This window comes from Glycine soja, chromosome 9 (assembly GCF_004193775.1).
Source record: "Glycine soja cultivar W05 chromosome 9, ASM419377v2, whole genome shotgun sequence".
In the NCBI taxonomy this organism is placed as follows: domain Eukaryota; kingdom Viridiplantae; phylum Streptophyta; class Magnoliopsida; order Fabales; family Fabaceae; genus Glycine; species Glycine soja.
In genome coordinates this window covers 27,216,430-27,288,518 of record NC_041010.1, presented here as the reverse complement: position 1 = coordinate 27,288,518, position 72,089 = coordinate 27,216,430, and the positions used below count along the sequence as shown (strand labels likewise).

Sequence of the window (72,089 nt, the reverse complement as noted above, 5' to 3'; positions counted from 1 at the left end):
ATAATTGAACTTCGACAAATCCAGGACCCTTCAAGGAAGTCTGGTTCATGCCCCTTTAGCTAACCTTGTGTATGTTTGTGATACCGTTTGTTCAGTGCTACTAAACCCGGTTGAAACACAGTCACCTTTTGCTCCACCAAATGCCTTTTCAGATTCATTAGCTGGTCCATCATAAGACTGAAAAGAATCAATGTACTTGACAATCAATAGAAAAAAACTCAGGTCAAAATTTTCTACAAGATGTGCAATACAAACCTTTAATTGCATCTCTTTACTGGGGTCCAATATCCGAGCAAGTATGTTCAAAGACTGTAGAGGAACATCGTACCATCAGCAAAACCTTGATCAGTTTTTATCCTTATATTCCAGAACATTGCCAAAATTAACACACAAGAAATAATAATACCTTTTCCACAATAGTTCCAGCTATCTCTGAGCATTTCAAAATACTAACTAAAGGACCTAAAACCCCCTCAGCTTCAATAACCCGGCAAACAATATTGCTGCATCAAGAAAATCACAAGGTAATGATTACAATTTAAAATGTATGATCACACAATCTTCAACTATTTAAACAATTCATAATAATTATAACAACCAAGTCTTATCCCACTCAAAGTCATGTTTTTCTCTTTTTCCAAAACATTATCAGTATGATTTAACATTAAGCTTTCCTCTATTTTCTTCTTTTTCATATATATTTTCTTATATGCTATGTCAGAAAATACATATTTACCATGGTCTATCTTTCACCTTCTAGGTGATACCTTCTTATACACTAAAATTCAATATTTGACTACACATTTTCAATCTATAATAGAATGATACTTTTCACTACAAAAATCACATCCTGAATTTCTTCATTTACAGTGGAAGATAGTCTTTAAAGCCTTTTTGGCAATAAGTTTCCAAAATATCCTCTAATTTTAAATAGCAATGAGCAGATTTATATTTTGAAAAAGAAGTGGAAGTTCAGCTCAGTATCAAGAATACAAATTTAATACTGCAATTATAAAACTGTGAACTATATTTTGATGATTTGAGATTACCTAACGGACAGCCTTTCCAAAGCTTGTGTAGCTGCCAACTGGACTGCATTATCATCGCAATTTAAAAGCCTTACTAAATGCTTAATTGCTCCAGCTTCCCTGAATGCAATACGCATATGTTCATTGATACATGCAGTAGCAATTGACTCTGCAGCCTTAATTATTGCAGACTTATCTTCCAGTTCTAGTATCAGTACTAAACGAGCAACACCATCCATCCATGGTAAAAGTGTAAACCTTAGATCATTTGAGCATTCAGAATGAGGCATAGTCTTTTCTTCCATTTCTAAAGCCCCAACACGAGCAAGGAATTGCTGTTGTGTTCGTCCAACAATTGCATTGACTTTTGCTTCCTCTAAGTTAGCATTCTTGTCATCAACATTTAATCCAAGAAGTAATTCCGAAGCACCATATCTGGATGGCAGTCTAGAAGTCCTTTCAATTTCTGTACCATCAGGTAACGTGGGCCACAGATGTAAGCCCGGGGTGAATGACTTAAAGGCTGCAGCATCAATTAATGGCACAGGGACCAGACCTTCCTCAATAACAAGAATTCTATGATACTTGTCCTTAACAAGTTCCAGCAATGCATTCCTTGCTTCCTTCCTAATAACTTTAGATCCTTCCAAATTAGATGTTAAGAACTTTGCCTGAAGTAAGATTAAAGATTAGTCACATTCAAGGCTGGTGTAAGCATCAAGAGAAAGGACCTTTTGCTAAGTACAATGGAAATTAAAATATCAGTAAGTTTCCAAATGTCATTCCCTCTAATTCTTCATTCTTTTTCCATTAAAATTTTATTGGAAGGCATTAATGCCATTATTTATGCTGCAATCTAGGGATTAGATGAAAAAGACAAGAAAAATATTCTACTAATGAGAAACTGAATAATTGTAATTATTTAGTGTTCACAAAAATTTTGAACAACTGTCTTTTTTATCTCTGACACAATTACTCAATAACTTCCACAAACACAAATCCTCTTTTTATAGGCCCAAAAATTCTTCCACAAAATAGTCCAAATACAAGGCAACTGGTGTCTTTCTTCAAAAAATACACTGTCATTTAATGGGACTCCTCACCACTTCGTCAAAGAGACTTTGATGCCAATTTCCAAGAACTATGTCATTCTATAAACGCTTTAGTGAAAACCTAGGAATGATTGATTGTTTATCCCTAGCAGCCAGGATTTAACTTAACAGGAATCAAATTACACATAGCTCATAGACAGTTGACGATCCAGACTGACATGGAATGAAAGGCCTAACCACTTGGCCAAAAGAGGCTACAATGTCAAGAGCTATATCATCCAAAATCTTAGTGTTTTATTTGCAAACCCAGGAATTGTCTATCTCTACCAGAATTTATCTTAACATGAATTAAATTACATACAGCTCATAGATAAGCATGTTAACCAGCATGGCATGCAAAAATTATTTTCTATTGAATAAGTAAAACCACCTTCCAATTACTAAAACTCAAAGGAAGCCTCACCAATTTAGGTATAACACCTGCTTCAACCATGATGTCGTGGTTAACGCGGCTCAATGCTAAATTTGCCAAAATGCCCCCTGCAGCCTCCTTCACCTTTATATCCTCGTCGCCAAGGTACTTAATAGCTAATGGCAGAATCTCAGTCTTTGAAATTTTAATGCAGAGCTTCTCATCAACAGATAAATTCCACAGTGCACTCAAACTCTGCTCCTTTACCTGCAAAAAAGAGTTCAAGATATTCTCATTTTTTAACACCAAAGAAATATGTGCACATGAACCCAAGTAGCTGTATACCAATTCCCATACCTCAGGAGCCAAGGAAGATTGCCTCAGCAATCTGTTTATCTCTTCTATTGCTCCACTATCAGCTACAGAATTTCTATATAAATTGACTGAAGATAGTGATCGCAGAAGACCCGCAGCTGCCTCACATGCTGAACTAGACTCTGATCGGAGGAGGTTCACAACAAGATTAATACATCCAGGAAACTGCATTAAAGTGTCTATACACTTCTTTCCACCAAGCGAATATTTCCAGAGAGCAACTATAGCTTGTTCTCTATCCAGAGGATCACGATCAAGGCCTAACATACGAACGAACAAGGCTACATAACCATCACCAAGGCCAGAAGATGAACTTGTTACTGCATCAATTTCCTGAAAGAAAAATTCAACCATTCAGCATCACTTGAAATAAGTTTCTGTCTAATTCAAACGCATCAACACAGCCAACGCCCCTAAATAGGTTATTAGAAAATGTATCACTGTGGCTGCCTAAATTCTGGGTCCCGCTATATGGTCACACACACACAGCATAACATTTCAGACAAATATCCACTTACCAAATATTCAAAAATATCAAAAATGGCCTTTGGCGCAAGATGGACGCTACCAACAATCAAACTCAGCTATTATCTGAAAATATGTGGCATGTTCTGAAATCTCTTTATTTCTGAGAAATATGCCTTTGGTTTAGACATGTTTTTAGTCCATACGAACACGGCACATTATAGTGTTTAGTCCATCAGAAAAAAGCTTTATTAGATCAAACTATTTAAAAAAAATTTAAAATTTATAAAGACCAAACCAACAAAAAAATGAAAAACTAAACCCAAAATTAGACATATTTACAAGGATTAATGACCATTCTAAACCTTATTCTTATTCCTTTCTCCATAAGTTCCCAAACACATTCTAAAGAAGAATGTAAACCAAAAGTTGTTGACACAAGTGGTTCGGCAATTGGGTCCCTTAACCAAGGTCAGGGGTTCGATCCCCAGCTTGGGCTACCACCACTTTACCCCAAAAATAGGCCGACCCGGTGGGAGGGGATTACACCTCCTAGTTATAACAAAAAAAAAATGTAAACAGCTTCTTCAATCCTAAACCCATTGATTCAAGAGAGAACCGTGTGCAAAATTTCCTAGGATCAGCGACAGTTATATAACAAAATTAAATTTAAAAAATAAATAAGGAAAAGGGACGTAATAAGATAAACAGCGTGTGTGACTGTAACAAACCGGGGCAGAGGTGGCGTCAACGGTGCCATCACGGGCGTTACCACTGGCCCTGGCAACGAAAGCGAGTTTGGAGTTGGATTTCGGAAAGAGTGCGACTCTGTTTCTCGGGTGAGTTTCTGCGGCGACAACGACGGTGATGGGTGGGACGAGCTTCGAGGGCGTTAGGATAGTGGAGGCCAACATGATTTGGCCGGAATGGATAACGGTAGCACAGTGCCAGAACGAAAGTGAAGAGAGAAATGAAAGGAATATACACAATTGCAGTGGAAAGGAAACTCACTTTGGAAATAATATTAATATATAGAGTGTATTTAAAAATCATAAAAAAAACATTTTAAAAAACGTATTTTTTAACTAAAAAATATATATTTACATATTTCTATATAAAAAAATCTTTTTACCTTTTTAACCATTAGCATTTGTCAACGAATAAATAACATAAACATACTTTTAACAATTGTACCTCGAATTTGAATATAAGAAAGAAAAAAAAAGAGTTAGTTAAAAAAATTAATAACACTAGCATCATTTAATTAGACTAATTTCCTTTGAACTAAATGGAAGGTAATTCCAACTTAAAATTTAAACTAAATGGAAGGTAATGTGGCAACAATCTCATTAGATATGGTAAACTTAATTTGTTGAAATGTAAAATATAAGGGCGTCTAGTTTTGAAAATAATTAAATATTGTTTTCATAAAAGATACTTTATAAAAATTAATAAAATTTGAAGTATATAATTTAACATTATAATTATATAAATTGAATACTTTCGATAAAAGATGTATTTTTTAGTTAAAAATTATAATTCCTTGATTAAATTGTCTCTATAATATATATAGAGATGGGTTTAATTAAGTTGTTCATAGGTAACAAATAGGCCGCTTTTAGATTACTAACATTATTTTTTTTTAAAATTAAGTACCTGAAAAAATTTATGTTTCAATTTACTAAGTTAGTCCCATTCCGTCAATTGATAATGTGATAGAGGGAGGATTATGTTATCACGTCTTATCACATATATCTCATTGACATGTCGTTACCTTCAATGATATGATAATGACATGTCGATGATTAGACATGATGATGTGACATTCTGTCTATTACATCATTTCTTAATGGAAGGGGCTAACAAAGGGGCTAACAATGGGTAGTAAGCTAAAACATAAAATTTTTTCAGGTTGTTATTTGACAAAAATTAAATTTTTAGGTAATAATTTGAAAACAACATATTTTCAGGTATGAAAAACTTGTTTAAACCATATATAATTGGTGTATTGTGGTCTATGATAAATGTTGTAAAAGCATATATGATATGAAGTTTTGATGATGTCAAAGATGAGCACGATTCAAGTCAAGAATTCAGAAATGCAAGAAGACCGATGTACTTAGTTCATAGGATCTTAGAAAGAATTCCTTAATTGATGCTCCACAGGTTTGGCTAAGGAAAATATCTTACAAAATATTTTTAAGAAAATTATGTTTTCAAAAAATATGATATTTTCTCTCTGGTAATCGATTACCAGTAGTTAAAATGATTTCTGAAATAGTTTTACAAATTTCGAATTTGAATTTAAAAGTCTGTAATCGATTACACAAGGCATGTAATTGATTATCAAAAGTTAAAACTATTTGTAACAATTTTTAGAAATTTGAATTTAAATTTTAAAAGCCTACAATCGATTACAACAATTGTGTAATTGATTACCAGACACGAAAAATTCAAATTTCAAGTCTGAAGAGTCACAACTCTTCATAAACTAATTGTGTAATCGATTACCACTTTTATGCAATCGACTACCAGTAAGGAATTTTTGAAAATAACTCCCAAGAGTCACAACTGTTCAAGAAATTTTTGAATGGCCATCTAAGGACTATAAATAGGTGACTTGGGATACAAAATTCCATAGAGTGTTTCTGAACAAAATTGTCTTATCCTCTCAAAACCAAATTGTCTTATCACCCTCAAAATATTCCTTGGTCAAACACTTGCAAATTCAGTAAGGAATCTTGAGCGATCTTCACATTGTAATATCCTTCTCTTAAAGAGAGAGATATTCTAAGAGAACTTTATTGCCAAATGCTCTCTCAACAACTCTTGGACAAACACTTGCAAATCTATTGAGAGTTCATCTAGGAATTTCAAATTGTATTATCATCTCTAAAAGAGAGAAATTTCTATAGGAACTTCAAGTTGTATCATCCACTCTAAAGGAGAGAAATTTTTCTGTTCATCTCAGAAAGTCAGTTGTAATCAAGAGACTGTTTGTCTCTTGAATTGTGAGTTTGCTGAACACAAGGGAAAGGGATCCCTCGGGTGTTCAGAAGTTGTAAAAATGATTTTTACAAAGTTAGTGGAAATCTCAAGTGGATTGCTTGAGGACTGGACGTAGGCATGGGAAGTGGCCAAACTAGTATAAATTGAGTTTGCATTTCTCTTTTCCCTTATCTCAGTTATTTTACGACAGTTTACTTTGTTTTGCGCTTTTAAAAGAACATTGTTAAATTGATTGTTTCTTCTTCTTCTTCTTCTACATTCTAAAGCCTATCATTTATAAGGGGTTAAAGTTTGTTAGTGGGAAAAATTAAAAACTTAATTCACCCCCCTCTTAAGTTATTGAGGTCATTTGTTTAACAAGTGGTATCAGAGCTTCATTCTTGTATAAAGTTTAGAAATTTCAAGAATAATGGTCTCATCAAACTATTTATTTCGTGAAGGGAATTCTATAAATAGGCCTCCTATTTTTAATGGCGTGGGTTACCATTACTGGAAAACCCGTATGCAAATTTTTATAGAGGCTATAGATCTGAATATCTGGGAAGCCATATAAATTGGACCTTACATCCCCACTATGGTGGCAGGAAATACAACCATAGAAAAACCTAGGGAACAATGGAGTGAGGAGGAAAAGAAGTTAGTTCAATACAATTTAAAAGCCAAAAATATAATTACATCTGCATTAGGAATGGATGAATACTTTAGGGTGTTAAATTGCAAAAGTGCAAAAGATATGTGGGATACCTTACAAGTAACCCATGAAAGGACAACAAATGTGAAAAGATCTAGGATAGATACTTTAACTCATGAATATGAATTATTTAGAATGAATCCTAATGAAACCATACAAGACATGCAAAAGAGATTCACACACATAATTAATCATCTTGCATCCTTAGGAAAAATATTTCCAAATGAAGATCTTATTAATAAAGTTTTGAGATGCTTAAGCAGGGAATGGCAACCAAAGGTAATGACCATTACTGAATCAAGGGATCTTTCTAACATGTCTCTTGCTACTTTGTTTGGGAAGTTGCAGGAACATGAAATGGAATTAATGAGATTGAATCAACATGAGGAGAATGGTAAGAAAAAGAAAGGAATTGCTCTTAAAGCTTCATCTTCAATCCAAGAAGGACGTGATAAAGAGGATTCAAATAAAATAGACGAAGATGATGATCTCAGTCTTTTTGTAAAAAGATTCAACAAATTTCTAAGAGTCAGAGGAAATCAAAGAAGATCAAATTTCAAATCAAAGAAAAGGGCAAAAGATTCATCCTCTACTCCAAAATGTTATGAATGCAATCAACCAGGACATCTGAGGGTTGATTGTCCAATTTTCAAGAAAAGAATGGAGAAATTTGAAAAGAAAGCTTTTAATGATAAGAAAGCTAAGAAGGCCTACATTACATGGGATAAAAATGATATGGATGTAGAAGCAAGCTTCATGATTAATCAAGATTGATTCAAAGAATTTTTTATGATAACAAAGGTGATGACAAAAAGCTCAAAGATCAAGAACAATTCATGATAACAAAGATGATGATCTCAAGAATCAAAGAATGAGTTCAAGATGTTCAAGATTGAATTAAGAACACTTCAAGGTTCAAGAGGAAATTTGATTTCAAGAATCAAGAATCAAGATTCAAGGTTCAAGCTTCCAAGAATCAAGATCAAGATTCAAGGCTCAAGATTCAAGAATCAAGAGAAGAATTAATCAAGATAAGTATGAAAAAGTTTTTTCAAAAATTGAGTAGAATATGGATTCTTCACAAAACATGTTTACCAAAGAGTTTTTACTCTATGGTAATCGATTACCAGATTGTTGTAATTGATTACAAGTAAGCAAAATGGTTTTCAAAAAGCTTTCAACTGAACTTACAACATTCCAATTGATTTCAAAATTTTGTAATCGATTACAATATTTTGGTAATCGATTACCAGTGTGCTTGAACGTTGAAATTCAAATTCAAATGTGACGAGTCACATTCTTTCACAAAAAAGCTTTGTGTAATCGATTACATTGATGTGGTAATCGATTACCAGTGATAGTTTCTGAACAAATCAAAATATGTAACTCTTCAAATAGTTTTTGACTTTTTCAAATTGGTTTTAAGTTTTTCTAAAAGTCATAACTCTTCTAATGGTTCTCTTGACCAGACATGAAAAGTCTATAAAAGCAAGACTTTGTTTTGCATTTAAAATAATCTTGAACAACCTTTACAATACAATCCTTTACAATCTTTGAATCTCTTTGAACTTCTTCTTCTTCTTCTTCTTTGTGCCAAAAAGCTTTTCAAAGTTTTTTGGTTTTCTAAACCTTGAAAAATTGTGCTATTCATTCTTTTCATCTCTTCTCCCTTTGCCAAAAAGAATTCGCCAAGGACTAACCGCCTGAATTCTTTTTGTGTCTCTCTTCTCCCATTTCCAAAAGAACAAAGGACTAACCACCTGAATTCTTTTGTGTCTCCCTTCTCCCTTGTCAAAGAATTCAAAACGACACAGTCTGAGAATTCTTTTGATTCTTTCCTTTCCCATATACAAAAGATTTCAAAGGACTAACTGCCTGAGAATTCTTTTGTATCCCCATTCACAAAGTTTCAAAGGTTTATCTGCCTGAGAACTTTGTCTTAACACATTGGAGGGTACATCCTTTGTGGTACAAGTAGAGGGTACATCTACTTGGGTTTGACTAAGAACAAGAGAGGGTATATCTCTTGTGGATCAGTTCTAGTGGAGGATACATCCACTAGGTTGTTCAAAGAGAACAAGGGAGGGTACATCCCTTGTTACACAAACATTCATTAGTCCAACACACACTCAACAAATAGTCATCATTCGTCCATATTTCTAATCAATCATGCTTAGTATGATACATGCACTTAACCTCAACTCTCAAAGCAATGTGGTACCATCTCCAAGGAAATAGCCTAAGCGTGCCCATACGACACTCTCACTTAGGAAAACTAGGTAGTAAGTGTCGAGGTCACCCTGTCGTGCACAGGCAACTCTCCCCCCCCCCCCATGGTGATTAGCCTGAGTCTCAAGGGGGTTTCAAACCGAGTGACATGCCCCCAAGTACAAGTATTCCTCCTCATGAGAAACTACAAGTACTTACTGACAAAGTTTATACTATTTCCATGTCATACGAAGTATGAAACATGGGCACCATCAATATTGACCATGGATAATTAAAGATTCTAAGTCATCCCCCTCCAGAGATGCTTAGAACTCTTTAACCACTCTATTTCCCCCCACCAGGGATATCCAACAAGGTCACTGCACCCCCCACGTACATACACAACATACAACGTATGAAACATGGGTACCATCAATGCACTGACCCTAGATAATTAAATATTCTAAGCCATCCCCCTTCAGAGATGCTTAAAACTCTTTAACCCATCTATTTTCCCCACCAGGGATATCCAACAAGCTCACTGCACCCCCCATGTACATACACAACCTACATCATCATAATGACATTTTCAACATCATCAATATCTCACCTCACTATCATTATCTACATTGACATTGCCCTATCTCATTTCAATGACATTGCCCTATCTCATTTCAATGACATTATCAACAACAACAACATCATATCATATTAACATAATCATCAATAACAACATCAACTCATATCAACATAATCATCAATGACAACATCATCTCACATCAATTAATATCCTCAATAATAGTATCATTAGTAAGTCGCATTCTGCATATACATACATGTATAGTTCATGCCTGAGATTCACACTCCCCAGGTCTTCAGACCATACAAGTCTAATAGAAACAATAATTTTATTCATCAATAATAGATATATTGCATCCCATTAGTCAAAAACATTGTTTTCTTGAAAACCAACATGTAACAGGGACAGGCATACATCCCCATAGTTAGGTTTCCAAACTTCAACTATGGTATTAAAAACTGTAAATGATAATAAACTCCCCTCTCCTATCGTGAGCTCTACGTCGGTTTCTTTTTGCGTCGCATAGAGACCTCTCTCGTTCACGTTTGTCTGTCCAAATGCAAAGTTCTATATAACAAATTGAAGGAAATTTAGTATAGATTTCAGAAACAAGGTTAATGACAACATTCAGAGTCAAATACCTCTGTCAAAACATAAAGGGCTTAGAGGGTATTTTTGATTCTACTAAAAGGAGACATCATTATAAAATTCTGATCACGTTAATGTGATCGGGGTTCAGTCAAGGTCATGAAAATAACATCAACGTTATAAAAAAATAACTTTTACAATGTCTCATTCTCAAAGGTTTTTCAAAGGAAGTGTAAAAACACCCTATTACAGTACCCAAAACACAAGAGACACTAAGAGAAACTCAAACTAACTAAGAGCGAGGCTTAGAAGTCAAGATTACCTCGAAGAAGCTATAAAAGGAAGAATTGAGGGAGTTTTCTCCATCGAATCCTTGAGGAGGATTCTGAGGATTCCGCTCCGATTACAATGTTCTTCTTGGTGTGGAGGTTCGGCGGTAAGCAATAGTGGCTCATGGTGGCCACCGGTGGTCATGGGTGGTGGAGAAGGAGGTGTTAGGGTTTGGGTGGCATTTGGAGAGGAGGAGAGGGTGAAAATCGTGTTTTTCACGCTGAAGAATGTATTTATAATCTGTAGATCTCGCTTAGTGAGATCATCTCGCTAAGTGGGAGTCCACTTTTCGTGCTTAGTGCAACTCCCTCTGCACTAAGTCTCGCTCAATGCAATTCCCTCTCAGGTTGAAATTACGCTTAGCGCGCCCCTTCTCGCTCAGTGCAATTCCCTCTCGGGTTGGAATTGCACTTAGCGCGCCCTTCGCACTTAGAGAGACATCAAAAGTTGTTATTTTCAAAATCCCAACGCTCACACTGTGAGAATTGTCTTAGGAACCTCTAGTCAGAATTTGAAGACGATCTAACGGTTAAAGAATCCGGGATTGCAATTTTACTAAAATAGGTTTAGGTAAAATTTGAAATCACATAATTTCAACTTAGCTCAACAAAACTCCACATAAATCAACATCCACATCAAGAAATTCACACAAGACTAATTCAAGTCATACCTCAACTCATTCAAGTCAACCATATAGTCAAATAATACGATAAATACAATTAAACATCAATTTATAATTAGTAATATTTCAAGGTGTTACAAACATTATTTAATTTCTTTAAGAAATTTCATTTTAATTATTCAATTAAAATTTTTCAAATAGCTCCTTCAACACTCTCAAGTAATCATATATTACATTTTTGTTTCGATTTTAGTTCTTTAAAGAAATTTTTTTGTTTTAGTTCTTTTTGTCAAGTAACATCGTAAATGATAAAATAACAATGATGTTGACAATCTATTGATTTGTCATGTTATTAACGAGTCTGAGAAGATAATCACATAATTTTTTGATCAACTGTGTTTTTAAATTCCTCATCAACTCCATTATTTATATATGGCCACTTTACTCTCTTTCTCCATTTCTCCCACAACCACAGCCTCAACCTTTAGATCCGAAGTCTCGGCCATGGCCACCTCTCCTCCTACTAAGATGACTCCTATCATCATTATTAGTGGCAGAAAAGTCGGCAAGACCTTGCAAGACATGGGTACCGGCCAAGACCTAGTGGTCCAACGAAGGGAGTCTATGGCTCTCAATTTTGAGGGACTCGTCCTTGTGTGCACCTGGATTAATGATCTTCAATTTGTGCTTCAATCTACTCCTCCTTCCAGATGGCCCAGTGAGTACTCTTGTTCACGTATTTGTTATCTATAGGAATTGAAGACAAGTACAAGAAAGTTTATAACAATTCACTTACACTGCTCAACTGAATGTGCTAGACATCTTGGTTGATTCACAATTAAGATTGAATTTTATAACAAATTGAGTTAGACTCCTTTGGCTAATTCATAGTAATGATTGAATTTGTCCATGGCTTCACTATTAATGATCATGTTGTTGCAGATTTGGTGTTTTTCCATAACTGAATGCTGGAGCCATGGCTTCAGAGCAAAGGCTTGAATGATGTAAACCAGGTAATGGCGTATTTCGCTGTGACAAAACTTGGAGAATCCCCCATAGATGGTACCACTGATACCTTTCCAAAAGGACTCACCTCTGTATATGGCAAGTGGGTTTCTGATGTAGCTAAAAGATTGGTGTTGCTAGGTGCATTAGGCATATTGCTTGTGCACCTAGCGAAATTTTTTTTGAAAATGCCCTTAAGTGTTCTTCTTCCTTTTAAGTTAATTTTTTTACAGTAGCGCACTCATTCGCTTATTTTCTCGATTTCTTCTGGTTTTTTCATTATCGTGAAAGATGCATTGTGTTGTTTTAGTCGAGGTGAAAGTTTTATGGAGGTATGTCGATGGTGGTTGGTTTGGTTGTTAACGTAAGTACTTTGGAGGTATGTCGGTGTTCTTTATTTTTTTGCATAAAATATGGATTAAAGAATCCATAAGTTATATAAAACTTATAGATTGATTAATCTGTAAGATTTATATAACTTAAGGATTGGTTAATCCGTATGAGTTATACGAATTTTTATTTTTTTTAATTCAAAGAAATATTAAATTTTTAAATTCCTTTTAAATTATAAATATATTGATATGATTGTTGAAAAAATTAATGTGTATAAAAATTTATTTGTTTATTTGAAATGTAATTCGTATTATTATTTTAAACATTTTCAAATAAGTGTAGATTGATAATTAACTTGTAAGTATTTATTTTTGTATTTTGGAAATGGTATTAATTGTAAAATAATTTACACTTGTAATTTATGTATAATTTATTTGAATTGTTGGGGTCTAAAATTGATTTTTTGTGTGGTTATAATTTCATGAATTAGAATTAAGTTGAATAATATAATCTATTTTACAACATATGGTTCGGTGATAATTTTTTATGTATTATATGGTTATCAATTGTAAGTAAAAAAAGTTGATGTTATTGGTTTTTAATATATAGGGTTACCAATTTTAATGTTTTATAATATTATATGCAGGAAAAAATTACGTAGGATTTTGTGTAATAGTATATGTATGGTGTGGTTAGGGGTTGTTTGTTTCTAATGTTGAAATTTTTTAATATCTTGTTAAGATGGACGAAGATCAATGGATGTATGATAGTATAATGTCTGAAGAAGTTGATATGAATGAACAAAATGAAGACGACGCTGGTGTGAATGAAGAACATGTTGATTATTCTGATGTGTTCAATACTTCTCGGGTATTAATGTGATTTATTGTTATTAAAGTAATAAAATGAATGTCCCTTGAAGACTAAACTTGTGTGGATTGTATTGTAGGTGTTTGCTACCCGAGATGATGTTCTACATTGGGCTCGATCGGTTGCTTATGAAATTGGATTTGCGGTGGTGATTATGAGGTCAGACACAAACACGGGTATGAGAGGAAGGACTTCATTTGTCTTAATTGGTTGTGAAAGAAGTGGTCAGTATAGGTCTAGGAAGAAAGATTTTGTAAGAAGAGATACAGTAGGTTGGGGTGGTAGGTCCTGGGGCGGAAGTTATAAGCACCTTTCCATACTTTGTGTCTGTAGTACTTCACTTAATTTCCTCTGCAATATTGGGCTTTGGCGGTATTTATCATGCACTTTTGGGACCTGAGACTGTTGAAGAATATTTTCCATTCTTCGGTTATGTATGGAAAGATAGAAATAAAATGACTACAATTTTGGGTATTCACTTAATCTTGTTAGGTATAGGTGCGCTTCTTCTAGTTTTAAAGGCTCTTTATTTTGGAGGTATATATGATACATGGGCTTCGGGGGGCGAAGATGTAAGAAGAATAACCAATTTGACCCTTAGTCCAAGTATTATATTTGGGTATTTATTAAAATCACCTTTTGGGGGAGAAGGGTGGATTGTTAGTGTGGACGATTTGGGATAGGAAATATGGGTGTCCCTTTAAGCTTCATGGGAAACCAGTGGTTGGAGGCCAAGCATGGATGGTGAAGTTAATGTGTGGGAATCACCATCATGAAATGGCAAAGTCATTAGTTGGACATTCATATGTTGGTCGATTGACTAAGGATGAAAAGACAATTATTGCTGATATGACAAAGTCAATGGTGAAACCAAGAAATATTCTGCTAACGCTGAAGGAGCACAATGTCAACAGTTATAGAACAATCATAAAACAAAAAATTAAACTAAATTGTTTGATGTGACGATGAAAGTCTTGTGTCATTACATGATTGGATAATATATAAGTCAAATTAATGTGACTTATTTTCAAGTCACACTAAAATAACAACCAATTTTAAAAAATTTCATCTCAAATACATACACCAAAAATGAAAGTAATCAAACATGCACATTTGTCTCCACAGAATGTTGCATATTTGTTGCATTGTAAATGTTTACATGTTAATAGGCATATGTGTTGGGGGGAAAATGTGTATGTGAAAAAATCACTCTTTAGTTTATTTACCAATTAATTATGAAATATTTAATTATAGTAATTAATCATAATTTAAATATTCTAACTAATAATAACATTTTATATTTCAATTTAATTAATAGTAATAATATAGGGGTAAATTATGCTTTTCGTCCTTGAATTTTTCGGCAATTATGGTTTTGGTTCCTAAACTTTTCGAGAACCGATCAACATTTTTGAACCATTTTCCTTTCATATGCTTTAGTTATTTCCATCTAATTTGGACATTAAGTGATAACATGACCTTAGTTTTATTACGTTTTTTGGACTAAAACCCACCAAAAATTATGTTTTTGAAAGGATTAAATAATTTGTGCAAGCTTAGCCGCCACAAATTACTTTAGACCAAACCATTTCATAGGTCACAAAATCAACATCAAACGTTGTCTATTAAGATGCAAACATACTAGTCTAACGTCTTATAGATACACAATATTAAGCTCATTGTCTTTTTCTCTCAGGATTTACAAAATATTTTGAAAGCGTTTTACAACTTAAAAATTTTGAATTCAGAGACTTAAAAGATGAAAAATGAATTTGACAAAAAAAAGTACTAATAGTTTCATCGCAACAAAATTCACAACAAAGGTTGTTTGAGGGAATTGTCAAACAAGTATGGAAAGGTAGAACTTGCAAAAGTCTTTGACAGCCATCGTTTTTAAACTTTTATGTTATACTTTCCAAGGTCATTCATTATGTTTCCCTCAAACAATTGTCAAACAAGTGCATAACATGCATGCAATGTTGTGAATGGAACAACATTATACCTTATCCTAAAACCTCCTCCATTCCCCTCCACTTCCTAACTAATTCTTGCAACAATACTTTACACTCTCACTTCATTGTTAATGGAGTTGGCCCATATGAATGAAGTCCATTCAAATCTTTTTTTTTGCAATACCATTAACTTTAAAAAAACAACTTTGTTTTAACCATATTTTTCACACATATCTAAAAATTAAGCAGTTAAAAAAATAAACTAAACCCATCATTATGACAAGATTAAGGACATAATTGGAATTTCAGATCTTTACAAACCTTTCTATTGTCTTCATTAGTTCCCTTTATGTTGTCTACATTAGTTTGCTTTATGCACTTTCATGGACCCATCAAATGATATCAGAATTCTGCATGTTACAAAATTAAATAAATACAACAATCATGAAATCAAAAAATCATTTTTAAAGCTCCTTAAAAGTGTATAAATAACTAATCTTATTTTCTGTAGAGGCAAATATCATAAGAGGCGGGTTGAATTGTGATTTTAAAATTTTCATAAGATTTTTTAAAACCTATCGTGTGATAACATTTTAACAAATAGAAAGAGAAGTTTTCACAAACAGGTACGATCTGACGATAACAATAAATATAGCTACAAACTTTTTTCAAAGATCAAAATCAAATTTGAACCCTTGTTAGTTAAAACAAAAAGCCATAAATATATAAGACATAAAGAGTTTTATATTATGTCCTGGTTTTTACAACCCACCAAGTTCTAGTACCTTTAAAAAAAGTTACAAGTATTTTTCCTTGCCACTTATGGCTCTTACAACATAGCTTATGCCTAAGATTTACACCATAAAGTATTTTTTTCTCAAAAAAGCCATTTCTAGCTCTTAAAAAAATCAACAAATTTGTTGGGGGTATATTTTGCACACAAAATAGCTTAAGCGTTTTATAGAAGGATATACAAGTTAAGCACTGAATATTTTTCTCTCAGGATTTACAAGGTGTTTAAAGAGCTTTACAACTTAAAAATGTACAGAAAAAGAGCTTAGAGAAGATAGAACAACAAATTTCAAATATTAGTGAGTTTGCTTGTAACTTCAATCCTTCAAAGCTTCTTGTATTTATAGGCAATCTTCAACAAGTGTTTGTTGCCTCTAAAAGACTTCATTTTCTTCATTAAGGGCTTATGTCTCAAGAAGTGTTCGTTGGAGCATTTAATGCAAACATTAAACACACATCCTTTCCAAGTTGAAATACCACTCTCTTTGGTTTTCTTGAGCCACACGTCAATATAGATCAACGTGTTTTTCCTTAGAATAGTTCTGATCAACACTAGTGTAACATAGTGTGTCTTATGAGATGAGGAAATATGTTGTTTTCTTTAAGACACAAATGTTCTCTTACTTCCTTGGACTTCAATAGATCCTAGCATGGTTATTGAAATCACGAGTCAACTCATAAAATGGTACAAGTTTATAACTCCACTTTGACTCCACGAGTTAAATCGCACACTAAATAAGAAATTGAGTGAACTTAAGTAGACTTAAACAAAATCAAGCTAATTCATGAGTCTATGGCCAAGTCACCGAGTTTGGTTGAGGCAAAAAAATTGAACAAAATGTAACCCTGATGGGTTATTTTATGTGTCACCCAAATTAAGAAACTTAATCAGACTCCACTTTCCATTCTTGTGTTCGTGTTTCGTTGTGCCTTTGTTCTCCGCTTATGGGCTCTAGTTTCACATTGGTGTTTGGTCATGTTGTCGTATTTGGTTATGCCTTTTTTCTCCACTCTTGTTCTTGTTGTTGTTGGTGAGCCCTGAAGCACGACCTGGGTTCATGTTACGGTGTTGCCTTCGAGTTGTTATGCTCATCTCATAGTCACAACTAACACAAACTTTATCTTAATGTTGTGTTCGAGTTGGTATGTTTGAAGGTAAGCTTTGTTTCTCTTCCCATACTATTTTTACTCTTTCACAAATCAATTTTGTTTTGTCCTATTATCTATTTAAGGCAATTGCCTTTGTGTTCATCTATTTTGTTTGAAGCTCATCTCTAATTTTTTTTTCATGTTTGATGTCAGTACAATGTTTGGGAGTGGCACTAGAACTGGATCAAATTCATCTGATCCCAATGCAACTGCCTTTTTAATTGCTAGAGCTAGAAGTAAAAAATGCTTTGGGAAATAGATCAGATATTAGGTGGAAGCATGAGACAAATGTTCAAGGCATTGGAAAAAAATTTAAATGTAACTATTGCTCACAGATTATGAGTGGGGCATTTTTAGATTCAAGCATAATCTTGTTAGGACTACAGAAGATTTTGAACTTGTGCATACGTGCCAAAAGAAGTTAAAATGGCAATGCTGAAAATTATTGCAAAGGCTAAAGAGGCATCTAAGAAGAAAAGAAGATTGAACCTTATTGAATAAGAAGATATGCATGTTGATGAACTTCACAAGAGGGGGAAAAGTACAGAATTTGGATTTAGATAGTCGGTTTTAGAAGAATGTAACCATGTGCCTCAAAGTTGTTACCCCTCTTATGGTGGTCCTTTGATTGTTGATTCTGATGAAAAACACGCCATGGATTTCATATATGAGAAGATGGATAGTGCAAAAGAGAAGATAAAATGCAACTTTAATAACATTAAGAAAAGGTAAAATTTGTAAACTTTCTCACATTTACAAGTTACTTATTTATTTATATAACTATGTGATGTCTAATATAACATATTTGCCTATTTAGTAATTGTAATCTGTGTAGCTATGAGTGTGACACTCTAAAACCTATTATGAATAAACATGAACTTTTACTTCAATATAAAGTGATTTTAATGTAATAATGTTCATTAATGCAATTGCGAAAACATTTTACTTAAAGAAAGTGTGAGTAATTTTTTTTCTTAGTATTCCTTTATACATACCAATCATGACGAAAATATAAATTGCTCGGTAAACAAATGTGTTCTAAATATAAACCATACACTTTTAAAATAAGAGTGAAGAGAAATGAGATAATTTTTTTTTATTAATGTCAACATAAAAGAGTGCATAATTATATAAACTAAATCTGAACCCGTGCGATGCATGGGGTTTTAAATAAAATAATAAAATATTCGAATTAGATAAATCACAATGTGAATTGTTTTATTTTATTCATCGGACATATAGTTTCACTTTATGTTCTAACTTGGTCATAAGTTGTAACCAATATTTTAGAGCAATTAAAGGGGTAGTGCGAAGAATATCCAGTTGGATAAATTAATTGCTATGAAATTGGATATATAACAAATTTAACACATCATAGAATGTTATTAGATTTAACATAACCACTCTTATTAGTACATAAAAAAAAACCTTCCCAATTATAACCATGCTAAACCTCTTGACCCCATTCTAAAGCATGTATTTTTCTATAATTTGTGCAAAGAAAGTATACTTCCCAACTCTAGCATGAACCTTTCATAGGAAGATGTACACATGCCAAAATTTCAATTGTAGGGCATTATCCATTAGTATGATTGAAAGATAAAGTGGAATAGAATTCACATATGGTCTTAAATCCTAATTAAAAGAAGAGCAAAGGACAAGCAAAAATAGTGTGGAGAAAACATTTATCCACTCTAAAGCTTCAATACAATGCACCTTTTTTTTGTTGAGAATCATGCATTTCAAGTTAAAAAACCAATTTTAGTGTCTGCAAAATAGAAAAAGGCTTGTAGCCAAATACATTCATTAAAAGTCGTTTTAGTTGCAAAGGATATGTACATAATTAAAATCATTTAACAAAATAAATAGGGAGGAAGTTAGTAACCTGTTACATGTTAAAATAGATAGATTTGTGTGACTTCTTGCTAGCTTCCTGTTAAGAGATTCAAGAAATCAAATTAGAAGTTCATAAACTAAAACCACAAAAAAAATACAAGAAAAGAAAAAAAGAGTTTTTTTAACAAATCTTAGCACAAATAGTATAAGCTAACTTTGTGTGATAGTTATCACTTCAGCAATGCAGCAAAATATTCCACCAATGTAGTTCTAATAGTGTTCCAACAATGCAGTTCAAATAGAAATGGCTAAAGCTATTTTCAATAAGTTGTGGATGATAGCAAGTAAGGAAGCCTACTCTTTATTCAATGCTTTCAGCTCCTCTTTCACAACTATGAGAAATTTAAAAAGGAATATACATTAGAAAGTAAAATTACAAAAAACATTAAACCAAGTTCAAAATCTAAACAAAATGAAAAAATAAGGTAGATGAGTAAGGAAGAGACACCATAAACTACTCCAAACATAAGGGGAAAAGGTTACCTATTTTCACAAAGATGTGTGGGCTAGGCACGTAGCTATTGTTGAAATACAATAAATCACACTAGAAGAGGGGTTGAATAATGTGTTATTCAAAATATAAAACCTTTTAAATGGAAGATGTTTACAATAAACAAGTTTATAAAACCCTTGTCCATTGACTAAAAGTGGACAATCGTCTAATGATGTATAAAACTTATTTTTCAGTGAAAACCTTGTGTGCAAAATGCATCAATAATGAACTTTGAAAAGCTAAAGAAGATCGGTAAAAATATTTTGTCTTATACTAGTTCACTCAACCTGAGCTACATCTATTTCATCTTTTCTAACAAGTGAAGGATTCCACTAATCAAACTTGATTAAAATAAGTATTTTTTCTGTCACTCCTAACTTACAAGTATTCTTCAGGCCACTACTAGCACAACCCTTAGACTCCCCCCGAATCTAAGAATACCCAAGTATTATTTTCTCACTAAGTCACTGATGTAAGCTCCATTGGAGCTTGAAGGCCTAGGATCTTCTTCATCAACGGATTCCTTTTCTTCTTGGAAGATGAATGGCAGTGGAAGGAGAAGGAAGAGAGATAGGAGATGCCACTTAAATGAGAAGATGAGTCTAGAAGAAGCTTACCACCATTGGAGGAAGAATGAGACAAATGAAGGGAGAGGAAGAGAAGAACACAAAATTTTATGCTCTAAAAGAGCTTTGAAATCTGAAGTTTAATTTTCAAATGATTAAAGTTCAAAAAATGCACACACATGACCTCTATTTATAGCCTAAGTGTCACACAAAATTGGAGGGAAATTTGAATTTCTATTCAAATTTCACTTGAATTTGAAATTGAATTTGTGGAGCCAAAATTTCACTAATTATGATTAGTGAATTTTAGCTATGGTTCAGCCCACTAATCCAAGATCAAGTCCAAGATTCTCCACTAAGTGTGCTTAGGTGTCATGAGGCATGTAAAGCATGAAGGACATGCACAAAGTGTGACTATATGATGTGGCAATAGGGTGTAGTAAGCAAATGCTCACCTCCCCCTCTAAAATTTAATTGGATTGGGCTTCTCCCAATTCAATTAAATTTATTTCCAACCACACACATCAAATATTCACTTAATGTATGTGAAATTACAAAACTACCCTTAATACAAAAACTAGTCTATGTGCCCTAAAATAGAAAAGCTGAAAAATCCTACATTTCTAGGGTACCTTACCTATTTTATGGAGCCCTAAATACAAGGCCCAAAAATAATGAAACCTTAATCTAATATGTACAAAGATAAGCGGACTCAAACTTAGCCCATGGGACCGAAATCTACCCTAAGACTCATGAGAACACTAGGGCCTGCTCTACGGGGTAGGATTGCATCAGTCACTATTGGTTTTCACAAACAAAAGTTTGATATAGAATTATAGATTAATTATAACACTTAATGAGTGAATTTACAATTAAGTTCTAATCTCTCATAAGTACTTTGTGTATCACAAAGGATGGACTCTCTTAAGCTTAAGGTATTTTTCAACAATTGTTTTCTTTTCTCTTATTTCTTGATTCACGACTCTTTTTTTTATGTGTTTGCTGTTTTTCTTCTATCTTTGATGTTGTATTTATAGATAGAGAGAATCTCGTAATTATGGAGAGTATTTTCAGGATTGAATAATATGAAAATTTGCACAATTAATTTTGTTTCCTAAAATAAGCAGATCATGTGCATTTCTATCTGATAGGATCAGAACTTTCTATATCTATCATTCATAAATCAATATGGTCATTAGACTCATAAAAGGAAATATAAGATTGATTCATAGATTTATTCCTTTTAAAAAGAATCATATAAACTGACATAAATAGATAATTCAAATAAAAATTCATATTTCAATCGGTGTTTGGATGGACTAGACAAGAACTTCCTACTTCCAGTAGATGAGGTGTCCACTAATGGATAGTCTCACTTGGTGCTGCTTCCAATCATCAAATTTGTTTGCCTTACATGTAACAAAATGGTTAATACAAATTTATGTCTTTGATTTCATCAAAACCTTAAGAGATGTCTGGGTCATCCAGTGTTTGATAATAGCATTATTGCATCGAATAATGGATTGCCTCTCCTATGCTAAATTTGGTAACACATCAATGCCTCGATATAAATCTTTTTAGATGAAAATCCAGAAGTATTAATAGAGAGAAATAAATATTGAGATAACCGAAGCATTGATGGGCAGAAATGAATACTCTAAATAAATTTGGGAATGAAACGATATTCTAAACAACATCTATTGTATACATATAAAAAAATGGGGTAAGAAACTGAACGGTAAGGTGTATTGTGGGAGTGGAATATATAGAGGGAATGGTAGGCTAATAGAATATGAGGAGTTAAAATTTTAATATGGTAGGCTAAAATTAATATGGAGGTTTAGGAACGAAAAAATGTCTAAGGCGTAACTGATTTATACATATTATGATAGTACTGAGTTTGTAACCGTTAAATATATCAGTGTGTGGATACATCCCCAAAATACACATAATAGAAAGCTTACGATTGAAGTATAAGCATAATATCTGGAACCTAGGTTTACCTATACATATGCAAAAGAAAGAGAAACACCTAGTGTCAAAGCAATTACCATTAACCTAAACCTAAGGGAGAAACTATGCACAAAAGGGTGAGACACAAGGTCGACAATTAGAAGATCCTTAATAGTGAAACTCCCATGAGGAAACATCACACATGTCCTCATCAAGATCATCCTCGTTGTTTTCCTCAATAAGCCACCCGACTCCTCCTTGGGGAAGCTCCCCACCAGCTGTCGTTGTGCCATCCTCCACAATCTAGCTCAAGTAGAAGTTCTAGCTCCATTTGACCCTAAAATAAAAACGTAAGGGATGAGTTTTTTCATTTTGTCAGCCAAAAAACAAGTCAAAACACATAAGGCTAGCAACAACAGTGTTGTGGTTGTCTCAACATAAGGTGTCACTTTTTCACTATCTCAGCATACATACCCATTAGCCAACTACCACTAGAACTCTCATAACTTAGTGATCTTACAACATTTTTGTTTGGATGACTGCAAGAGTACACCCACACCACGGTATAATGAAAGGCTCTCATCGGACGGTTATGCCTTGCATTTGTCGGGATTGCCAAGTCAACACTGTGGAAACACAACCATAAACTTAATGTCTTTATCCCCCAAGAACTCTAATGTCAGAAAGCATACCTCAGGTACCACTCTATAAGACCAACACAAACTCTGAGGATTGACTCCTTAACACCCTCCTCCCTGAGGATTTACTTTATTTTTGCCCTGGGGTATGGCTACACAGGTACTAAATGCTAATGAAAGGCAAATCGAGCCCAAGAATTCATCATAGCTCAAACAAAATAAATATATATAGATTAGTGAGGACCTCTCCTCCCACACCTCATGGTGTGAAACCCGTCAATCGACCATTGTCTTACGAGCTCTAAAAAATTTCAACACGACGGCTCCACATGATTCTTTCAAATTGCATCTCAATGCCCCACCATGTATTCACATTTGCTTGGACGTCTCTTAAGCATCCTATTCTTAATAGGAATTCAAGTCACATCGGCACTCTTACCTAAGTTCGCGTGAATTAACACACAACAATGCATGTGTATCGAGATGTATAGTTCCCACTAGAACGAGGTTGTAGTCAACATTGAGACTCATTCCTAAGTCCCTGTTACAACCACACAAAAGTGCATGTCTTTCGAGACATATCGCACCCACCATAATAGGGTCCTAGTTGACATAGAACTTATGCTCAAGTCCTTGTGACTACCTCACACAGGGTCGTACACAAAACATCATTGCAATCCATAGTTGTAAGTCAACCAGGTCACACACAATCATTACAAGCAACCATGTGCCCAAGATCACACCTCCTAGTCTCCAAGTAAAACAACACATACCACATTTACAATCGCATGAGATTCAAATTCCCTGGGTCTTTCAATCATAATAAAATAGATTGTATTTCATATAGTAACAATTAAAATCAACATACAACACTTAGAAAAAATTAGCAATTTAACATATCAAGTAGCCATGTATTAAAAACCCTATCTTTTAGAAATAGGGGCAAATGCAAGGCTCAATGAAAATATGCAAATGATTTTAGTTAAATGAAATTTTCTAAGATTTCTAACAAAGAAAACCATTTGATTAGCAAAAATCTATAAAAAAAATACATAAAAGATTCCACGAGGCAACAAGATAGAGAACGTTCAAGTTTTGACATAGTTCAAAGATTTATAAATTTCTACCTCTTCCCAAAATCATTTTGACTTATAATTGTTAAAGTTTAAAGCTAACATAATCCTCTTTTCATCAAGGTAAAAATTGTATAAAATTTGTTCTATGTCATTCCTAGTAAAATTTTATTTCCAAGACTTTTCCTAGACTTCACAAAATGTCCTTCATATAGCCACTTCGCTTTGCTTTGGCCTTTAGAATATGAAGATGAAACCCTTAATTTTTATAATATACATGATTGATTTCTCTCTCTCTCTTTCTCTCTCTCTCTATTTTAATAAATTGTAAACACCATTTCAAGTGGACAACCACAAAAGCCCAAAAATTAATGAAAATCACGCATTGCCACACCAAACTTGCAAAACAAGACAATTTGGCTTGTATGTCAAAGTTGGGCCTCAAAATAACCTCACCTCTCAAGGATTTCAACATAAAAGTTGTTGAAAATAATATCTAGAGTAAAATAGGACAAATTTCATTAAAACCCAATAGGTAGATTTTTTTTATAGGCTCGAAACACTAAGACCAATCCAGAGAACAAAATCTTTGAACTAGCCTCTCCCTTCTCATAGCCCCAAATTTCAAAAATCAAAGCTTGCTTAAAAATCCTAAGAAAAATTGAATATAGTCTCCTTTGTAATAGGAGCTAAATCATTCACAACTTTCCAAAAACAGTTTGAGAAAAAACCTTAAAAACCCATTTTTTTTTCAATATGCAATGCAATGGAGGTTTACTACACCATGATTGCCTCCTCCCAAAGGCAACCATGGGTTGAGTTCAATAAAAAAATCCCCCTTACCCTTGATAAGCTAAGCAAGAAATGAGGAAGAAGAGGTGTGAAGATGGTTAGCTAACCTAGTACTTGCAAAGACACCACTCAAGGACCAAAGTGCATAATTTGCTTCTTCTCGCTTTGGTGCTCACGACTAGACCAACTAAAGGAGAGGAAGAATGACTTTGTTTCTGTTCTAAGCATGGGCCAAATAAGAGATAGGAGAGAGAAGGGAGCTTTTGGAGTGTTCAACAAGTTAGGATTCTTGGAGAGGAAGGCTAGCTTTTTGATTGGCTTAGGTGGATGGTGTGTGAAGGTTGAGTGTTAAGGGAGTTAAAGAGTGATTGGAGGGGTTTTTCCCCCTTGCATGGTCAGCCCCCGCTCCCATTGGTGGGTGGGGTTTGTGCCATGATGGCCTTTGGGGTTTACATTGTGTAACTTTTCACAATGTAATTTTACATGGCAAAATTTTTTTCGCAAAGAAAATAAATTTTGAACTAGTTTTAGGAATTAAATCTAATCAATTAAAAATTTAATAAAATTTGAAACTCAAGGTATTTTTGTGTAATTAAGTAAATCCTAATGATCAAATATTTTTTCTCTTAAAAAAAATTAAATCAACAAACAATATATCACAAGCAAATAATTAATTACAAACAATTAATCATCAAGAAATAAATTAACACGATGATTTTTAATCAAATCACACTTTACAAACAATTCAATCGCAAACAAAGTTAATTACATCCACAACTAAAGAAATTAACCATGGAGAATTATGAAAGCGATATTGTAACTCTTCAACTTAACTGTTATTAAGAACTACTTATTTCCTCTATTTCCATTTTTTTCTTCAATGTGGGATCGGATGGAGTCTTGACACTTCGAGATAGGATTTGTGTTCCCAATGTGCCCGAACTTTGGAAGATGATCTTAGAAGAAGACCATAGAAGCAACTTGAGCATCCACCATGGTGCTACCAAGATGTATCAGGATCTAAAGGTAATGTTTTGGTGGCCCAACATGAAGAGAGAGGTTAGCAAGTTTGTGTATGCGTGTTTAGTCTGCCAAAAGGCTAAGATAGAATATCACAAACCTTCAAGTAAGTTACAACCCTTAGAGATACCCCAGTGGAAGTGGGATAGTATCTCCATGGATTTCGTTGTAGGACTACCCAGGACCCCAAAGTTTTGATTCTATTTGGGTTGTTGTTGAAAGATTGACCAAATTCGCACACTTTATCCCCATCAATATTAGGTTTTCCTTAGAGAAGTTGACCTCCCTGTGCATTAGTGAGATTGTCAGATTACATGGTGTGCCATCTAGCATAGTGTCTGATAGAGATCCTAGATTCACCTCTAGGTTTTGGGAGAGTTTGAACAAAGCGTTGGGCACCAAGCTTAGGCTAAGTTCAGCCTACCACCCTCAGACTGATGGCCAAACTGAACGGACCATTTAGTCACTAAAGGACCTTTTAAGAGCATGTGTATTAGAACAAAAAGGGAGTTGGGAGTGTTTTCTGTTGTTGATAGAGTTCACCTATAACAATAGTTTTCATTCTACCATTGGCATGGCTCCATATGAAGCTTTGTATGGTAGAAGGTGTAGGACACCCCTGTGTTGGCTAGAACCTGGAGAGAACTTCACCTTAGGACCTGAAGTGGTACAACAAACCACTGAGAAGGTCAAGTTGATCCAAGAGAGGATGAAGATTGCTCTGAGTAGGCAAAAGAGTTATCAAGATAAGAGGAGGAAAGACTTGGAATTCGAGGCTGGTGATCATGTATTCTTGAGAGTCACCCCTTGGACTAGGGTTGGTCGAGCTTTAAAATCCCAAAAACTCACACCTCATTTTATCAGTCCTTTCCAAATTCTCAAAAGAGTTGGTCCTGTGGCATATCAAATTGCATTACCCCCATCTCTTTCTAGCCTCCATAGTGTTTTTCATGTTTCTCAACTCCATAAATATATTCATGATCCTTCCCATGTGGTCAATTTAGATGTTGTTCAAGTAAAGGACAATTTGTCATATGAAACATTGCCTTTGAGGATCGAGGCTAGGCGAACAAAGCACTTAAGAGAGAAAGAGATTTCGTTGGTCAAGGTAATCTTGGAGGTGCATCAGGAGAAGACGCAACATGGGAATTAGAGAGTCAAATGCAAGAAGCCTATCCATCCTTGTTTCAGTCAGGTAAGTTTTGGGGACAAAATTTCTAAAAAGGGTGGGAGAGTTGTAACACCCTGAAATTTTAATAATTGAAAATAGATGTTTGATGTTTTACTTGTGTTATTTGATTACTTGATTAATTTGGATGAGTTAAGGTATTCTATGAATTAGCCATGTGCGATTTGCTTGATGTGGATGTTGAGTTATGTGGACTTTATTGACTTCGGTTGAAATTATGAGATTTCAAGTTTTACTTAAACCTGTTCCACTAAAACTGCAATCCTGGATTCGTTAACCGTTGGATCACTTTCAAATTTGGACTGTAGGCTTGCAACCCAAATTTTCAAATTTTGACTATTGGGATTTAAAATATAATATATTGAGTATGAGATATGATATTTTAACCGAAGCAGTAAAATTTGAGTTAGATCATCTCGCCCATGCGAGCCAAATTTCACCCAAGCGAATTTAAGCTAGATTTGCTTGCCCGAGTGAGCCAAATTTTGCCTGGGCAAGTGTTGCAGGCTACAAATACGTCCAACAACGTAAAAGAGTCATTTTTTCTCTCCTTCTCTTCCCTTAAACCCTCTCCCAACACCCCCAACCTCCTCCTCCACCACCATTGACCACCGGTGACTGCCACGAGCCGCCTTTGCTTGTCGTTGGACCACCGTACGGAGAATAACAATTTAATCGAAGCAGAATCTTCAAAACTCAACTCGAGGATTTGGTAGAGAACGAAGCCTCCAATCCTTCCTTCACGATTTCTTCGAGATAATCGTGATTTCTAAGCCTTCTCCTTGTTAGTTTGAGCCTACCTTTGCATCTCTTATGACTTGGGTACCATTATTGGATGTTTTTACACTTTCTTTGAAAAACCCTTGAAAAAGAGATGTTTTAAAAGTTACATTTTTATAAAATAGACTTTGTTTTTGTAACATTTGTTGAACCCTGGTCATTGTGCTGTGATCAAAATTTCAAAATGACATCTCTTTGATATGAATCTCAAAACACCCCTTTAGCCCTTTTTTAAACTGAATGGGTATTTGACCCCAAAAGTTAATATTAACCTTGTCTTTGAAATCTATACTGAATTATCTTTGATTTGGTATATAGAGCTCTGCATTTGGACAAATGGATGTGAACCTAAGAGATCTTAGAGCAACGCCGCAAGGAACTAACAAAGAGATATAGATAGGTGAGGGGAGTTTATTGTTTGTTTATAGCTTTTGATACCATAGTTGGGGTCAGGGAACCCAATTATGGGGATGTATGATTGTCCTTGTGCATGCCGGTTTTCGAGAAAAACTGTATTTTTAACTAATGGGATGTGATATATTTGCTATTGATGTGCATGCTGATTTTCAAGAAAAACTGTGTTTTTAACTAATGGGATGTGATATGTTTGTTATTAATGATTAAAATTGTCAATGATGTTGTTGTTGTATTGATTGGAATTTTTGGGAAAAGTCTTAATTATAGAGGAGACTTTGCCCAAAATTTTATATTTGTTCTTTATTTACTTCTTTATTAAATTTTAAATGGGCATAAGAGTTTGTTTTGAATACCATAGTTTTCCTCTTTAATTTAGAATTTTCCTTAAAAATATGAGTCTCATGATATTATAGATTATTGTTGTATGAGGTTTATGTTGCCTGAAGACCTGGGGAATGTGAATCTCGGACATAAATTTATATGTATGTATATGGAATGTGATGTTGAGATGAAATGATGTTGATGATGTTATTGTGATGATGTATGTTGTGTATGTACATGGAGGTATGGTGACCATGTTGGATATCCCTAGAGGGAGAAATAAAGTGTTTTAAAGAGTTTTAAGCATTCCTGGAGAGAGAAGGGGATGACTTAGAATCTTTAACTATCCATGGTTAGTGCATTGATGATGCTCATGTTTCATACTTCATATTGCATGAGAATCTTTAAGCATTCCTGTAATGATTTTGAACTTTCGTTCGTGGGAGCAGATGAGCAGCCGTAGACAACTTGGAGGGAAGTCTTTTGTTGGAGTCGCCAAACCGACGTGATAACGTTGAAATTTATTTTGTGGAAGAGTTGTGTTTTATTATGAACTCTTCCTTAGTTGGTTCCTTGAATCTTTTTGATTGGACATGTAAGTCCCAAGTTTAGATATATGGAAAAAAAAAAATCTAAATTACGTCCTGGCATTTGAAAAGATATATAGTGGTGTATATATATATATATATATATATATATATATATATATATATATAAGTATGTATTTGTTCACGTGTTTGTGAGTTGTTTGATGAATGTACACGCAAAAAATTTACCATCATTTTCACAATCAAATTAATGGAGTTTTCAATTAAAAATTGAAATGTCACATTTTATAGTAAGTGATATCGAAACGACGAAACGAGTTGTTACTTTAGTTTTAATCAACAATATATTCATATCAATCGTTTCTTTATTAGTGACTTCTAAATAAAATGATAATTTAATAATATTTCATTTTTAAGTAAATTATACTTTTTCTTGTAAAAATATTATTTTATTATAATATTAAATATTAAAATTATATTTTATGAATTATAATATTTTTTACGTGTTATGTAATAATAAGAAAAAAGAGAAGAGAAACAATAAAGTAAATTTTTTCTAAATAGTGACAACCCATCCTTTTCTATTATAAAAATAATAGTAAGAAAAAAAAGGAAGAAAAATATTAAAGCAAAATTTTCCAAAGGTTTAAAGGTAGGGGTAAAAAAATAAAATTCACAATGTATCCTTTTTTATTGTAAAATAAAATAAATAGATTATTAATTATAGTATTTTTAGGGGTGATTTGATTTGTTAGAATATATAGAACAACACAACATAATCATTTGTTCCCTATTAGATTTTAAAGTGATAATGGGACAACATAAAATAAGTGGCCAAATACAACATAAATATGTAAAATTTTGTTACTCACATCCTTAAACAACTTTTTGTTCTTAGTATAAAAGATTGAAAATACAAAAATATCCACTAAATCTTTTCTCACTCCCCACTTTTTTTTTTTTTTTTTTTTTTTTTCTTTTTCTAACTAATGTATAAAGCTGCTCTACCATACTGGATCGTTGAAATAGTTGTAGCACCGATTAAATAAATTTTCTAGCATGGCAAAATGCTAGCAATATGAAAGAATAACTTGCATTTGCTTATTTGTTTTCTTCCAAGTTAATAATATTAAATATTAAAATTATATTTTATGAATTATAATATTTTTTTACGTGTCATATAATATAGTAAGAAAAAAAGAAAAGAAAAAAATAAAGCAAAATTTTCCAAATTGTCATGCGTAGAAGTAGGGGTAAAAAACTAAAATTGACAATTTATTCTTTTCTTATATTGTAAATAGATATTTTTTTTAATATTTTGCAATTATTCCTGCATTCAATGTACAAACTACAAAATATTAATATTAATATAAGAAAAAAATTATGCATTGAATAAAAAATTTCACATAATCATTAAATTATAATTCTTTATATATAATAAATTTATTGACTTTTAAAATAATTATATTAAAGTAATTCAAACAATGATATACAATTTGATGATGTGGTATAAAATTATTTTAAACCGCACATAGACATTAAATTTTATCTATATTAATACTTAGAACATCTTTAATGAAATTTTTGAGTTCAAGAATTTTTATCGACCAAACCTACTACTATTTTTACTTAAGAGTTATCAATGCCGGAAGTTAGATTTTAGGGACAAAATTCTTTTTTTTTTTTATAAAAAATATTATTTTATTTTTTGTATAAGTAAAATTCAAAAATGTAAATTCAATTTTACCACTAAAATAAAAAAATAAAAGTTCTTACATCAGCATATATGACATCATCTCTCTAAAAAAGTAGTCCAACACCAAAACACCAAAAATGAGTTCTTTGAAAGTTCTTACAATCAATTAGTAAACTATTTATGAAAAATATAAAAAGGAAAAAGACAAGAAAACAAAAATCATGCGAGTGATGACACACAAACACCGGTTCATTATCAAATCTCAAACACCTTTGGCGCGCAGTGTCCACAATACACACTACAAGGGTTTTAGAGAACGTCTCTCACCTCTTCTCTATCCAAAATCCCTAAAACCCCAACAATACTCCCACGCTCTCACTTTCAAATGGTTGCAGCAACTGCAACCCTATGAAACCCTCTTCCCTCCATTTCCAAAACCCTAACCCTATCTTCTGCAGCCCCATGGCACACTCCGCGCTCCGCGTCCTCCGCCTCTCCCCCTTCCTCCAGCCATTGCGCCTCCGCCACGCCCCCTCCGAGCTCCGCTTCCTCTCCGCCCGCGCGCCGCGGCGCCCGGCCTCGGCGTTTCGGTCCGCCAGGCGCCGCGACGACGAGAATGGGAGCGTCACGACGGCGGCGTCGGCGACGACAGATAACGATTACGTGAGCGAGGGGAGGGTGGTGCCGACGGAGCTTCACAAAGAGGCCACAGAGGCTTACATGGCGTATGCAATGTCCGTTCTGCTCGGTCGCGCGTTGCCCGATGTTCGCGACGGGTTGAAGCCCGTGCACCGAAGGATTCTGTTAGTGTTCTCTTACAAGTTTTTTAAGTTCTAAGTGTTTTTAATATTGAAGCATTTTTTTTGGTCTTGTCACACTATTGTAACCGGATTAGAGATTAATCTTGGGTCCAAAAGGTTAAAGTGATAGATGTGATAAGTGATGTGACAAGGAAGGAAGAGAAAGATGGGTAGACAATGGGGGTGGAAATGAAATGAGATGGAAGAGAAAATGGGTAGATAATTATAAATTTATGATTAGTCTATTAGAAAACGGGGAAATTTCACAATATATTTGTTTTTGGGACTGCTCCTACTTTATCAGTGCCACTGGGGATTTTGAACAATATTCATTTGAGTTTTTCCTTTGGGATTTCTTTTTCCTCTAAGTTCAAAAAAAGTTGGGGGTATTTCACAATTTTATTCATTAATTTTATTTAATATTTTATTGCCTAATTATTCTTTTCTTCACACCAAACTCACGAATTTTGTGCTAACCTCTTTGTTTTATAACACGGGATAGATAAACAAAAGTAATTTTATTTGGCATGGGGAAGAACACTGGCTTAAATTGTCTTTCTATTTTTATTCCCTTTGTTTCTGTGATTGATTGCGTTTGGAGCTTGGTATCGAATCATGTGAGCATGATATTATTTTTGCAATCAAAACATCCTTGCTTTCATTGGTTCATGAGTTGTATATGTAGTAAATGTTTGCATTACTTCATGTTTAGATTAAACCTATTGTTCCTTATTTCTCTCATTATGCGAAGTTTCTGACATGGTCACTTATAGTTTGTAGTGCAGCAATAACAAAAACTGGGGTAATACTCTTCTTATTCCTAATTTTCTATTTGCCCTCTTCACTAACCACTTATAATATTAATTTTCTAAATTATAACCAGTTAAATGTGGATAGACAAATAAAATTCTAATTACGGTTTATTTGAATATAAAGTATTTTATCGAGGGGAATTTAAGAAATTATAATCAAAAGTAATTAAGGTTGATCCTGTATACACATAATTGGGAGTGTTCAATGTTCCTTATCCTCAATGGTCATCAGCAATGCCTTTAGCCTTTGCTTAAGTTGTTTATTGTGTATGGTTGGGGTGGTGTTGTTTCCTTTGTGGGGTTTTTTGTCTTATGTTCTATATCAGGAGATATATCTCCTCTGTTATTTGTAGTATCCCTGGTACTCCTTTATATTAATATATTATTACTTTTGGCGGTTCAAAAAAAACATAATTGGGAGTGTGAATCACCCCACTAGTTTAAAATTTTCAGTCGTTGAAATTTGACAATTCTTATTGAGATTGAGATTTGATTGCAAACTAAGCTACTATTTTGAATGCAGATTTGCTATGCATGAGCTTGGCCTCTCATCCAAAAAACCGTTCAAGAAGTGTGCGAGAGTTGTTGGAGAGGTTAATATCTAGCCATTGATGTTATATTCTCAATTTTGTTGAAGCATCCAATGTGTTCATCTAGAAGCATGCTTGGACTACTTATTAAGTTATTATCCATTGTCAATTTTTTTGTTTGATGTGATACTATATGATGCTGTTATTGTAGGTATTGGGAAAATTCCACCCTCATGGAGACACTGCTGTGTATGATTCCTTGGTGCGAATGGCCCAGGTAAACATTTGCCTTTTGCTTTCCATGTTATTTGAGCTTCATCTTAATATATTGTGTTTGGTTTAGTTGTGAAGAAAAAGATGATTTCAATAATTAATTATGGTATAATTGGTTATTGTTATAATCTATCATTTTGAATGAAATTTTTTTGTTTGTTAAAAATAAGAAAAGTGATATTAAGATAATCTATTAAATCTATTATGTTCGGATTGTTTGAAAGAATAGCTTTTTATAGTAAAATTACAAAAAAGGTATAGGACTGGAGTTATTGTAAAAGTTAGTTTTGTATTTAAAAAATCAATGTTGAGGATTTTTTTTTTTGCTCAGCAAAAATAAGTGATATATTATAAATAAGTACCAGAGGTACTAGGGTACATAAAAGGATGGGTATACAGCAGGTTCAGATCGCTATACAAGGAATACTAAGAACCTGATTGGACCCATAGTAGGAAATAAAATACCCTGCATGAGCTATTGGAATTACTACATCCGTCGTCACTCCCTAATTACAGAAAAATGCTTTGAGTTGGGAGGGCCAGTGACTAAAGTGCACTGTGAAACCCTTCTCCATTGCCTTATGCCAAGACCATAGTAGGAATAGTGCATCGTCCATCACTTTGCTTCCGTCGAAGGATTTGTTTTCAAAAACTACCCCGTTTCGATGCTTCCAAATGGTCCATGTTAGCACTACCCACTAGCACTTCCATCAATGTTGAGGATAAAATGGGAATACAAAAGTTAGATAGAAAATAATTTGATAGATTTTATTCTTAAGCTACATAATTTTGCTTATGATAGAAAAGCTTTCTTCTGTAGAAACCACCTTTTATCACTTTGATAGTTTTACCAAAAATATCAGTTTTTTTGAAAAAAAGCTTTGATAATTTTTAAAAATCTGTTTCTTCCCCTGAAATAATCCCATCCAAACACTCTTATATATTTTGGGCCATTGATTGTTTTCTGTAGTATCGGTTAACATAGTAGGTGCTTGATGACTGACTAATTATGGTAATTAAGTATTTTTTTTCTTTTAAAAGGTCTCTTAGAAAGTTGCAAATTTTATTTTCCCAACATAAGATAATGCAATAATTCTAAGATATCCATTAAAAGGGCCACCCACCATATTATCTTCGATCCATTTAAAGGGCCACCCACCATGTTGTCCAAGCACCAAGTTCAAAAAGTGATGGGTATGAGGGGGTGTATTAGGAAAAATCAAAGTCCCACATTGGATAGAGATAAGACCAAGATAGAGAATATAAGTGGGTGCAACTCTCACCCTAGCTTTTGGGGTTGAGCTAGGTCCAAATCCACATTCTAAGAGATATTTGTATCAAATATGTTTTTAGCCCATGTAAATATGGTTAAATTTGATTTTAGTCCTCCATTTTTTTTGTTGGTTATGGTCCACCATTTTTTTTGTTGGTTATGGTCCTCATTTTTTTTTTGAAAATGATGTTTGTTATCACTTAATGGTGATCTGACTGACATTTAGGGATTCCACGTCAGTGCCTATTCTGTGGTGGCATGCATGGCATGTCTAGATGCATGCCACATCATAAGTGGTAATAGGGACCATTTAAAACATTTTAAAATTTCTGAGGACTAAAACGAACTATAAAATTTTGCAGGATTAAAACCAAATTTAAATTGTCATCAGAATAGATTTCTAAGGGCTAAAATGAACACTGAAGCCTTTTTTGAGATTGTAGTCAATTTATTTGGAGATTTTGCGGTAGTTTAATGGCATTTAATGTCTTTTGATTCTGATGTATTAGCTGCACAATAAAAGGCTTCATGGCGACGACAATTTGATCTATGCACCAAAGCACGTCTATATGAAGTGTTTGTTTACGTGTAATAGTTTAATAATAATGAGTAAATTATCCTAGTTATTTTTATTTTTCCTTGATCATGCTGAATTAGGAGGTAATTGTGCCAGAGACTTACTCATGATATTTTAGCATTACATAGGTTTCTTGATCAGCCTACCTACCTATGTATGTGTTCTATTAGATGGGTAGTGATAAAGGTCCTTTTACTGATAGTGCTATTTCCCATTAGTATTTTGTACCTTTCGAAGGAATAATAGATTTACCTAGTATATTTTGAGACCTAATGGGCAATTACTATTTTGAAGTGATACTTTTTTGGATTCTGTCTTAAAATATTACACTTCCTTTCTTTTTTCTGCTGTTATAATCTATGTGCTTTCCAATTTCTTTCAGGATTTTTCTTTACGCAGTCCTTTGATTCAAGGTCATGGAAATTTTGGGTCAATTGATGCTGACCCTCCTGCTGCCATGCGTTACACAGAGTGCAGACTGGACGTATGTGTTTAACTGATTTAATCTTTGAATCTAAATTATACTTGTCTATCACTTTTGCTTTTATATCAGAGTGTGCTACAATGTATTCTGCAATCAATAATTGTTTGTGCTGGTTAATTACTGGCAGGTAAAAGAGTTGCATACTAGTTTTTAGTCATACCAGAACAGAGTTGATTTTTTAACCATATTTGTTAATTTTGAGTAATTTTAAAATTCAAATATATCTAACATTTAAGGTGCCAGACTTAAAAGATTATATTTTTGAAATCAGTTTCCTTTTCATAAGTGTGAGGAGGAAAAGAAAAATGGAAGATCATGTGAATTTTTGATATATATGATTGATGTATATATAAATCAACACTCAGTTGTTGATATGGTTGGGGTTTCAAAATAGTGATATTTGCTCACTTTGCTTGAAGATCTGAAGTCAGAACTTCAGAAGGGTTTTGTCTCAAGAAATTACTGCATGGTATATTTGTCTGCAAAAAAAATAAAATGGGTCTTACAGGACTACTAAAAAACTTCGTATCCCATTGCCCAGAGGCTCTTCGCTATGCGAAGGTATGGGGGAGGGATGTTGTACGCAAGGAATTTCCAGGAAGTATGAAGTTTTTGGTTCCATAAACATGAATATTGGTTGCTTTCTATGACATTGTCAAAACATAAAAAGGGCTTATATTTGGTTCTTCTCTTGAGCTTTGTTTGATTGTTGCTTGGTAATTTTGTATTGCTTGGAAACGATATGGCTCTACGGTATCTCATCTTAAGCTCTGTAATCATTAAACGATGATCATCAGAATTCTTGTTTAAAGAGTCTTATTCCTTTCCCTTTTCAATTTTTCTTTTTCATGACGGTATTATGAAAGAACATGACTTAAGAACCTTGTGTGCATTCAATAAAACCCAATAGCGTCATTATTAGAGTATATGTTAGAATAACTGTGAAAACAGTTTGCAAGGGCTGTTAGCTTTTGCTAACAGCACCTCACTAATATCAGGCTGTTAGTCTATTAACAGAGTTTCCCTCCTATTTGTTAATTCTGTTTTGTACTTAGTTTGAAGGGTTAGAGATCTATAAATACTTCTCTGTAACTAACTTTCAGATTCAATAATATCAGTTCCCTTTCTCTACATTGTCAATTTATGGCTAGTCCTCTGGACTCTCATTGAGCAGTGGTTAAAAGGATCTTAAGGTATCTCAAGGGTACCTTGTCTCATGGTTTACTTCTTCAGCCTGCTTCTACTGAGAAACCCATGGCTTTTTATGCATTCTGTGATGCTGATTGGGCATCTGATGTAGATGATAGGTGTTCCACCTCAGGGGCTGCCATCTTTCTTGGCCCAAACTTGATATCATGGTGGTCTCGCAAGCAGAAAGTCACAGCTAGGTCCAGTACTGAAGCTAAATATCACAGCTTGGCTCAAACTTCTACTGAATTGACATGGATTCAGGCTCTTTTAACAGAATTGCGAGTTCCCTTCACTTCTCCTGTCCTTTATTGTGACAATCAAAGTGTTGTATCCATTGCTCATAATCCTGTGTTCCACAGTTGCACGAAGCTTATGGAAATTGATGTCTTTTTTGTTAGGGAAAAGGTTCTGGCCAAGCAGTTTTCAGTCTTACACATCCCTGCTTTGGATCAGTGGGCAGATGTGCTGACCAAGCCTCTTTCTTCAGCAAGATTTGAAGTTCTCAGAGGCAAACTCAATGTGAAGAGTTTTTCCTCTGAAAACTCTTCCCCTTGAGTTTGAGGTGGGGGGGGGGGGGGGGGGTATTAGAGTATATGTTAGAATAACTGTGAAAACAGTTTGCAAGGGCCAACATTTCTGTGGAGGTTGTCTGGATTGCTCTGTGAATTCTAATTTAGTTATCAATAAGATTTGGTGTTAATACATCAGCATGAAGTTTTACTTGGTCAAAAGCAGTTGTCCAGAGTGTTGGATTTTTTTTGTGCTCTTTGTTGTTTATTGAATTGATTTAACATATTGGCAGACATTTTTATAGGAGAGTATACCTACTCGTCCAGCAGTAGTGTCTTTTCTTTTTCTTGTATCTGTTAGTCTGTTTAGCTAACCTCAGTTCTCTTATAGTTAGTTTTCTGTTAGGAACTAACTCAAGGTTAGTTGACAGTTACATTTGTGTAACTGTATATGTAAACTGTATCGCAGATAGTTATTGATTGGGTTGGTTTTATCAATACAATCTAACTTTCCTTCTTTCTCTTTCTCTCTCTCTCCCTTCTCTGAATCTATTAATTTTAATTGATGGTATTTGGTTCTTGGTCTGAATTTGCAGGATCTGACTGAAGCAATGTTGTTGACAGATCTAGAGCAGGACACGGTTTGTCTCTGCTCTTCTTTGCCCTGAGATTTATGTTTTTTTTGAATTAATTTAACATCTTAACTGAAGTGCATATTATGTCTATATGTTCCTGATTGCAGGTTGATTTTGTTCCGAATTTTGATAATTCTCAAAAAGAACCATCACTTCTACCAGCTCGCCTTCCAACCTTATTGTTAAATGGTTCTTCTGGCATTGCGGTGATTTTGCATTCCTTTTCACATACTTGACACAAGATCTGCTGTTTATTGACTAATCATGCATCTACTCACGTGGAGCTGTCCATTTTTTTTATCTTCATCAGGTTGGTATGGCAACTAATATCCCTCCTCATAATCTTGGGGAAGTTGTTGATGTGCTCTGTGTGTTGATACATAATCCCGAAGCTACTGTGAGTGGCAAACATTTCTCTCTCTCTCTCTCTCTCTCTCTCTCTCTCTTGTTTTGATAAAAAGGAATCTGTTTAGAAAGGAGATACAAAGATACAACCAGATCTTCGAGCACAGCTCAGTCCCAAGGGTTTTGTTCTTTTTTCTTCTTCCAAACTCTTTAAACCTCATTGCCATTAATGTCTCTGCTGATTGATGATAAGAACAGATGTGTTACTGGTTCTAAATTGTTCATACACATAACACCAATATCATTAGGTCTCTGAATCTGCAACAAATCATTACTATCAATCCTATTTGGTACTGCTGTCCAGACAATAGCCATCAATCCCAGAATGAGCTTTTGATTTCCAAATAAATTGATCAACAATAAAATTGTTTCTATGAATCTAGTTTTTTGATGGATGTTGAAAATTCTGTGACTTTTGGTCTGAGGATATGCTGTTTTTGTAAACGAGGAATAAGCATTTGAATCTATGATCCAGTTTGATTAAGTTCATAAAAAAAATGAAATATAGAATAATGTTGATGATCTCCAGGAGGCTTATTATTTTATGTGCAATTATATTGTTGTTTTTTGAAATCAAAACCAAAATTTGAGTGGGTTCCAAACTTTACATGTCTTAAACTCCTTAACTAATAAAGTTTCTATAAGTGCGATGTCTTACTTTTAATGAAGTTTAGATGATATATTGATTATCTTATTAGTTGTTAACATTGTTTGGTTGGTTAGGATGGGATGGGAGGGAAAATAGTAGTTATGAACTGTGAAGGGGAGAGGAGATAGGGAAACCTTTAGGATAATTTCGCCAGTACATTCCAAAAATTATAGATCTCCCTCTAAATCCCCCACTGTTGGAGGGGAGACAAAACTGGTGGGAATGGGTATTAGCCCCCACATTTCTCCTACCCACCCCTCCACATTTTTGAACTAAATGAGGTAAATTTTAGAAAAATCCCTCCTCCATCCTTCCCTTCCTTTGAACTAAACTCACTGCAAAAGTATATCTTCTTCAAAAGCATTTGCTGATTTTTTCTTAAACTTAAACTGTCAAGTAAATGTTTATAAGAAACTCCCATGAAATTGGTGTGAAATGTGCTTATTAGAAACAATGAAAGTATGAAACTCATTTTTATTTTTTGGATTGAGTTACCCTTGCTACTGAAACCTATGAGATTTCAGTATTATTTACGAGTAAACCAGTGCAAGATAAAACTGACACATGCGAAAAACTGATAGGATTGTAGGGAAGGACTTTTGAAGGGCCTTGTCTCTCCCCCAAATTATTAAGCACTTTAATTAATTTGTATATGTTTGCTATTATACGTTATCTTGTTGGGTTAAGTAATATAATTCTCAAGTAGTGGAAGAAAAGTCATTTTGTGTTTTGTGAACTTAATATTATTCTCCGTTCTTCCTTCTTTAATGAAAATTTCTGATTAGTTTTGGTGTGTTGTAGCTGCAAGAATTGCTTGAATACATGCCTGGACCAGATTTTCCAACAGGAGGGCTGATTATGGGAAATCTTGGGTGAGTGTATGATGGTTTTGGTAGTATTCCTTTTTTAATGAATATTTGATAAACATTTTTACTATTTTTTTTTCCAATATTGCTTGGCCATTTTACGTAGTGTAATTATACACTTCGAAAATGTTAATAGTGACATTTTAGTTATGAATCATTTATTGGTCGAGAAATGTTAGTAACACACTCACACACTCTTTCTAACACACACTTTCCTATTGATTGAAATATGTTGGAAATCACAAAATTATGTGGGTCCTACCCTATATTTAATGAATCTCACTCATGATATTGTAGTTCTCAATAGATTTTAACCAATAGCAGAGTATGTTAAAGTTGAAGTTCGATAAACAAGGGTCAAGGTTGATATTCTACACTCAATTGAAGCTTTTATATATATGTATTGGGAAAAACCCAAGTCCCACATTGGCTAGAGATAAAACCAAGATAGAGTATATAAGTGAGGAACAACCTTCATCCTATGAGCTAGCTTTTGAGGGTGAATTAGGCCTAAACTCACATTCTAAAAATCTAAGATGGTATTTGAGCTTGAGGTCTATCCATGGCGACAAATCATAATTTCGCTTACACAAATCCTTCTTTTCATCCGATTTCTCAAAAAACAATGCGTGAGTTTCTTCTGTGCATCTAATGCATAGTCGACGCGCTTGGATTGTGTGGAGATCCTGTTCTTCCGCGTGAACACCTTGACATGATTCTTGAAGGCCTACCAGAGGAGTATGGTCCAGTGATCTCAGTGATCGATGCAAGTTTGAACCACTTCTAATTGGAGAAATAGAGGCATTGCTGCTTGCACATGAGGCACGCATGAAAAAGTTTCAGAACTGCTTTGCTGATTCACCTTTGATTAATGTTGCTCAAGGTTACAATTCATTTTTGAATTCTTCCAAAATCTAAGAATATGAAATGACAGAAAGGTCAACAAGTACAAAAAAGAGCAGAGGTGCAGACTTTGGCACCTTACAAAGACAACTACAATAAAGAAAAAGCATACTACTAAAAAGATAGAAATTAGAATAAACACATAATAATTTAACACTCCCCCTCAAATTGGAACATATAAATTGAATCGGAGGTCCTCTCATAGATTTGGTCAAAATATTTGCAAGATGATCATTTGAGCTGACAAATTCACTACTAATCTCCTTGGACAACAGTTTCTCCCGAACAAAGTGGCAGTCAATCTCTATATGTTTGGTTCTTTCATGAAACACCGGATTGGCAACAATGTGAAGTGCTGCCTGGTTGTCACAATACAACTTCATTTGTTTAACTTCACAATTCTTGAAGAAGTTGTTTGATCCAAACTAACTAACATGTGGTTTTGGCCATAGCCCTATATTTTGCTTCTGCACTAGACCAAGCAACAATGTTTTGTTTCTTGCTCTTCCAAGAGATAATATTGCCTCCAATGGATACACAATATCCAGTAGTGGACCTTCTGTCTATGGGGCATCCAACCCAATTAACATCACAATACCTAGAAATTTGAGTATTTCCTTTATCTTCATATAAAATCCTTGACCCGGAGCCTTTTTAATATACGTAAGAATGCGAATCACAACCTTCCAATGATCAACATGAGGGGCCTGCAAGAACTGACTAATCACACTAACTGCAAAAGAGATGTCGGGTCTTGTAATTGTGAGATAAATGAACTATCCAACCTGTCTTCTATATCTTTTTGGATCTAAGTATGGTTCACTTTGGTCTGCCATCAACTTTTGATTCGGGTCCATAGGACTATCAATGGGTCTACAATTAATAATGCATGTTTCTTCTAAAATATCAAGAGCATACTTTCTTTGGGAAACCACAATGCCTTCATTTGATTGAGCTACCTTAATACCAAGAAAGTATTCAAGACTCCCAAGGTCTTTAGTCTGAAAATGACTGGACAAGTACTCTTTTAGTTAGGAAATCTTAGCATTATCGTTTCCTTTTACATTGATTAATTGTATCAAATTTTCTATGATGCATTTTTTTTCTTTCCTTTTACATTGTGCTTTTCCGATTTTGTTGTACTATGTGATGTATGGTTTGATATATACTCATTTTTCTTAAGGATCTTAGAGGCATACCGTACTGGCCGAGGACGTGTTATTATTAGAGGAAAAACCGATATTGAATTGCTTGATTCAAAGACAAAACGGACTGCAATAATCATAAAAGAGGTGACACTCTAGATTCTTTCAGATTTGACATTAGAAAATTAGAATCACATGCTTTATTTCTTTAGAAAATTGATCACAGATTCTATTTTATGATTGGAGTAGATTCCTTACCAGACCAACAAAGCAACTTTAGTTGAGAAGATTGCTGAACTTGTAGAAAATAAGGTATTACTGTGTTCCAACAAGATATTAATAAAATACTGCAAATTTCAATTTACTTTTATCTTCTTGAAGTTACGTGCTCTCTCACTTTGTTTGTGCTAGTGAAATAAGATAATTTGAGGAAAAGAGGAGAGGAGTGGTGGCTATGGGGTGTTTGGAAACTTCTAAAAAAGTAGACATCTAGGTGCTGTGCACTTTTTTTCCTTTATCTTATTTTTAAAATTTATTTTGGTCCTTCATCTTTCAAAAGTTCATTTTGGCCCTTGATCTTTTAAATTTGGGTCAAATTGGTCCTTTTGAAATAGTGATCGTTTTTTTTAAGATGCGATTTTGAACTCTTTTTTGACCGATTCAAGACATATAACTTGTCCCATTAAATTCAACTACAAGAAAACTATAGAATCTAGATGACCTTCGAGCCAGAAAGGGTTATAAACAAGGTGAAAGTCGCATGAAAAGTGAAATCATGAGCAATAGAAAAAATTGAAAAATCTAATATTAGATTCTTTTCCGGTTGTTCCTGGACTCCTTTTTCATTTAATAATCAGTTGGGTTCCATAGTTCTCATGCAGGTGAATCTCCTTTTCCGGTTGTACCAAGTTTCATGTCTTGAATTCAGATGTTTGGGTTTTAGGAGTTATGTTTCATCTTACCTTGGAAATTGTTTTGTAAAGATTTCATTGTGAAATGATCTCTCATTCTCTCTTAATATTCTTTTTGTGAGGGTTATTGACATGAAAATTGTAGAACTTAACAACCTTACTTTTAGAAGGTGAATACATAATTCTTAATTTAATTTTCAATGAATATATGTGTGTGGGTGCGTGTGTGTGTATATATATATATATATATATATATATATATATAGAGAGAGAGAGAGAGAGAGAGAGAGAGAGAGAGAGAGAGAGAGAGAGAGAGAGAGAGAGAGAGAGAGAGAGAGAGAGAGAGAGAGAGAGAGAGAGAGAGAGAGAGAGAGAGAGAGAGAGAGAGAGGAGGGATCAAGTTACTCCTCATCCTCACTCTCTATTTTCTTGAAATCTAATGATTCTAATGTGTAGTTAATCTTAATCATTAGATTTCAAGAAATGAATGGTGAGGATGGTGTCCTATATTTTAGACATTAGTTGTGTCCATGATGTGTCGTAGTTGGTGCTTCATAGGATATCATTACTTCCTATTTCCAACAATTTCTTTGATTTTTGTTGCTATACTGTCATTAGAAGCTTTTGACCAAGTTATGCTTTTAGTTTTTTTATGTATTTTGTTATATGTTTGAAAAGTAACCCTGTTGGTGATAATGACTTAAGTGTGGGAACAAGATTTGGTTGGATGAATATTATAGTTTTTTATGTTGGATTATTCATATTTATAATTGGACAAGCAGAAAGCTTGTATGTTTTTTTCTCTTGTACTCTTGCCTTGTGAATTATATGCAATATCATACTTTGAGCTCATGTTTGTTTATTCATTTTATATTTCCAGCATTATAAAGTATTCATTTTATATTTCCAGCATTATAAAGTATTATTTTTATGCTAAAGTTAATCTTTGTTTAACTTGCATCTAGCATGTATATTTTCTAACATAATTTTGTTTTTGTTACTTTCTTACAGAGTTTAGATGGGATAAGTGATATTCGGGATGAGAGTGATCGTTCTGGAATGCGTATAGTTATTGAGGTAGAATATATAAATATGGCTCTGACCCTGTATTATCTTATTGAATGGACACATACAGAAACAGAGAGAAAAGTAAGAAAAAGGAGAAGGGACTGTTGAGCTGGTCACCATGATTAATCTCTTTCATTGTGCAGCTGAAGCGGGGATCAGATCCATTGATTGTTTTAAATAATCTTTATCGCTTAACATCTCTGCAATCAACATTTAGCTGTAATATGGTGGGGTAAGTTTCTGCAGCTTACACATGTTTTGAAATAGTGAATTTAATATTTTAAAATGCTCTGATCACTGATACATCCTTCTGGTGACAATTCTGATGATTGATCGATATTTTTTTCTCTTATATGAGGATTTGTTTTTTGATAGATAAATATCTTTTGGAATGACTCTGCTTATTAGACCTCCTTGGAGGCCTGTGAGGCTGTGACTCTTTTACTGGCATAGAACTTGTGTTTTTGGATTAGATATTTTTGCCAAAAGTTTTGTTGGCCAAAACTTCTTGGTTACAAATTATGGGATTGCACGTGAAAGCTCGAGGTTATTCCATTAGACAGATACTTGTTTCTTTACCTGTTGGAAAGGAACAGATTCACGTATGTTTTTTCATTCTTTGATTTCTGCGAGTGATTGACTTTTTTTTTAGGAAGCTCCCTCAGAACATTACGTGACAGTTCAGGAAATCAGTGTGCAGATTTGTTCACCATTATTACATCTGGCACTTGAGTTTAACCCATTTTTAGTCACCTTAGAGCATATGATGTGTGCCCTAACTTGAGAGGGAATGCTAAGAGTGTTTAGAATTTAGAATAAGTGCACTTTGGTCTGTTTTTCTCTTTCAATCTGTTAGTACAATATAAATATGTAATAAGGCTATTTTCTTCATATCTATCTGTTCATATGATTGATTGGTAACAAAAAGCTTGCATTATAGATAGAAAAATTAAAAGACCCCTCGTCCTATGCTATTTGTGTTTTTTAATCCCCTTTAATCTGAAGCAGTTCAGGGAAAGGAATGAAAGTACAAAATCAATTGAGTGATGTGGCCACTGGCCAACATGTTTTGCAAATTTGGGCTGGATGTAGATTGCAAACATTGTTTTTGGGCTCATGGATGCCAAATAATATTTGTAGAATCCCCATGCCACGTTGGTGGCATAAATCTTTTCTTATTTTTTTGATCAGCAAAATTAGATGTATATATATATATATATATAAGAGTACCAGTGGTACTAGAAATACAGGATAACATTAGAGTACCAGCAAATCTTTTCTTGAATGGGAAGTTAAAGGGAAATTCCATAATCCATATTGATGTTGACATTATTGTCTTTAAATGATTTGGTATGGTTGAAGGTTATTAATAGATATCATTTAAGTGTCCAGTTTTGCAAATTTTTATGACTCAGCTGTCATTATATCATTTTAATAAAAGATTGGAGGTTTGTGCATCTAATGACTTGTAATATTGCCTTTTAAAAGTTATTCCTATCCATCCTGCTATAAAAAAGGTGCATTTTTTGGAAAATGACTTGCAAAAGCTGAAAATCAGTTCCCCAATTGGGCATGACAAACATGAAATGTACACATATCAGCCAGCCACCCTGGCAAGGGATGCAGGAGAGAGAAGTGGGAAAACATTTATAGAAAGAGAGGAATATAAGGGAAAAGGAGAGAATGAGTCAATTTGGAAAGACTTAGTGAAAGAGGGAATTGAGAAGGAGAGACTAGGCCTTCAAAATCGTTGGACTATATATATATTTTCTATTTTTTATTTCAGTTAATATTTTGTAATTTTCTTGTTACTGATGCTGGTATCTCATAAATATCAAAATCAGCAAAGATATATTTACCAAATACATATCACTGCTTCTTTTTTTATAATCCCCCAATTCTATCAATTTTTGCTCATCTTACTGTTTCTTTCTTCTTTTAATCTATTTATATACTTGTCTTAAATTGAACATACCTTTTTGTCTGATTTCTTCGTAGCATTCTAAATGGACAACCTAAACAAATGGGGCTGAAGGAATTACTGCAGGTGAGTACTTACTGGCCCTAGAATACTACTGTGTTCATTTCACCTCTTGAATTGTTATTTTGAATAAAAAGTACTTATTTCTTGCCTCATAGCATAGCATAAAATTGGTTTGCTTGTTAACACCTTATTGATATTCTTTAATGAATTCATGTCTCTATGAAGTACAAAGCCTTACATTCATGTACACATTCAGCAATGTGTTAGACTAGTACTTTTGACTCGTATACACATGGCTTATACAGATTTCTTATTTAAATAAAAAGAAATTCATTGTTACTAGACTATTATCAAATCCTTAAACAATCTTTAAAATTTTAAAGCTTACTTGCTTTTTTGTTTATTTTTTTTATTAATGTGCAATTTTGATCGCCTAATATATTTTTGATCTAATTTAATCTCTTGGTTTTTTAAATTATTATATTCATGTCCTTTTGTCAATTTCTGTCTACATAACTCTCAGTCATTAGTTTCTGCACAAATACTTTCTATCTAGGGTTTTTGATACTATTACGTATTAACATTAAATGTTATACATATTTTTATATATTATTATATTTTTATTTTGATTTATTAATTAGTGATCTTAAAACACTGGTAAATATCGTGGAGAAAGTGAATGGCAGAATGTGCAAGAATGTGTCAGCTGCATTATAGAATATAACTACTAAAAATTCCAATTGAAAATCATAAGAATTTTTTTTCTTAAACTTTAGAATAATTTTTAGTTCATTTTACTCAGAATCAATCCAACCCATTATTGATCAGGTTGGTTTGGTTTGAATTTGATAGAAAAATTGTATAAATCCAACCTAACCCAAACGGGTTGGTAACGGGTTTGATGGAACCCTACCTAATAATGCCTTTTCTTCTTCTGGCTTGAGCCAGTGTAATGCTTTTAGCATCTTTTAAAGAAGTGTGCTACTTTTTCTTTTCTCTTGGCTTAATACTCTACCTTTCAGGCATTCTTAGACTTCAGATGCTCTGTTGTTGAGAGGCGTGCAAGGTTTAAGTTATCACAAGCACAAGAGAGAAGACATATTGTTGAGGTATGTCACATATACAGTAAGATCTATCTGTGTATGCTTCCTTTGTCCTATGCATAGAGTGTACAGCTCAGACATATTCCAGCGGTAGAGGGGTTATATTCATAAATTTATCTGTGTTTGTTTCTGGGAGTTTAGTTACTATGAAAGTGATAGCTTAAAAACCACCAAAATTGTATTTTCCCATGTTCATGCATATTTTGTTTCTTATGTTCTTAGTTTATGTTGATATGTAGTTAATAACAGGTTTCAGCTCCTTGGACTTTAGCATACATTTCAAATATATCACAATGTACTGGGAGCATCTAAGTTTGACTTTCATGAAACATTGTTGCATTGCATACCTTACATTCTTAAAAGTATTTACATGTTACCATCTGTCATCTGTGTTATATGATTATATCTGAACTTGTTAACTTTTTTTGTTACGTTCATTATTCCATTGTTTGCACATGTGCAAATCAACTATTATAAAACTGTGAACCCAACCTTGGTTCAGGTTTTGCTCAAGGACTTGTGGGCTAAATGATTAAATTTTAATTGCAATTAGGAGAGAACATGAGAAAGATGGGAAAGTTAGTTTCAGAGAGAGGAAGAAAATAGATCTGATACATTTAGGAATGCGTAACAGAGTACAATGTTATTTTCAGTATTTCAGTTTATAGATTGTGACCAGAGAAAATTTCCTTGTCTGGGTGCATTGCCGTTACCTGCCTGTATTTCCTTCAAATTCTCACTAATAATACAATCTCCCTTGTTAGTTAGGGATTGAATGTTATCAAACTTGGCTGGAGATCGTTTTCTTTTTTGCAATGGTTGTTAAAGATATGGGCTTTTCCTTTCACTGGATTTGGAATAAAGGAGCAAGTGAAAATTGGGTTAATTCAGCAACACTGCTTGCTATGTTGATTGGAGATATAGTGACACTTGCTACTTTTAGCTTGGAATGTGTTTATGTTTTCATGTTATTAGCTTGGTGAATGGTGACATCACTGTTCATTTGGCTTGTCCATAATTCTTTGCTAATGGTGTTTTTAATAATATTTGTCGTGAATTGGTCAAAGGTTAGAGTGCTGTTATATTTATTTGTTTTTGTTGGGCATTTGTTCTTTACATTCTTTTGTTTTCTTCATTTCTGTCTGAGAATGTCTTGTTGTAGATTCTCATGAAGTCTTTCTTGTCCTCTTTGCTAAAATATTTGAATTTTCTTTTATTAGTTTAGAAACAGAGTCTATGTATAGTGTGCCGATTACTGGGGTCATTATTTAGTATAGAGATAACTAGTTTCGTTATCCTTTCCTAGGTTCATTATTTATGTTCTGTTTTTAGAGTGCATAGATTCACTATAAATAAACTTTGCAATTCAGTGCTTTTCACGGAATGGTTCAGGTAAGCTAAATCCTTTTACAATAAGAAAAGAAAAATAAATGATTTGGAAAATTTTATGCATGAGGATTGTATGAGATTATGAGACTAATTATTGAAGTTTAGTTTTTCTTAAAGAGTTGTTTGGATGTAAGTTTATGTTATGTACAAACTTAGGGTATTCTTATTGGGTTTGATAATCTGGATGGAGTGATTCGCATAATACGTGAAGCTTCAAGTAACTCGGCTGCAGCAGCTGGTTTACGTAATGGTAAACTTCTTATTTTAAGTATATTTATTGGTTTATTGATTTTTCTTGATTGTAAATTTCTCCCCTATTAACTTTGTTTTAAGACATTATATGAAGATGAGGCTGCTTTCATATAGACTGATAGTTGGAAACTTTTCATTTTGAATAACTATCTTCTGAATAGTACTACTTGTTATGGAAATGAAATCTATGTAATCATTGGTTGAAATTCTTTATCTTTTAGCTATTTAATGTGGATAAGTAATATTGCTTTGCAGCATTCAGTCTCTCTGAGAAACAAGCTGAAGCTCTTCTGGACATTAGCCTAAGAAGACTGTCCCTTCGTGAGGTGCATTATAATGATGCCTATAACTAGACTAGAATAATTGATTTTTTTCTTTATCAAGATTTCTATGAATAATTAAATATATATTTGATAAGAGCATAAGCATAATTATAAGCTTTTTGTGGTGCAGAGTGGAAACTTTGTGGCTGAAAGTAAATCTTTGATGGAACAAATTTCCAAGTTAGAGGAACTGTTGTCCAGCAGGAAAAATATACTGGAGGTATAGTTTCACTTTCAATCTGTTCTCTTGTTCATAATTTATCTTTCTTGAAATCTCTATTGCTTAGATAACAAGGGGTTGAGTTAGTACCTAAGTTTATTTTTCTCCGTGATACCGGTATTACCTATTTGCTGGTATGGCAATGCGTGAAGTTGTATATTTCCCTTAAATTCTTAATGCTGTTCCTATCTGTATATAAAAAATTCACTGTTAAATCTCAAGCACTGAAGGGAATGGGGGAGAAAAAAGAATTGGCAAAGATATATTGTGCACAAGTAGAGATAGTATTTGGATAGGGGGAAACCACAAGTGCATGGTCATTGTCAAGTATTACCTCTGGTCCTATATATAAGAAACAAAAGGTAACATTTTCTTGGTCTTAATTATAAGAAACACGATTACTTAATTGTTAAATTTTCTTTTCACCCCTAATGATTACTCTCTTTTCCCATGAAAGTGGGTGCATTTATGGAGCCATCAACAAAACAAAACATACTCATTGATTGAAAAATAATCATATCTTAAATCATTTAATGTCATGGGTAGTCATGGAATAAAATTAAAGTTTATGACAAGCTAACTAATCTAATTATTTTTACTGGTCTTGATGAATTATGTAATTGCTACTTATATATAGGACCGGAGGTAGTAATAAATATCGAATCCACAAGGATTGTGTTTTTGGCTTTGCAATTGTCACAATTAAAAATAGAAACTAAATAATTTGGAAAAATATTGAAATTTGATTTGTCGAATATTTGATTTAAAAAGGTAAATATTAAATAAAGATAAAGATAAATGACAAAAATATATTTTGGATAAGATTTAGATTTGTGAAATTCTAGGATCAGGGTTTCGCATCAAGACACTTGTTCAATTAATCCAACAATTCAATATTCTTCCTAATTCTCTTATAATGGTGAATTAATCTAAGGTAATTTCCGCTCTCTTTCAAGAAACGGAGATATGCCTAATTAAATTAACCCCTAATATTGTGGTGCTATGTTCAATTAAGCCCTTTACACTTGTTACTAGTTTGTTTTATCATGAATTCTACTGGCATAAATTAAAACCTAAGCCCTTCTACTATGGTTCCAACACGTTTAGTTCACCTCTCAATTCATCCATAAGCGTCTAAAATCATGCAAACGGTGATCAAGTGTTTAATATGTATAAATTACAATAAGAGAAGAATTAAAAGACAAAAAAGTAAAGAAAACCTTGAATAAATTAAGTTAACATTGAACAATTGTCATGGACTATGTCCTAATCCCAGAACAAGAAGAAATACTCACACATGATCATGAGCAATCCCAAAGGAAACATAAAAAGAAGAAAAAAGAGTACAAATCGGAGAAGAGAAAAGCCAAGAAAATCCAAAGCTCTCCAAAGCCGTCAATTCTTAAAGTCGGAATCCTTCTACAGTGTTTCTCAGCTATTTAAAGTCAGAACCCAGAATTGCTCTCTTTTCCTTCCAAAAAGGTTTCGGATGGCCAAGTCTGATCGTAAAAGTCCAATATCGACCAGAAAAACTCCATTTAGCACCAAAGTCATTATGGCTTCTGTACACATGAAAACAACCAAGACACACATGTTTGACAAAAAGGATAAAATGCAATGAAATGAATAGAAACAAAGGCCTAAGCAACTAATAATGCAAAGAATCCAATTGGGAAAAACCCAAGTTTCACATTGGCTACAGATAAGACCAATATAGAGTATATAAGTGGGGGGAAACCCGCACCCTATGAGCTAGCTTTTGGGATTTAGGTCCAAAACTTACATTCTAAGAAATTCTAACTAAAATGCTTCCTAATTAAAGACTAAATGCAACACATCATATTCCAATTAACAAGTGGGAAAATATGTGTTGGAAAGCAGCATTGGTTGTGGTCCCCCCCTAACTTGCTTTAATTGTGGCCTCTTTGGCCTACCTTAATTGCAACCTCTAAGGGATGTACTAAGTTAATGAATCTAGACTAGTATTCTGACATTCAACATCAAGCTGAAGGCTGAAGCTTTCTAAGCTCTAATCTTGCTATGAAGATGTACTCAAAGAACAGAACTTGAAAATATATGGGTGCAATTAACCATGTAGTTGGAGAGAGAACTCAGCAAAATGGGGAATTAAAAACACTGTATGGGAGACAATGATACACTGCCAAACAACTATTACATGGCAGGAATTATGCACAACCAGTTAATTAGAAACAGATATATATATATATATATATATATATATATATATATATATATATATATATATATATATATACAGAGAGAGAGAGAGAGAGAGAGAGTAAAACTTTGTGGATCTGAAAATCTAATTTCATTCCCACTGAGATTCTATTACAATCTAACTTTTATACTAGATTTAGAAAACTTGCAGAGCAAACTTCTAATAGTTAGCTGCCAGCTGTCACTTGACAGCTGGATTACTAACTTCCACACTCTAAATCGAGTACAGCACTCACATACAGATGAGCTGTAGAAGCATGGAACAAGAGAAGGAAGAGAATCAGAGGCTTTAATTGGTTACCATCACCTTGAAACAAGTTAAATTGGCTTGATGTTATGCTTGCAGCTGAAAAAGAACACAACAAGCTACTCATGCACATAGCTGAACAGTCAAAATTCTGCACCAAACAGTCTATATAAAGCCATGCAGCAGCCAAACAGTGGAGGCTAGCCGGCCAAACAACAGCAGGAGCAGAAAACCCGTGTAGGCATAAGCTGATACATATCAAACGGTTAAGGTAGAGAATTTTAGAGTACATTTCTGTCTTGAAAATTAGAAAAATGTACAAATGTGCAGAGTTTCTGAATAACAGAAATAAGAGAGCCTAACTGGACAGTTATAACTGTCACTGAGACAGTTCTGACTGTCTTACAAACAGCTACCTGAATAACAGTTGATACTTAATATGTAGCTGTCAGAGAGTGAAATCTAACAAACTAACACAAGCTGAACCGAAAATAGTATTCTTTCCCAAAAAACAAGAACTAAGCAGTTGTCTACTAGGAAGGTACGGACCAAACATGTGCAAGCATATCCCATGTAGGGCCTGCATGCAAACAGACCTAGGTGCAGTGACACAAAGGATAGTGACATGATATGGTTGGATCAGGAGCAACCTGATCTGTGGTAGTTAACAGAGAATGGCCAAAATCATACTGTTATGCAGTTGTAATATCTGGAAAAACCACCTGAATGGGGTTGCAAGGAATGTTGTTGTGTTGTTGATGGTGGTTTTCCACCCTATAGCTATTGGGCAACATCTGGATGCAATGTTGATGTCACTTTCCTGAAAAACTGGTTGGGAATTGTTGATAAAGAATTACAGCTGCTAAATAATATTTTGGAGACAAAAAGTGGCAAGATTTTCATCAGAAAATGGAGTAGACAGGCTGTGTCTTGACTGGGATGGTTGAGAATCTACCTGATCTCTAGAAATCTGCCTGGCCAAGTGCTACATGACTGGGCATGAATCTTATGATCCTTGAAGAGAGGATGATGGCGATTGTGGCATAAAAATGGCAACATGAAAGGCTGTGCCATGTACTGCCATGAGCAGCTGGAAGCGTGTCTCTTGCTCTACCTGAAAATCTGGCTGCCTATGGATTGGTGCATGACGCAAGTTTCTTTGTTGTGCCGGGAAATTGTCTAGAAGCAGTGAGGAATGAGGCAGGGTTTGGGTGGCTAATTGAAATGAAAATCATGGTCATCCCATTTACCAGAAAAAGAAATCACTGTAGGCAGTGGGTCTACATACAAGTACAGTGATTTGTACAAGTTTCTTCACTACTATATATATATATATATATATATATATATATATATATATATATATATATATATATATACTGGATTTGGTTATTGCTATTCAATGAATGTTGTCACTGTTTACATTGTTTTTTAACTTTTTGGACACTAATTGTGTGGTGAAATACATGCGCTAATGGCAAGACTGTTAACTTTGCTAAAAATGTGATAAATTAATTTACAGCAACCTGGAAGGGCATGTTTTTTTTTTTTTGGGTTTGACTATAATTCGTTATAGCTAAAGATTACAGGAGATCTAATGAAACCATAATCTTTCTCATTTTAGACCAGTTTTTCTATGACTTAGGGGCTATTATTGTTGCTATTTTTCTCTTGTGGGGATGACCTGTTTGACCTCTTTCTCATATTTTAGCTTATAGAACAAGAAGCAATTGAACTGAAGAGTAAGTTTTCCAATCCAAGACGTTCAATGTTGGAGGACACAGATAATGGTCAACTTGAGGACATTGATGTTATTCCAAATGAAGAGATGATATTGGTATGTGGCACTTTTCTTTTATCTATAGGTATTTTACGGATTCTTGTGTTAATGAGATTGTCTTTTACTTTCAGGCACTTAGTGAAAAAGGTTATATGAAACGGATGAAGCCAAGCACTTTTAACCTACAAAATCGTGGAACAATTGGAAAATCTGTAGGAAAATTAAAAGTGAACGATTCAATGTCTGATTTTCTCGTTTGTCATGCACACGATCATGTCCTATATTTCAGGTTCTTTTTTATTGTATTAAATTAATGAAATAATTTCTGCCTATTGAATGTTTTAGACTATGAGGTTTAATGCAGAACAGAGACGATGAAGACTCATTAATAAAACTCATTTTACTTTTTATTATTTACTTTCAAGAGATCTGTATCTCTAGAAACCATAGTTGTCAATACTGACATAGTGGAGAGGAGCGGCCGACCCCAAAAGTGGGATAGCGGATAGCCGGATGACCGCTATTCTAATGTTTTTTATATATGTTAAATAATTAATAATATATATATATATATATATATATATATATATTCAAAAACAGAAAAATAACTCAAAACATAGTTACTTAAACAAAAGTTACAAAACATAAAGTAGAAAGTCAAGCAAATAAAGGGCTTAAAGCCTTAATCCCTCTAAGAAAGCCTAAAGTAACTATAATAATAGACAAGTAGACGTTAAAATTCAAATAGACAAATGCAAGTTTTTTAATACTAAATTACTAATCAGAATCGGAATCTTCATCCTCTTCAAGATCCAAGTAATTATCTTCTTGAAATCAATCACTGCCACTAGCATTAGAATTGTACTCTTCTCCCCCCTCATCTCCATTCTCTTCTTCCACTTCCACCACTTTTTTTCCTTTTTCATTTGTAGGTGCAGGTGCAGCGACGGCCTTGTTTATCTGTGTTTGACTCCTTGTGTTTTTTAAAGGTTCACCAGCCCTAGTTGCCTCAGCAACATCTAACCAATTCAAATCATCATCATCAAAAACCAAATCATTACCAGCTTCTTCTCCTTCCAATTCTCCCAATAACCACTCATTGCTATCATCAATATCATTTAAAGCAATAGAATCAATCACATCATGACACTCAAAGTGATCTAGAAGAGCTTGGTTATACTTAACATAAACCAAGTCTTGAAACTTTTGGTGCTCAAGCCTACTTCTCTTCTTTGAGTGAATCTATAATAATTTAAAAAACATGAATGTTAGTTACTTAGTTTCAATTTCAGCTTCTAATGTTTCATAATCAAATTAAAAATGTTCACTTTCATATAATACTTAATAGATTAAGTGATTAACTTACATGCTCAAAGGTACTCCAATTACGCTCGCATCCCGATGAGCTACAAGTCAAACTTAGAACTTTAATGACAATGGTTTGCAAGTGTGGTGTTTTCCTTCCATACAATTTCCACCACTCGGTTGTAAAATGCAATTCATATGTATTAGCATTTACACTGATTATTAATTAATTATTCAAATTTATAAGTGAACTTTCCCACTTATCAGGAGATATTACCAAACCTCTCTCCAGTCCTTTTATACACTAGCAATTGTTTGTGAACTTCAACTACAAAATTATCATCTTCGCTAAGCCTATCAATACATTTGTAGAGGCCATCCACCACTTCATTATCATTGTCAATGTTTGGATTGGTGTAAAAGAACTTCAAATTTAGATAATAACTCGCAATTCAAAGAGCTTTCAATAACAATGAAGGAAAGTATAAGGATATCCTTGCAATCATTGATAAAAGATGGGATTGCCAACTTCACCACCCTTTGCATGCAGCGAGTTATTATCTAAATCCGAAGTTCTTTTACACAAATCCAAACATTGACAATGATAATGAAGTGGTGGATGGCCTCTACAAATGTATTGATAGGCTTAGTGAAGATGATAATTTTGTAGTTGAAGTTCACAAACAATTGCTAGTGTATAAAAGGACTGGAGAGAGGTTTGGTATGACTGTAGCAATGAAAGCAAGGACTGAAATATCTCCTAATAAGTGGGAAAGTTCACTTATAAATTTGAATGATTAATTAATAATCTGTGTAAATGCTAATGCATATTGATTGCATTTTACAGCTGAGTGGTGGAAATTGTATGGAGTGAAAACACCACACTTGCAAACCATTGTCATTAAAGTTCTAAGTTTGACTTGTAGCTCATCGGGATGCGAGCGTAATTGGAGTACCTTTGAGCATGTAAGTTAATCACTTAATCTATTAAGTATTATATGAAAGTGAACATTTTTAATTTGATTATGAAACATTAGAAGCTGAAATTGAAACTAAGTAACTAACATTCATGTTTTTTTAATTATTATAGATTCACTCAAAGAAGAGAAGTAGGCTTGAGCACCAAAAGCTTCAAGACTTGTTTATGTTAAGTATAACCAAGCTCTTCTAGATCACTTTGAGTGTCATGATGTGATTGATCCTATTGCTTTAAATGATACTGATGATAGCAATGAGTGGTTATTGGGAGAATTGGAAGGACAAGAAGCTGGTAATGATTTGGTTTTTGATGATGATGATTTGAATTGGTTAGATGTTGCTGAGGCAACTTGGGGCTGGTGAACCTTTAAAAAACACAAGGAGTCAAACACAGATAAACAAGACAGCAGCCGCACTTACACCTACAAATGAAAAAGGAAAAAAAGTGGTGGAAGTGAAAGAAGAGAATGAAGATGAGGGGGAAGAAGAGTACAATTCTAATGCTAGTGACAGTGATGGATTTCAAGAAGATAATGACTTGGATCTTGAAGAGGATGAAGATTCCGATTCTGATTAGTAATTTAGTATTAAGAAACTTGCATTTGTCTATTTGAATTTTAATGTCTACTTGTCTATTATTATAGTTACTTTAGGCTTTAGCTTAGAGGGATTAAGGCTTTAAGCCCTTTATTTGCTTGACTTTCTACTTTATGTTTTGTAACTTTTGTTTAAGTAACTATGTTTTGAGTTATTTTTCTGTTTTTGAACTTATATATATATATACATATTATTAATTATTTAACATATATAAAAAAACATTAGAATAGCGGTCATCCCATTATCCCACTTTTGGGGTCGGCCTGCTCCGCTCCGCTATGCCAGTGTTGACAACTAAGGTTTAAAAAATGTTGACTTTATTTTTCATCATGATGTATGTAGAACCTGTACTTAGTTTTGTTTTGGATTTCACCTTTATATATAAAGGATATTGAGCTTGTAAGTAGGCTTAGTGTATGGCTTGGCTAGCTTATTATGCACTACTATTCTAGTAAATGACATTATGGGGGCTTCATTCAGAATCACTGTTTTTGATTCTTTTCTATAAAGTTTTTGAAATTGTTGCATTTCAGCTGATGGCTTGTGAAATTTTTCAGTGATAAGGGAACAGTTTACTCAGCTCGTGCCTACAAAATTCCTGAATGTAGCCGCACTGCTGCTGGCACACCACTTGTTCAGGTATTTATTTGTCCTTTCTCTTTCCTACATGCACTTGCCAGAAAAATGAGCATTGCATTTGCCTATAGCCATGCAACTGAAAGTTTGGACAGAAAGTATGATGATAAAAATAATTAAAAAGACCAAATATTCTTCACTCTTATATACATGTGTCAAATCTAACAATTAACTGGTATGTATATTTTGAAACATGTATTCGAATGTGAACATTAACATAAAGTATTTAAATGAAGTACATAATACAAACTTTTTTTATCTTACAAATTTTTGAGATTAATGTATCTTGTGAGAGCTTTCTACATTTATAAAATGATTCCACTAACTATTTGACCGCGTAGTATGTTATTGATCCTTACATATATCGGTATACATGTCTTTTTATTTTATCAGCGAAAATATGAATTATATATTATATATATACTGTAGATAAAACTGTATTGCACCAGTGGTGCTGATATACACAGCCCTTAGGCATCACCCCTCACGAAATCCAGAGAATCTTACCAATTACATTTGAGATGTATAGTAGAAAGATTCTGTGGATTTATCACTGAGTGATAACCCCCACAACAAAAAATTCCCCCTGTTGCTTTTCTACCCCACTCATCCCCTTACAAAATTCATCCTAATATTACTACTCCATACTTGGAATGGGACATTAAAACCCTTTTCCAATGCATTCAGCCACGACCAGATGAAGAACATTGGATCATCCAATACTGTTTCCCCTCGGAATTCCTGGTTGTTAAAAATGTACTTGTTCCTATGACGCCAAATACACCATGTTACAGCAGCCCACAACACCATCTGCCTCTGCCCATCAATTCTGCCGCTTTCACAGTACCAATGCTGCAGAAAATGTTCCCTTGGCACCACCTGAACCCCTGAAGAAAACCCAATCCACGAGTAACACTCCAGCCAAATCTCCCTAACCCTTTCACAGCTAAAAAATAAGTGATCTACTGATTCCTCAACCCTCAGACATAACGGACATATATAGTTTAGATCCCCCACAGTTATTTGTCTCAGATTTAGATTTCTTCCGGTTGGAAGTTTATCCCTCACCAGCCTCCACACGAAATGGCCTACCTTATTTGGGACTTTAACTTTCCACACCCTTTTAAATATCTCCTCTTCTGATTATCCAACTACCGCCTCATACAACCATGCATAAGCCCCTCTAACAGTGTATATATTTTCGCTCCCGGCCACCCACATCCACCTATCCTGTTCACTTGGCCGAATACTATAATTATTCAATTCAGCCAAAAAATCTGACACTAAATTCACCTCCCAATCTGAAAGTTTCTTCTCCAAACAAAAGCCCATTGCCAAGAAGATCCCCCCATAAAGCCCATCTGCGCCACTTTGCAGTTTTGTTGTTCAGACAAGACAAAAAGGCGCAGGAACTTTTCAGCTAGCGATTCCTGTCCCCCCGACCATTTATCAGTCCAGAAATTCACCCTACTCCCACATCCAATTTTTAGTTTCATGCCTTTACTGAACCACTCCCCAACCGCCGAGACGCCACATGACTTCTTTAAATCCCTCCACCATAGTGATTCTTGCCGGTTGACCCTCTCCACATCTAATGCTCTCCATCCCCCATACTTAGAAACCAGAATTCTATTCCAAAGAGAATAATCCTCCTGAAGCATCCTCCATTTCCACTTCCCTAGCAGTGCCATATTAAACAATTCCAAATTCCTAACTCCCAAGCCTGCATGGGATTTTGGTAGGCATACCGTTTCCCACTTAGCACATGCAGTCTTGATCTCATCCACCCCCCGGCCTCATAGAAACCTCCGTTGCAACCTTACCAATATCTCAAGGACCTTCTTTGAAATCTTAAAGAAGGAAAATATAGAAGATCGGAACAGAGTTGAGCACTGATTTTATCAAGCACACCCTTCCACCAAATGACAAATGTCTTTGTCTCCATTTAGAAAGCTTCCTTTGAAATTTTGCCACAATCGGTTCCCAAGTTTCCTCTCTTCTTTGATTAGCCCCTATTGGTAAACCCAAATAAACAAATGGAACTCAAGGAGCCTGCAACTAAGGATTGTGGCAGAATTCTGAACCCATGCCTCTGAAACTCCAAATGCCCCAAACATGTCTAATTGACACACATGAACACATAGAATGATAGAGGAATGCAATAAATGATTCAGAGGGAAATTTGACAATTAAATTTAATGAACCTATGTATGGAGAGAACTGGAGAGAGAAATTGGGATTTGAATAAAATAAAGGGAAACCTGGTGCTAGAAGCTCAAGCAACAGCGGGCTCTGGGGAAGGCTTGGACCTGTTATGAGTCTGTTGTAGGCAACCTTACCTTGCATTTGCAAGAGGCTAATTCCACAACTTTGACACATACAAATATGTTTGGTATGAGAGGAACTGAAAATGGAAGAGGGGATGAAGGAAAGATTGTTAAATCATGTTTTTGCCTTCCTTTGGTTGCTTAAAAAGTAAGGAGGAAAGATTAAAAAGTAATAGAGTGTAGCTAGTATGACTAGCTTAATGCAATTTAGCTTATGGGACCTACCAATTTAGCAATCTCTAAAAAATTAGAAGAAAGGGAGAGATAAAGATGTTCCTAACTCCTTAAACACTGAATATACAAAATACCCTTACTTTTCTGTATTTTTTTTAAATAAAGGATATTTATGGTATTTTATATACATAACCTTTTTTCTTTCATCTTCTTTCCTAACAAAAAAGTAACAATTTATAAATCATATCATTTTCCATTCCATTTTTTTCATCGGTTTCCTTTTCATTCTTTTTTCTTTCTTCCCCAAACCAAACATACTAGTAACCTCCTAGTCCCACAACAGAAACTCTAATCAATGCATGAAGACTTCCCTTGAAAAATAGGGTTTGTATATTTTTTAAAATATTAATTTTATATATACAAATTGCACCTTGCATTTTTAAATTTTAACATTAGAACAAGGACCAAAAATGAGTTGCTTAAATTAACAAATTTTCTTTTGGATTCATCTGAGCCAGATCTTATCTTTATCTGATGGTGAAAGAATAACATCTATTATTCCTGTGAGTGAGTTTGCTGAGGATCAGTTTTTGCTGATGCTTACAATGCAAGGCTATATCAAGAGAGTATCCTTGAATTTGTTTTCATCAATCAGGTCGATCGGAATCATTGCTATTCAATTGGTTTGTTCTCATCTGAATCCCTCTGTCTACATTTCTACTTCTCCATCGTATTGTCCTGTTAGATTACTGTTTAACATCTTATCCTATGAATGTCATTCATGCATACTGTTTAACTTTAAAGGTTCCTGGTGATGAGCTGAAATGGGTCCGTCTTTGCTCAAATGATGACTTTGTGGCCATGGCTTCTCACAATGGAATGGTCATGCTAAGCCAATGCAGCAAGGCAAGTTTCTGGTTGTGTTATTTCCATTTCTTTAGTTAAAGTTTAAATTTCAAATTCTGTAAACATTTATATATGTTAATTAAATAATATCTGTGAAGAAATTCATTGAAAACAAAAAAGCATTGAATTTTACTGCTATCATGCGATATCTTTTGAATAACTTGGTGCTGTAAACAGTTTCATATTTTCAGCTCTTCAAAATAATTTTATTTTGCCTTTCTATGATTTAGGTGTTAGAGAGACTTGGAGTTAATTTGTTTGAATTTCTTTCTATGTAATTTGTCTGAATTTTCTTGAGACGTTAACTCTCAACCTAATGGATTTATATTATAATTATAATGATTGTACAATTGAATCTGTATAATTCAGGGATTATCTGAAGTATTTACTGGCTATTTTGCTTATTGAAAAATGTACAGGAAACCAAATCCTTATGAATAAGGAAATATGGGAATTAGGAAGAATGTCAAATTAAATTTTGGAAAATATTTGTACTTCTTTGCTGAAACTTTTGGTTTAATCTCAGATTCGCACACTAAGTAGAAATACGCGGGGGGCACCTGCAATGAGACTCAAAAAAGGGGATAAGATGGCGAGTGTGGACATTATACCAGCAGCGATGTGGAACAACTTGGAAACCACATCAAAATTTCCTGGGATCAAGTAATGATGATGAGATCCTGCATGCTGTTATTCATTAACAGCTGTCAGAATTGTCTCAATTCCTTTATTTTTCCCACATGTCTGCTTCAAGTATAATCTGATTGAGAACATTGTCCTAGCAGCCTAGAACTGTGTCATTGTGTAGGAATCACGTTCATACCTGCTTATAATTAGCATGTTTCTTTGATGGAAACATTTTATGTTTCAGTAATATTGGTTTTTTTTTTAATGCCTTGAACTTACGTTGTGAATTTGCCCTGAACAACCGTATTATATTTTTAATTTTACTATCTACAACCCTCAAATTTGGATATCTACAACCCTCAAATTTGGAAGGTTTAAACATTTTTTAAATTATAATATTTTTTTTTTTAGTTTTGAAATGGTGTTATGGGTTTTCAGATTTCTTTACATATTTTTTTTTGGCTTTTATGATATTTTTATCTTTTAATTGTGTAAAGGTGAATTAAATATATTGTATCTACTTTTATTCTGTCTTTAAATTGGTCTTGTGAAGTCAATATGTGACCAATTTATCAGATATGTCCTTAATATATTTATTTACTATATGCCCACAGTGCAAAGAGCCAAAATGGGCCATGGTTATTGTTCGTATCTGAGAATGGTTATGGAAAGAGAGTTCCTTTGAGCAGTTTCCGGATATCATCTTTGAATCGAGTTGGTTTGATAGGATATAAGGTATTTTTATATCTTAGAAACATCCCTGTCTTGGCAATAATAAAAGTTCCTTTTCAATTAAACCTTTTGTGTTATCCTGTCCTGTGTATTCAGTTTTCTGCTGAGGATCGCTTGGCTGCTGTTTTTGTGGTAGGATTCTCATCAGCAGGTATTTTTCTTAATGTCACGCTTAGTTCAACAGTGATTCTTTCAGTTGCAATTATGATAATTACTAGTACTAATTTTGCTGCTGATATTATTATGATATAAAATTGCCCTAGTATTGATGTCATTGTAAAATCATCATCTTTAACAGAGGATGGTGAAAGTGATGAACAAGTGGTTCTCGTAAGCCAAAGTGGCACTGTCAACAGAATTAAGGTTCGGGATATTTCAATACAATCCCGATTTGCAAGGTAAAATTGAATTGTTTCCTTTTATAGCATATTTGCAACTTATTTGATTTATGAATCATTATGGCAATAAGCCTATAACCTGTGTGTTAGAATAGTACAATAACCTGAAATTAACCTTCTAAGGGACATTTTAATCAGCATTTTAAATACCCAATACCGCGAGTCCTTGTTTGTTTGTATTGTAGGACTCTATCACCAATTGTCCTTGTTGATTTAGTCTGTGCCAACTGCCATGGGGCCCCAACCCAACTTCATACATTGTTATGGATGAAGGACAAGTTGTCCCTCCTTGCCTAGTTGAAGATAACCCCTCTTAGCTTCATATAGTTTTCGGTGACATGAGGCAAACCTCAACTGTTGATGACCTTTTTCGGATAAACTGTTTGGCATCTTTCCAATGAACTATAGGTGACCTTCAAACCACAAGTGACTTTTCTAGTGAACTTAATGCAAACTGTCAGTAATCTTTTCCAGTGACCTTCAAAATGTCATTGTACTTTCCACCTAGATAGTCCTCCAATTGCCACTGTTATGTGATCTCAGAAATTTTAAGCTTTCAATTTTTAGCTGCCACTATGTTCTCAGCTGTATCTATTTTTAGTGTTTGAACTTGTTTGTTCTGTGTTCTTGTTCTTGCATTGTTATTGAATTCCTGGATTCTGTTTGACAAATGTTTCTATTTAATGTATCTGTTGTCACAAGTCAGCTTATTTAGCAATCTTTTTTACCTCTATAAACCGGATGCTATATTTATTGGACTTATTCTAGATGCTACGCCGTGAAACCAATGACTTGCTGATAAATTTATTGTCTTTATGTTGACAACATCTCTGGACACGATATAGCTGGACCTCTATTGCACAAGAGACTGCCCTTAATTTGATTCCTTTTAGTGGGTTTTTTTTCTTTAATGACATTTGTTTGGTGATTCTATGTCAGGGGAGTTATTTTGATGCGACTTGATCATTCCGGAAAGATTCAGTCTGCTTCATTGATCTCAGCAACAGATTGTGAGCCTGAGGAAGTTCTTGCCATTGCTCAAGGATAGTAAAAGAAAACCTTGAAGAGGTTACTTGGCCAAATGCCGGAATATCTGAGTTGTAGTTTACCCCTTGATGAAATGCTGCTGCTGCTTGATCCTTGAATCTGTGCTTTTGGACATGGTTTCTATTGAAATCGTCCTATTTTTGTCCTGCTCCCTTTATATTTTGTATTTTGGGAAAAGGGGGGTACCTTTGAAAAGGTGGTCGGGATGCCTGTAATTTTTTTTGTCTTGTAAATTGTGACTGAAGAGTGAAAAACACACGCGAGACGATAGTTACTGGTGAAAATTTTTAATCAACTCTACTTTTCAATGCTTGAGAATCTTCTCTTCATATCACATTTGCAAGTTTATGTTAACTTTCTTTAACAGTCTAGAATAAAAGTATGTATAGTTTAAAGGATATTATAGTGGTCAAGAATAAAGGGTGTAAAGGCTTCCCACTTTAATTTTCCTGTCGGCTCTTCCAGAATAATTAAAAAAAAACTTTAATTTTCCTGTGCATCCTATTTGGTATGTTTGGTTCATGATAAATTAGCAAATCAGCGAATTTCATTGTGTTCGTAATAAATTTTCTTTGCATTGAGTTCATAATAACTTTCCTCAAATGTTTATTTTAATTTTTGTACTGTTTGAACTGATTTTGGATTTTTTGCATCATTATTTATATTAATTTTTATAAAAAATATTTATATAAAAAATTGTATAACCATATTCTTGTATATCATTTCAAGTTTGCGCATAAATAAAAGTTACATAAAAAATTGTATAACCAATATTACTGAAACATAAAAAATATCATTTTAAGTTTATTAACTAATTGAAGTATTCAACGCTTAATTTTATCAAATATTGTCATAATAAATAAATTATTTTTTTTTACTATTAGTTAAAATTTATCTTTTTTGGCTTTTAATTCTATTATATTCTATTTTTAGAAAAAAAAAATACATAGAATTTCTTTTAATATATGCCTGAATAAAAGTATTATACCGCTAGACACCAAAGTTAATTATTAAATTAAAAAAATATTTTTAAAATAGGTTTAATTGTATTTTTTATCATAATTTTTTAATTTTTGGTGAATTTTACTCCAAATAAGTTAATTTCCGTGTATTTTATTCTCAACTTTTGATAAAGTTGTAAATTTTATTCTAACCATTTATTCATTAGTAAATACAAAAATTGAAAATAAAATTTGTTAAAAAATATTATATTAGAAGTAAAAAGTATAATTATGTTAGAAGTAAAACTAACGATGATAACATCTTTGTTAAAAATTTAAAAGATAGCATAAAGAATATAATTAAACTTTTAAATAATACAAAATGTAAACCCTCAGATTTAATTTAGAATGAGGAAAAGTCACTGAATCCAAATCCGTAAATTAGAGTAGTTCTGCAAACAAAGCCTAATTTTACCTGAAGTTTTTATATTAATATATTAATCAATTAATTGATTAAGGAATTATATTATGGATGCGACCGAGACTAACGTGAACGTCCAACCCCATGCTTACACAATTACAAACCCTTGCTGACGCCGCACTTCTCAAGCTCCTGTGTGTATGTTCAACGAGGCTGCTCTTTGTTGCACTAAAGATGAGTTTTATTTTGTGCTGATCTTGCTCTTCTTTTTTTTTTTTTACAATGACAACAGTGAGAATGATCACGTATTTTGGGTGTCTAGAATTATCATAATCTGCATGTTAATCTTTTTAGATAAATTTTGCAAATATTGTTAGGGTATTAGAAAAAGAAAATTTCTTGACAAGTTTGTAACCATGCTGGTTTCCATTGTAGCAAGGCAACCTAGTCTACATAATTTATTATTGTGCTTTCAAGCTGTGGAATAGCATTTGAGAGTGTAGGAGATACCTTCCATTGCTAATAGGATTAATGAAGTAACAAGGGGCCTAACTCAATTGGTTAAACATGGTGTGAGTGTTGTAAACTTCCCAGTACCGTGTTCAATTCATAGGATAGAAAAATAGGATGAATGGAGTGGTAGCTGGTTAGAGTAGAGTTTTTCCTTATTGCCTCAATATTAGTGGAAAACAAAAAAAAAGTGTTGGACATTTTGCTAGGAAAATGTCTGATACAGCAGCCATGGTTTGCTAAATATGAAAACGATTTATTGTAGTGATCCTGCCTAATGTAATTTTTTGGAAGAGTAGAATGTTCATAATCTGTATTTGTTGATGTTTTTTTTTACTGAACCTCAATTGAGATTTGAGCCACATTGTGTGGATTTGAAAGAAATAGGTAGGATATGTTGAGACCTTTAACAGTTGGTTTATAATGCAGGCTCTGTCTGAATCAAAATTTCTAGGTACCATCTTCTCATTTTTGTCTAAGGAACTTGTGAAAGGGTAGCCTGTTGGTGCTTTTGTAGTTCTCTTCCCTATTGCCACACAAGTATCGAGAATTTGACCAATATAGGTATTTTTTTAAAACTAAATATCACTTTGGAGTGGTTTTCAAACAATTTATCAGACCGAGTGATTCCTGTCATGTAGAAAATTGATGGTGTCAGTCAACTCAGCTCCAGCTGGTGGCACCACTCCGAAGAATTTCATATGTGTGAATGACTTGGTGATACCATTCTAGGTGACTTCACCCAGTCAAACACGTTTCACCCAAAGTTGTATTTAGTTTAAAAATACCTCTATAGTCTATTCTCCACAGAATATGAGATCTCCCGCCATATTTATCCTTGACAATGCTTCTCTGAAAAAGGGTCTTGTTAAGAAGGTATTTTACAGGCTAATAATCATGTTGTGAAACTTCTACTTTGGTATAGGTTGTCAGCTCTTATTTCTTATGTTCTCTAAATTATGATGGAAATACCAAAATATGTTTAGCTTAGTGTGTGTTATTTATTTAGTTTTGGCTTTCTTATTTATGGTTTAGAAATGGAAAATTCTAAACTCAGATGAGGACGCATAGTTTCTAATGAAGCAAAAGAAGAATCTAAATGATTATCGGCCAGACATAATTCACGAGGTTGGTATCATCTCCTGAAATTACCTTTGCTATATCACAAGTTTTCAACTGTAGTGAACAGAGCAGATCAAGTAGATGATACATATACCAACAACCATCGACACAAGTGATAGTGACTTGTATCCTTTAACCAAGTAGTTCAGGATTCGAATCCTGGTTAACCTTTGAGTATAGAATAAATCGTTTTGGGAGGAAAACACCCACCTTGTGTGTGCTTGAGGTCCTCGATGAAGATTTGTCACTGCTTTCGGCAGGATAACTTTGTACCAATACCAAATAATTAATGTTTTTTCTATTGCATTGTACATATTTGCATAAATATCGTTTAGAATTAGAATTAACTGTTTGACTTCTTCAGGCTCTCCGTTGCATTCTAGATAGCCCTCTTAATAAAGCTGGCATGGTAGGGGCAATATACGTTAAAATGGATCAACGAGGAGTGTTTGAAGTCAAACCACATGTTCGTATACCAAGAACGTGTAATCGATTCTGTGGTGTCATAAGTAAACTTTCTTATCATTTTCTTCTTCCTTTTTTTCTTTTCTATTTCCAACTATTGTTTGTAGTTTGAGTAATATCTTCATGCATATTGAAACTTATGCTGTACTATAGTAGAATTGCTTCAAAAAACTGTGGTGTCATAAGTTCTTCTTCGTGTTGTTGAGGAACCTATAACACGCCATTTGCCTGTCAACTCTCACATAGTAGGTGAGTTATAATGTTTGAATCACTTCAGACTTTTTGTATTTTTATTTTATCTTATCTTGCTGTGGTTTTTGAAGTATGTATGGCATGATGCAGGTCTCTCTTATACTTCAGAAAAGTTGGTTGACATAGAGGAATATGTCTCAGTTTGGAGCAATGATTTGAGTCCTGTTTTTGTGGTATGTTTTAATTTGTCAACATGACACATGATGTGATATGTTGGTTTCAAACATCCTGATAGCTTCTTTTATGTGTTTTCAGGTAGGCACAATGGTGAATGGGAAAGTAAAAGGGGACTATATGCATGATTATATTTCAAGTTTAAGTTCTGAAAAATGTGTTTTTATTTTTTTTATCGTAGAATATTAGAAATCAATTCCTTGATGGTATTTTGATTATGCTACTTGGAATATAAATGAGAGAGAGAGAGAGAGGGAATTTAGGGATTGCCCTTCAAGGTTTATCCCAGCGTGTCCATGACCAAAGCCGAATACATTTACATATACTTTAGCTTAAATAATGGCTAATATAAATTTCAAAAAAGAGTTAAGGATGAAACAAAGAGTTAAACATACATTGCTTACCTACCATGTATTATCAAGTTTTAAAATTGAATTTTGTCATGAGAATATGGACATATGGCCTGATGGCTGATATGAATCTCATGTTAAAGGAATAACAAAATCGTGTCTCTTTTTCCTTACTCCCTTTTTATGGGCCAGACTAAATTTTCTTATTCAAATTCTTCTAAAATGTTAGGTTTATATGTATTTTCTCTTTTATTTTGGGAACATAAAGAGGAGGTCCATGTTTGTTACTTTATTTTAGGCCTAATGGAATTGAGAGGTTTGATTCTTTTGAATGAGTTGTTTATAAATATTCCATCAGTGGGTAAATGATTGCAGTGCATTTATCTGTTGCTGCTGGGGTTTGCCGAAGCATTAGTTGCGTAAGTGCAAGTATAGAAACTAGGTGATGGTTGATTCTTGTATTTATTTTTGGGAGAATTAGGGTCTACAAACTAGCATTTATATTTTCTATATAATGCTCCCAATTTTGGTTCTGGTATCTTGGAGGATTCATAGTATATCCATCCTTTTCCTCTTGGTTTCTTTAGAAGTGTAGGTCTTCTTTAAAGTTAAAGATTTTGTTTTATCTAAGGTACATTATATATTCATGTGTGATATGTTGACTGGTAACAGATTAAAAACTATATAAAGCTCATCTCTTCTATTTTTCTCGTAGACTTAGCACCTTAAATGCATAAAATTTGTTTGTTTTTTTATAGATAAATGTTAATTTGTTAAATTTTTTTAAAAATATCAGTTGGAGGGATTCAAACATGTGACTTCTTTCCTATCCCTTCACCCTTTCACTGGACCAACCTTATATCTTCATAAAATTTGTTTTTGATTGGAGATTAATCGTGCTAGTTCTACTAGTACTAGAACCTTCTAGAAAATTCTCATATTCAGCCTTTTGTGTGCATTCAGTTTCGAGCTTGTTGTAACATTGCTGCAGTTTCCAATTTTATTTCTATGCTACTTAGTATAGAAGTTATATATTATATTAACGTGTGTTATTACTGATGCAGTTTCTGAATATCCACTTGCTGCTAAATACTGCCTAGGAATGATATGTGAAGCTTTGTAGCAGAAATGGAAGATCTTTTGAATTATATATTCAAACGTATATAAAAAGGAAAATAATTTTTTTAACAAATTATTTTATTGGTTTTCAAATTGAGTTAATGGTTTGACATGTTTTCAATATCCAAAGTGAAACGTATGCAATAGAGAGGGTTTGACATATTTTCAAAAACCTTCGTATATTGTGCGGCAAAGCAGTTCAGCAATTCCCATCACTGTGGTTCTAATTTCATTCCGCAATTAAGTCTCTTTATTGAACATCCACTATGCTGCGCATCTTATATTGATACTCATTATTGAAAATTGATTCCTATATTCCTATATATTGTTAGTGTGTGTATCCGGTGTGATGTGCGGGGTGAATTATTTTGGTGAGAAGCGAAGTAATTTTTTTAATTTGTATGTAATATATAAACAATTTTATATATTTAGTTTTAAAATATTTGATGTATGAATCATATTTTATTTATTTATAATTAATAATAATATTTTATAATTACTAATTTAACTTCAACTATTTCCAGTTTCAAAAAGTATGTATGTTAATTTTAAAGTTTAGAATTTCAACAACTTGGTATAAAAAATTTAAATACAATATTTAAGAAACTAATGCATTTGACAAAAATCGGATTGAAATGATTTTTAAATCAATTTTTTGAAAAATTACATTTATTTTCAAAACAAAGAAAAAATGTTTTGGGAATTTGAATTTTAGTTTTAAAAAATATTTTGATCATCATCACCATTCCACTACCACCATGACACTACCACCTCCACAACCACCATCCAATGCAACTATCGTTACCACCTCCACCAATTTCGCTAACACTATTCCACTATCACTATCATCGTTGATGTCACTATCACTATTCCACTACTACTATTACCGTCGTCATCACCACCATCATTTAACCACCTTTGCTACACTATTTTATTCTCACCATTGTCATTATTGTCACTACCATCATCATTTTAATGTTATTATCGCCACCACCACCTCCATTGCCTTGGCTAACACTATTCCACCCCCCACTATTGTTGTCGTCACTACCAACTATGCCGCCAGTCTGTTGCCACCACCTCCATTGCCTTCATTGACATTATTCCACCCATCCCACCATTACTATTATCGTCGCCGCTACCACCATTACTGTTGCCCCACCATCACCACCACTCCATTTTCATCACCATCATTCTATCACTACTATCACCACCAACGCCACTAGCATTGTTGTTACCATCATTCTATTGTTGCCACCATCACTGTTACCCATGTCACCATCATTATTTCATAGTGGAGTGAGATAAGATAAAATAAGGACTCATTTTATCTATCTTCAATTTGCAACATCTTTTTTTAAAACTAAAAAAAAAATAAAATTGAACCCTAAACTCAAAATCAAAAATAGTTTTGATCATTGAAATTTTCAAAACTAAAAATGAAAAAGAAAACCTCCGAAGAGCCTAAATTGTTAGAGTTTGTGGGTTCTAGTTTCTATTTGGTACTTATTGGGCCTTAAGCCCATTTATGTTTTTGTACTATATATATTAGTGAATAAATGAGAATCAATTAAATGTTATTTTCCTCCAAAACAACATGATATCTAGAGCCTAAGGTATTTGTTTTTCAGTGTGCTCTCCGTCCCTTCTGGCAACCTCCAATGATCATTAACTGGCGCCAAAATTTATTTTTGGCGAGTTTTCCCACAAAAATTCCAGATCTGGGAGCGTCTTCCCCTAATTTGTCTAATGGTCTAGGTTTCGTGGCCAAACTCCTAGCCACATGCCTTTTTCCAGTATATTTGGCCCCATTTCACCGGCTGCCTTCATTGTGCATGACGACGCGTCTAATAGCATCTTCGACACCATTGAACTCGTCGAAAACTACTGGTTCTATTTTTGGCCCTATTTCGTTGTTTTAGGACACATGTTTTCCCTCTCTTCTTCAAACAACACTATTTCTCTCCCATCTTGACTAATTCATGGCTTCCTCTCAACCCATAAAGGTTGAATCTTCCATCTTTATTAACTATGCTACTACCCCTTTTTCCTTTGACAAGTTGGATGGCAACAACTATAATTCTTGGTAGGGTTGTTCAAAACCAAATCAAATCGTTTGTTAACTGTCAAACCGATCCAAAAAGATGAAAACCACTCAAACCGAAAACCACAAAACCCAAAAATCTAAAAATTGCATACTTTTTGCGGTTTGGTTCAATTTTCGGATCTTGTTATAAAAAATTGAACCAAACTGAACAAATTGCATATTAGAATTACATTGATTTTTATTGTGATAATGAATAATAATTATTAAATAATTTATTAGTTTTCCTTTTCTTTATAATAAAGATGCATATTATACTTTCATAGGTTAAAAAAGGATGTAGTAACATTGTTAAAAAATAACATTAAATATCAAGTAATGCACAAATTAGTATTATGTTACAAAAAGAGTTGGTAATATCATTTTATATCAATGTTAAATAGAATTGAAAATAATAATCTTTAACTAAAATATGTTTGGTTCGGATGACTTTTAGTCTAAAAACCAAACCAAACTGCACCGTGAAAACCCCTAATTCTTGGCCTTTTGACATCAAACTTTGGCTCTACGGCCAAGGTTATGAAGACCACTATCTCACGCACATAAGTACTTCTATTCCTAAGGTCAATTGTCCTTTGTGGATAAGGATTGATACCTAACTATGTAGCATCGTTAAAACCACTATTAACCTTTGCCATAAGTCAGTTTTCGTGCTCATGAAACATGTGAGGCAGTATGGCAACAGACTAAGATTTTGTACACTATCATAGTGTACAAAATTCATTGACAACTTGATGGCTCCATGGGTGACTACTTAGGAAAAATTCATGGTCTTCTCCATGATTTCAATGAATTATTTCCCTCGGATTCAACTCATGCTCAGGAACTTGAACAACATGGAATCTTTCTCATGTCATTGGCATCGAATGGGTTATCTATGGAGTACTCCTTGGCTCGAGATCAAATTTTGGTTTCTCCCACCATTCCCACTTTGAACCCTATCTGGTCTACTTTGCTACATATTCAAGCCAAACATCCTGCTTCTGTTTAAGTATCTTCTGCATCAATTGACTACTTTGCCTTGGCATCTTAGAGTCGTGATCATGGTTGTTCTTGGAAGCCAGTGGTGAAACCAAACCAAGACCACTATGACAAACCCAAACTTATGTGTGACTATTGTGGCAAGGCCAATCACACCATTGCTCGTTGTTATTGTCTTCATGGTCCCCCTATAATGATTCGTCGCTGTTACATGAAACTAGAAACTATATCAAGTAGAAGACTTTATTTAATTCATTTAAAACTCTATAATTAATTCGATTATGAAAATACTTGTAAACTTTTCTCATTTCAAAGGCCAAAGCTAAGACACTTGATACAAAGGTAAAACATCATGTGATATAATAGTTCAACTAAATAACTATGTGCCCTATGGAACTCCATCATAACATACACATATATATCATTAAAGAGACTCATAACTCCTCAAAACATATATACAACTTTATAAAGGTAAACTTCCTAAACTCTAAACCAGTCAACACTATACAAGAT

General features: G+C 33.8%; 2 protein-coding genes, 2 long non-coding RNA genes and 1 pseudogene across 6 annotated transcripts in view; 3 read left to right on the top strand and 2 right to left on the bottom strand.

Annotated features, from left to right (window-relative positions):
- The window catches only part of LOC114367979, a 7,423-nt gene extending 3,091 nt beyond the window's left edge, over nt 1-4,332 (bottom strand). The window contains exons 1-7 of the mRNA XM_028325285.1: nt 4,064-4,332; nt 2,850-3,200; nt 2,544-2,759; nt 1,050-1,699; nt 407-503; nt 256-309; nt 65-177 (exon numbers count right to left, since the gene is read on the bottom strand). Of these exons, the coding sequence (XP_028181086.1) occupies nt 65-177; nt 256-309; nt 407-503; nt 1,050-1,699; nt 2,544-2,759; nt 2,850-3,200; nt 4,064-4,246 (1,664 nt within the window). The 5' untranslated portion in view covers nt 4,247-4,332. The remainder of the gene's footprint in view (nt 1-64; nt 178-255; nt 310-406; nt 504-1,049; nt 1,700-2,543; nt 2,760-2,849; nt 3,201-4,063) is intronic.
- A 7,460-nt stretch (nt 4,333-11,792) lies between these two features.
- Nucleotides 11,793-17,720, top strand: LOC114368293 (annotated as a pseudogene).
- A 4,551-nt stretch (nt 17,721-22,271) lies between these two features.
- Nucleotides 22,272-25,098, bottom strand: LOC114367051. Its single transcript, XR_003657108.1, has 2 exons — nt 24,980-25,098; nt 22,272-22,706 (listed from the first exon to the last, which is right to left on the bottom strand). It is a non-coding gene; the product is annotated as an uncharacterized LOC114367051 (long non-coding RNA).
- A 5,987-nt stretch (nt 25,099-31,085) lies between these two features.
- LOC114367978 (DNA gyrase subunit A, chloroplastic/mitochondrial) lies at nt 31,086-63,535 on the top strand. The gene is made up of 27 exons (XM_028325284.1): nt 31,086-31,646; nt 32,979-33,048; nt 33,197-33,262; nt 35,491-35,592; nt 37,889-37,933; nt 38,035-38,133; nt 38,238-38,324; nt 39,783-39,853; nt 41,934-42,042; nt 42,145-42,207; nt 43,818-43,883; nt 44,018-44,106; nt 45,873-45,921; nt 46,881-46,967; nt 48,507-48,600; nt 48,858-48,928; nt 49,056-49,145; nt 53,342-53,467; nt 53,542-53,699; nt 56,848-56,929; nt 59,946-60,110; nt 60,232-60,333; nt 60,860-60,996; nt 61,575-61,695; nt 61,789-61,843; nt 61,991-62,090; nt 63,030-63,535. Exons 1-27 carry the CDS (start codon nt 31,252-31,254, stop codon nt 63,136-63,138), a joined length of 2,808 nt encoding a protein of 935 aa, XP_028181085.1. The 5' UTR covers nt 31,086-31,251; the 3' UTR covers nt 63,139-63,535.
- A 1,133-nt stretch (nt 63,536-64,668) lies between these two features.
- LOC114367606 lies at nt 64,669-67,345 on the top strand. 3 transcript variants are annotated; one of them, XR_003657250.1, is made up of 6 exons: nt 64,669-65,573; nt 65,651-65,885; nt 66,045-66,137; nt 66,496-66,845; nt 66,939-67,021; nt 67,104-67,345. It is a non-coding gene; the product is annotated as an uncharacterized LOC114367606 (long non-coding RNA). The 3 variants fall into 3 exon arrangements; XR_003657249.1 differs by having other exon boundaries at nt 64,669-65,885; nt 66,496-66,640; nt 66,750-66,845; XR_003657248.1 differs by having other exon boundaries at nt 64,669-65,885.
- Nucleotides 67,346-72,089: the final 4,744 nt, after the last annotated feature.

Excerpts from the sequence above, each read along its gene's own strand:
- LOC114367978 (XM_028325284.1), top strand. The coding sequence starts at position 31,252 with ATGAAACCCTCTTCCCTCCATTTCCAAAACCCTAACCCTATCTTCTGC. Across the intron at positions 60,997-61,574 it reads TCAAAATTTCCTGGGATCAA|TGCAAAGAGCCAAAATGGGC; the intron begins GTAATGATGATG and ends ATATGCCCACAG. Across the intron at positions 61,696-61,788 it reads TTGGTTTGATAGGATATAAG|TTTTCTGCTGAGGATCGCTT; the intron begins GTATTTTTATAT and ends CTGTGTATTCAG.